We start from the raw sequence: 72,089 nt of genomic DNA, 5'->3' as shown, positions 1-72,089 counted from the left end.
CTTTATCCTCCCCACACTTGTGCCCAGATCGCTCCATATCATCTCCTGGATGTTAGATTTGCTTTTAAGGCATGGAGTGACTTAAAAAAAAAAAAATTACTCCCCAAGACACAGGATAGTACCCCAAGGCCAGGATTGAGATGAGAAGTTGTCTAAGGAATTCAGGGAAATAATTGGGCCAGACAGCATGGCAGCGTGGACAGGGCATCAAATGTTAATAAAATTAAAGTTTTGTTGAGCATTTACCAAGATTTGTTAAGTACCTACTATATAACAAATGTCAATCTGCCTTTTCTCCAGAATAGGTGACATTTAGGGAGGCTAATCGACCTTGAAAGGTCACATAGCTCCTACCTGGCTGTGCTCATCCTACCACCTCCTGAGCCCATTCTCTCCACAAGTTTGCTGCGTTGCCTCCCCAGCTAAACTAGATGTCAAAAGACTTGGGTCTAAAATATAAATGGGTGGGTGTGTTGGGGTGGGTACTTTTCACTTTCACATACTTTTTAGATTTTCTTTCATGAACATATGTTACTTCTATAATTAAAAAAACAAAAATGTATTGTCCAGGAAACAGAGAAGCCTAAGGCTATTCCTGTGAATCTATGGTTAAGTCACTCACCAACACTGACAACATGTCTTTCCCCCACTGGGCCTCTGACTTCCAGGTCACATTTACAGTTGCTGACACCTCAGATTTCTTGGGAATTTGTCTGACCAAGGAGGGGATCAGTTTCTGGAACTAAGGGTTGGAAGGCTAGACCCATGAATGCTAATGTAAAATAAGGGGGAATCAGGTCAGGGTAGCTCAGGAAGCCAAAAAGTTTCAGGTATATAGTCCAACACCTGGGGAGAGGACAGCAACCCAATGGGAAGGACGAGTTGACAATAGATCAAGCAAGACAACCCAGTCAGTGCCGGGAAAGACTCCCATCGAGTCAGCACAGAAGATGAGAGTGTGAACAGCTACACCCCTTTCATTTGGGGACCACCCCCCCCTTCCCACTGCAGGCAGACTGTCAAGGAGGCTGTCTCTCCTGGGCCTCATGTTAGAAGGACTAAGGACAGAAGAAGCAAATTCTTCCTTATCAGGACACCTCACTGTTTCTGATACCACATTCCCAGAGCTGTGCTCATTCCCATCAGTCCCAAAGAGCGCTCCTTCCACTTCTCCAGTTGTATGTAATTTAGCCAAAGTCAGTTTCTCTTGCTTGTAACCAGAGAACCCTAACAGATACAGCTCTCTCTCTTTATGCGGATAATATAACTTTGCTCTGTCCATTTTAGGTCAACAATTATTTCCTGAGTCCCACTAAATGCCAAGATCTGTGCGGAGCACTGCCACTCACACCAAGAGAGAAAATCTATAGGTGCAGAATCAGCCCTCTGGGACCCCGTGTTTAGTAACACCTGAGGATCCAGTGGGGTGGCTGACAACAGGGGGGCTGATACCTGATCCAGCCGGAGTCCCTGACAAGCTGGCCAGCTCACCACGAGATTTATCGCCACTATGGTCAGGTCCTAGCATCTAGCCTGGGCCACAGTTTATGGCCCAAACCATAGGTTTCTGGCCCCACCTCCCATCCTATACCTGACTGTGGCTCCCTCTCCCTCATGTTCTCTCCGGCTTCCAACTCATACCTGTGCTTGAGGCTGCTGCTCTCCCTGGACGGGCTTCCGACTTCTCTCTCCAACTGTGACTTGAATTTTCATTCTGCCGTTCATTCAACAAATATTAAGTTACCAACTGCCAGGCATAAAGGACCCCATTGTGAATTAGACAGACGTGGTCCCTGTCCTCATGAACATAGAAGCTCTTAGAGAAGGCTTGTGTTAAACAAGCAGTTTTTTTAAAAAGTGATGAGTGATGCAGAAGAATTAGAAGGACCAGCCGGAGCACAGGGCAAGGTCCTAAAGTCTAGAGCTTGGGAAAGGCCTCCACCAACAGAAGTGAGTTTGAACACATGATGACCTCAAAGCAGAACATTCTGGGTCCACAGGTCCTAGGAGACCCCGAGTGACTGTCGTGCACTTTGGGTTGTGTAGGCTTCTCCCACCCAGACTCAACACCGTGCCCAGGATCCCAGCAACACAGACCTGAGGGCCCTGTCCTCAGTCAGTTCACCTTGAACATGAAACAGACACATACAAGTTTGTCATCCAGGACATCAGGCCAGCTGAAGAGACGAGAGTGGCCTTGGCAGAACACAAGAAGTTTATCAAAGGTCAATAATGGCCTGCTATCCTTGGTGGCGCCTCACGGGGCACAGTGTCAGAGAAAGGTCAGCTTGGTTGTCCAAGAAGGCTTCATCCAGCACCTTACAGCTAAGAAGTGAGTGGTAAATATTTGTTGATTGTTTGATGATTGTTCCAAGGGCTGGGCCACAAAATCATACAGTGTCTTAACCGAGGCAGGCGTTACACATAGCACTGGGCCACAGAACGGGGTGGGAGGCCCGGAGCGCAGGCAGAAATGGAGGGGAAACCCTGGTGTGGGAAATCTGCTTGAACGTTCACCCGCCTCCGTTCCTTCCCCGGCCTGGTTTCTCTTATGCAGCCAATCTGCTCCTTGTTCTCTCCACCCCTCCTCCCTCGGGGCACAGCCTTTTCTCCTCTTCTGACAATGCTGACCTCCGTCCTCTTGTCTCCCCTCTCCTCTGTTCACAGCTCACTGTCCCCCTCTAGCTGTTTAATAGAAGCCCAGGAATGTGTCCAGGGCGCCTGGATGGCTCAGGCGGTTACGCATCTGGCTCAGGCGGTTACGCGTCTGACTCTTGATTTTGGCCCAGGTCATGATCTCAGGGTGGTGAGACCGAGTCCCACCGATGCTGGGCTCCATGGTGGGTGTGGAGCCTGCTTAAGATTCTTCCTCTCCCTCTCCTTCTGGCTTCCCCTCCAAAAAAAAGAAAGGAATGTCTATTCAAACCCAGCAGGGGCATCAGACGTGGGAAAGAAGGGTGGAGGATAGTGAGGAAAGGCGCTGGATGCAGATCTGTGCTCTTATCCTGACTCCATCCTCGATTTTCTGTAAGACTTTAGGTAAGCCCCTTGACCTCTCCTCTCCTACTGAAAACACAAATACAATGTTCCCTGCCCTGCCTACACTGGTGGCAGAGACAGGTTCTCATGGAGTGTAGACACTGGGACACATAAGGTGTGAGGGACTCTTCATTCAAGGAGGGCAGGACAGGGGCCAGATAATCCCCAGGAGCTGATCCCTGGAGCTAGGTCAGTCACCAGTCACAGGGCATCACCGACCGGCAATAGCCAGGCCAGAGGGAATATAAGCCACACACACACCCTGGTACCTGACCTTCATGATTCTCACTGTCCGAAGCAGATCGGCATCTTAGTCAGTCCACCCCTGGCACATAGGAAGCCAAGTCTCAGACAAGGTCCTAAATCAGCCTGGTCTGCCACACCTGCCCAGCTCAACTGCCTTTCAGAAAGAGGTGTGAGCTCAGAGGGCAGAATAAAGAGGCCTCAGATCCCCAAGGACTGAGCTCCAGAAACCGAACTCTAACTGCAGTTAGAGTGGCAGAGTGGCCTGGATTTGCAGTCAGGCCAGGCTATCTTGGGATAGAAACCACCCCCCCACCCCCGCCCGAGGGTTGGCTACACGTGCTCAGGCTCCCACACAGTCTGCAAGTAACTACCACCCAGCTGCTCTGCCCCCGGCAAGGAGGCCCAGAAAGCAGCCCAGCCGGAGCCCAGGAGGACAGTGACTCTTTACAGACTGGATGTAAAATGCAGCTCAGGCCTTGGGGCCTGGGGGAAAGTTCATTCTTCTCTCTACCCAGAGTTTTAGGGGATGGAAAAGCTTGAAATGGGGAGTTGCTTGTGTCTCATAACCAGGCCTTCTGGTGGTTAAATATTGTGATCATTATTCCTGCCTGGAATAGCCCTTTGAGAGACTGTAAGCGAGCAGCCCCCTGATTTGTTTGTTTGCTTTATATTTTTTTCTTATTCACCCCACTCCCCTTCACTCCTCTTTGCCCATTCCCTCTAGGGGCCGTCTGTTGGTTCTCTGCATTTATGGGTCTGTTTCTGCTCTTCTTTGTTTGTGTTGTCAAACCTGTTTTATTTGGCCAGTGAAGGACTGCTGCTTTCCTGTGAACTCAGTGCCCTTCGGCTTTCTCCAGGGCCGCCAGCCCACCACCTGCATAGTACGGCCCGTGCTCAGCTTCACTACCTGCCCCGGCCCCGAGGACCTGAGATTGCAACCCAGAGGCAGGCGCTGTCCGTTTGCCTCTTACCCCCCAGGCCAGCAGGAGCGATGGCGCGAGTGTGAGAAGTGAGACCCCGGTGCCCACCAGCAGGCTCAGCCGGAGCGCCTTCCCACTGTCCTGTTGTCGCCTGGGATTCCCCTGCCGGAGACTCGCCCTTGAGGGCAAATGCAGACTCCCTCAGGTAAGGAGGAGGTAGGTATATTCCTCACTAACAGCCTGGTACAAATTGATTAATCAAATATCCGAAGAGAGAAAGGAAGGAAATTGGCATCTACGAAGAGTTCACCCCATGCTAAGCACTGGATATACCATCCCAGCTGGCTTTCCCAACACCCCCGTAAGATAGAGATTATCCCCACTCTGCAGACTAGAAAATCAAAATAAATTAGCGTCCCCTGAACTGGAGAGAAAATAAAGCACAAGCTTGTTTTTAAACCCAGATCTGAATGCAAAGCTGCATTTCTTTCCTGTACCCACACCCTGAGTGCTCACTCTGTGCTGAGCAGATGACTTGACCCAGCCTCTGTCCTCACCCAGCTCCCAGGCGAGCAAAAAGGTATTTTAGCAGATGCATGCGGCGTGAACTGTTGCCCCTCTTCCCTCACCTGGAACTCAGGCAGGGATTTTTCAAAGAGTGGCAGCTACCATGGGCAGGACATGGGATGATTTTAGGTGAAATGCAACATGAACTATTGTGTTGCAATAGTTATATATTTAATATAAAAATCCAGCCAGTTCATTAAATGCATGGTTTCACAGACATTGTTTCAGATAAGACCACAATAGCTGGCTATGTGAGGGCTGAGGAAAGGCCAGGAGACTAGAGAGGAAATTGCTCTACAGAACCCAGGTGCACCCCTGTGGCCTTTCCAGGCATGAGCCCAGAGATAGAGCGTCATACTCAGTCTTCTCTGGGCACCTGCTGAAATCAAGGCCTCTTGTTCAAGTCCACCTCTGGCTCATTCCTGGCCACACCAGGTGACCCAGGCCTATTTCCCAGCCCATGTCTTAGGTCAGCTGATGTGAATCAAGGAGAGCGGCCAGGTCTCTCAGGCCCCACATCAGACACAACACAGAGGCCAAGAGGGACCGAGACGGGGCAGGAAGGACCCATTTCTACCCTGTACACTGCCCAGAAGGTGTCCACAGAGGCTCCCCACTCCTGGTTCCAGAACCCCCTCCAGAACACACACACACACACACACACACACACACTCAGCCCATCATTACCTCCTTGGTGACCCCAACACAATTAGGGCAGCATTCCAGGAATTAGAAACTCATTGGAAAGGAAAATAGCCATAAATGATTAAGAGTAATTTTCTTGATGAGAGTGCATCAGGAGGCAAAGATCATAGTTAATTAAAAGAAGAAAGTGGGGCCTTCTCTGGGCTGGGGCATCACCACCCAAATCAACTCCAGTGACCCATAAGCTGAGACTCCCAAGCCCTCTGTGGACACCTCCCTTCTGGAGTGCCACACTTCCTGAGAAATGGGCTGGGGTTAAGGAGGGGGACTAATGAGCTAGAGGACAGCCAGAGGGACAGAGAAGCAAAGAGGGATGCCCCTTACCCAGTGAACTCAGTGAGGCCACACCCTCAGAACAAGAGGAGCTGGTGTTTCTTGAGTCCTTGCCTCACAAGGCCACAGACCGACTTCTCAGCCATTACGTGGATCTCCTTACTTAACTCCCATAAGACCCTGTGGGGTAGGTTCTGGTGTTTCCATTCCCTTTTACAGACAAAGGAACCAAGGCTCAGATGGGATAAATGGTCACAGGTCCCACCAGTGAGAGAAGTTCTACGTCCTGTTGAGATTTTGGAAGCTCTAAGAAGGCCTTGCGTGAAATTGCACTATTAGGAACTCAGTTCCTTCATTTTGAGACCAAACTCATGAAAAACAGTCTCCTAAAATGCACACAGTAGGCCCATTTCCCATCCCTAAGACCTCCAGGCTGAGCACAGATGGAGTTAGGACACAAAAGCAACTGGAGCCCGTGTTACCCAGATACCACGTGACCCTAGGACTTCACGTCACCTGGGGAGGGCAGCCTGAGAGCGGGGATACCAGGGAAGTTGTGGAAGGTGAGCCAAAGACCCTGCACGCTGGATGCCAGAATGGTGGCCCCACTAATCTCCCAGGATTTGCAGGAGTCTTCCCCAACCAGGGCCAGTCATGACTTTCACTGGTCACCTGCCTCCTTGCAAGCAGACAATATGCCTTCAGTGCATAGGGAGTTGGGGTAGGGGCTGGGGTGTGTGAGTGTGTGAGCGTGTGTGTGTGTGTGTGTGTGTGTGTGTGTATTCACTGCAGCGGGTTCTGGAACCGGGAGTGGGGAGCCTCTGTGGACGCCCTCTGGGCAGTGTACAGGGTAGAAGTGGTCATTCCTGCCCCCTTTGGCCTCCTTGGCCTCTGTACCAGGAAGAGACTCCCAGAAATGTAGTTCATTAGTCATAAGCATGGCCTGTGTTCTCTCCAACTGTAAGGAAGGCGGGGACTGTGCGCTATTCATCTCTATATTCCTCATGCCGAATGGGGATGTGATTTGGGTGAAGTAGGGTGCACCCAAAGACTTGAAAACAAAGAGGAAGTTCACTCTCTGAGAGTTAAACTATGAAATTTTCTCAGAGCAAAGCAGAATCAATGCATTGTCTGTCCATTGAGAGATGGACCCTCAGTCAGCAAGACCCATCAGAAACTGATGACAAGTGCTAATAACACGTCTAAAGACAGAATGTCTCTGTCACAGGGGGTTGCTGGCTCTGAAAGCAACCAAGACAGACCACGCCCTCCTGAGCAGTGTCCAGTGGAATGGGGGCCCAGTTTCAGTTAATTAAAAGAAGAAATGCCTGACCTGAGGGGTTCTGGAGGATGTCAGGGCCACACCGGGAATGGGGGCTGCCTCAGCCAACCATCTCCCAATGCACAAGTCACTGGCATTGTTGTGTGCCCACAGCCCCTTCTGATAACCAGACCTGCCACATCACACCAGCCAGCAGAGAAGAAAGGCGCTGGCCAGGCCACACAGACCTCTGTCTGCCGGTTAGAATTCTCACTGATGTCTAATCAGTGAATGTATGATTCTACCACAGTGTCCTAGGACTCTAGGATTGGGTTAGCTTCCCTGAGTCCTGTGTGCTCAAAAGGGCTAACCACGTACCGACTTTCAGCCCAGGGAACCAGGGTTGGACTAGGGACTAGTGAATCTACCAAGGGAAGAACCACCCCTCAGTGCATGCAGTGCACTAGAAACTTCTTCCTGAAACAGAGACCTTGGCCCATCCGAGGAGGCGCTCCCCCAAGGCTCTCTGTGGCCACACCAGACCTCCAGGCATGCCAGAGCCAAGGCCAGCTCCTCTCCCGGGACCTGGCAGGGCCTCTGGAACCCTTCCATCCTTTTATTTCTCCTTCGACCTCTTCTCGGGTTATTGTTAAATTTATTTTTATCAATTGATATTTTTTTTTAATTATTATAAAAAGAATCAAAAGAACTGGTTAAAAAAAAATTCAAGCAGTTTTCTGAGGTAGAAGACAAAAAGGAGAGGTCTCCCTTCCCCAAGCCGCTCAGCCTCACCCTCCTGCAAGTCAGCTGCTGGCTCGGCCGCCCACCCTGTCCCGCGCACAGACATCAGCTTGCACACATGCCACTGAGCGCACACGGCAACCCCCTCAGCACAGGACAATGGACCCCATCGGTCCCCCACCAGAGGGGCATCTAGGGCCTTTACCTGTGTCTTTCCACCTGGAGATGGAGATAGGGCCTCCTGGCCGCTGTGTCTCCGAGGGAGGGAGCTGACTGGGGTGGCTTGATGGCTTTTTCCTAAATGTCAGTAAATCACAAATTTCTGCTGATTCACCGGGATAGATTCGGTCACCTCATGAACTCCAGTCTGAAGAAACATAGCCCCTACACAGTGTCATGCTCTTCCCATGGCAGTTGCCAAATGTAAAACCCCAGGGGGAGGCATCTGAGGAGGTGGGCATGGGGGGTGGGGGTGAGGACAGTGTTCTCTGGAGCTTTCTAGGAGCTAACTCACTGGTGGTGGGGGCTGACTTCTGGTCCCAGCCCTGTTCTGACCGTGACCTGAGTGTGACCTTGGAGGAATCACTTTCCCTCTTTTTACCTCAGTCTCCCCATCATTGCTAACAACATTGGCTGAACTCACTGGGATTAGCGCTTAACTTGTAATAGGACTTTGAGTCCTAACACTCATTCTATAAGGTAGATACTAACTATTAATTGTCCCTTTCTTCCTTATGGATTTAGAAACCAGAAGCATGGAGGGGTTGAAGAATGTCCCTACAGATCACACGAGAAGCAATGGCAGAGCCATGGTCTGAGCCTCGGCAGCCTAACGGCAGCCCCTGTGTGCCAATCCCCTGCGGTATATGCCTCAGGCTGTCCCCTCAGGAGGCCAGACTGGGGGCACTCTGTGGTCCGGTAGGAGCCTGGGGCCAACTTTTTACAAAGGACTTAGGAAATGGGGAGGAGAGAGATCCCGGAGAGCACCTGCTAGATTCCTGACCTTTAGGGAGGCCCGGGAGTAGGGGAAGAAGGCAGGGAGTCTCTTCATGCTGATTCACGGAGTGGGAGCCCCCAGAGTCATGGTCACAGGTTGGGATCCAGAGCAAAGGCCAGGCTCTTCCTTCCAATCCCAAGATGACCATGGCCTCCTCTTTCTCAAAAATTCAAAGTCCCAAATAACCAGTTCTGCCAGTCCTGCCCAGAACGCAGGGGCAGCATGATCGAGCCCCGTGCCACACTAGTGTATTGCTTGGGGGTCAGCTAAAGTCTCAGCTTCCACTTATTTTCCCTTCCCTAGGGTTCCCCTTCAGGGCGTGGGACCTACAGACCCCCACTGCCAGCGGAACATCAAAACTAGAGGTCTGCCCTGCTATCTCCCATCCTCCCAGACATGGCTAGAAAGGGAAGCCCCAAGAGACCCTGGATGCCATGGTGAGGAAGGGACAAGCCTGCAGTCTCTCTCACACCACATACTTCCTGGGCGACCCCAGGCAAGGTCCTAGCTTAGGCCTTGTGGTTTCAAAAGACAGAACCCCAAATCTAGCCAGCTCAAAGAAAAAGAGTTCTACTGCAATGAGTTTTCTTACCAGCCCTGTGCCTCAGGGACAGTTAGAAGGAAGGACTCAAACACCACAGGGTGCTGCCCCTCCTCGCCCCATCACTGCATCTGCCTTCCTGACTTCTTCCACATGGGAAGAACGGTGCTGCCCTGGTGCCAGCCATCACCAGAGGGGGACTTTCCCCCTGCCTTTGTTCCAACCTGACAAATCCCAGACAGGGGCTTTGATTGGCCAAGCTCAGGCCAGCTGCCCATTCCTGGCCCAATCAGGTCTGCCAAGGGCCACGTGACAAAGGCAGAGCCATTGGCCCCGTGTGTCCGATCATTCCCAGAGAAAGAGATTCGCTAGGGACCAGGAAGCCACTCCAGCTGGTGTCTGTTGCACCTCTCAGACAATTTCCTCACCAACGGATGAGGCTGATGTCACTGCCTAGTGGGTGGCTGTGAGTTATTGTTGAGATAGTATGTATGTAAAGTGTTTGGTGCCTGGAAGTAACTCAACAAATGTTAGCTTTATGATTGTTGCTGTTGCTGTTAATAGGATTTGTTCTGGCCTGGGGAGAACTGAGGTTCCCATTGAGAAGGTCCTGCCTGAGCCTGGTTCTCCTGAGACCACGCCCTGGTCATGACTTCCTGCACACAGCCACCCCTGAGGCAGGCAGGGAGGCCCTCCCCAGCTGCACACAACTCCCAGACCTCAGTTTCACTGTCCATCAAATAGGACAATAATCCGGACTTGCTTTCCTCTGCTACAGTTGGTGAGGAACAAGCAGGGTGACATGAGTTGAAGGGAAAATTGCGAAGTCTTATTAGCAGTTTATTATTGCTGTTATTAATTATCATCTCTAGAAAACTGCTGGGATTATGAGCCTGTGTTTTCTTCACGTTTTCTCTAATGACCATCACAATGGGGAAAGCCAAGCAGACTTAATTTGCTAATGCCAACTACTAAATTATGCAAAACTAGATCTGCTAATGAATTTTCCCCCTCTGGCTGCTGATGCTGATTAGTTTTTTTTCTGGTGCCTTGTTGGAAGGAGAAGCGGGGGAAGGAGCCCCGGTGTTCATTGTCCCTCCTCCACATCGTCAGCCATCTGCCTGCACACGCCCCTTGACAAGGGCCTCATAAGATGGGACTCCCCATCCTAAGAGGCATCAAGGGGAAATAGACGTTTTGGTGACACAAGGTAGTTTTTGTCTTTTTCAGTTTGGAGAGAACCAAATAGCTCGTCTCATCAGGAAGAAAAAGGCCACTCTGAATTAATGAAAGCCCGCAAATGACTTCTCTCTCTGCTCTATTTCTGATGACTATTTATAGATCCAAGTTCCGTCGTTGCAAATGAGGGACACTTTCCTCCTCCCCCGTGCTCCACTGCTCCTGCCCCAGCTCCTGGAGGATGACGGTCATTGGGGAAGCTTGGAGGAGGCTTTGGGTGTTAGAACTCACATGCCCACACCCTCTCATCAGCTCCCTCCTGAGGAGAGCAGCTTCCTCCCCTCCTGCCTGTGAGCTCCTCCAGAGCCGGGCTGGGTCTTCACGCCCAGGACAGGCCTCATAGCCGTATGTTTGTTGTAGTGTTTCGTGGCAAGCTAAGAAACACTTTTGCATTTCTCAGGCCAAAGAACGTAAATTACCTGAAGATCCAGGCAGCTTACTGATGAGAAGAAAGGGCTAAAGGAACTTTTCCAGCTTTGGAACAGCCTGGGGACCCAGGTGAGAGAAACTGTATTTTTAGGGCACAAATCTTCCCCAGGGTTTTTTTTAGGTCACATAGTTCAAATTCCATGGCACTCACTGTGTGACCTTGCACAAGTTTCTTAATCTCTCTGGGTTAATTTATTCTGCGAAATGCATATCACGGAGGCTTCCTATAACCCAGATGCCAGTTGAAGCCATTCTGTTCTTTGAAATTTAAATTAAGTTTGTGGGGGTCTCACAGAAATCTGCTATTTGCCCCCACAAATGACTCCTTGGGGATGGTTGCACTCAGGGCCTACTCCTGCCTCTTCTGGCATCTGAAGTTTGAGTGAGACTCTTGCCTCACTCCCCAGTCTGTTCTTTGTGTGTCTGCTGAGAGCTGACCCCAACATGCAACTCAGCCCCTCCCTAAACACTCCCACCAGACGATCTTTACTGAAGCGAAGGTAGGGGTAAGGAGGTGTACACTGTCCATCACAAATAACCGTTTATGGATTAAATGATTTTTTAAGGTATGTGTGTGTACACAGTGAAAGTATTTAGGACGGTGACCAGTACAGAGTAAGTGTGCATAAGGATGACTGATTATTACTAAGAAATCAGCTTCCTGCCATTTTGTCCCATAGTGCCCACTGCACACTATTCTTCTTTCCTCTTCTCTGCACTATCTACCCCCACCCCAAATCCTCTGCCATTTCTTATACAGAGCAATGGATGATTTCTTTGTTTCGTTGTCACCTTCCAAAACAGGATATTAACTTTCACTTCCAAGTTGTTTTATAAAAAAAACAATATTTTATTTAAAAAAACTTCTTTTATTCAACACATATTCTGTCCCTTGATTTCTTAGGGGGAAGAGAGAGAGTTACAATGACCCTGACAATAGCTCATTTTTGTACACTCTTAACAGTTTACAAAGCACTGGACCATGATCACACCTATTTTTTTCACTTGACCAGTGAAATTCAAACTGAGCTGGGCCGTCATGTGTTTCTTTGTACAGTCTAATACCCAGCTTCCGGGAGACCTCTTTTGGCCCAAGCCCTGCACTCAGACCCTCCCAGAGAACCCTTCTCTGGTCTACCTGAAATTTGTTCATCTAATTCTTCAGAAATGGTCCGAGTACCCACCCTGAAGAAAGCCCCATGCCAGACAGTTTGGTGGTGAGATGAGCTGGCAGGGTCAGCCCTGGAGAACCTCCTATTCAGTGGGAGAAAGGGGTCGCATCCGTTTGCAACACCGTAACAAGGTGGGAAGTACATCCATTATACAGATGTGGACACGGAGGCCTAAGAAAAGTTACACAGCCTCTCCAAAGTCACACAGCACCATTCTCCCATCACTTCCACCATCCTGCTTTCTTCCTTCTTTTCCCCTCCCACTTCTCCTCCCCAGGTTTCACTGCTGACCAAACCTCAATACCCTGAATGTATGAATGGAAATGATGCTAGGAGCTTCTCTTCCTAGGGGCCACTCATTCTCTTTTTCAAACAGTATTTCATCAAGAGTCTTGTGTGTCAAGCCCTGGGCTAGATACACTTAAATCACCTGCAGGTGTGCCCCTGGCCCAGCAAGGAAGTCTTCCCCCTCCCTCCTTCCTCCCTCCCTCCCTCCCTCCTTTCCTTCCTTCCTCCCTCCCTTCCTCCCACTTTCCCTCCCTCCTTCCTTTCTTCCTCCCTCCTTCACTCCCTGCCTTCCTTCCTTCCTTCCATCTTTCCTTCCCTCCTCCCTTCCTTCCTTCTTCCCCTACTTCCTTTCTCTTTCCATCTCCTTCCTTTCTTCTTCCCTCCCTTCCTTTCTCTCTCCCTCCCTTCTTCCTTTCTTCCTCCCTCAGTCTATTCCTATCTCCTTCCTTTCCTTTCTTCCTCCCTTCTTTGTTGTCTTCCTCCCTCTTTCCTCTTCCCTTTCTTGTCACATTTCCTGAGCACCCCTGGGGAGTCAGGCCTTGCACTAGGTGCTGGGGATTCTCCTCTGACCTGAGAAGGTGCCGTCCTTGCTCCTGTGGGGCTTTCAGGAAGACCTTCTATCATCAAGGAGGAGGGGATGTGCCCTTGCTTTTCCCTCCTCTTTAACATGGTTTCAGAGCAAAGAAAAAGGAAAACTGCCCAGGAAGCTCAGTCGGTTTTCTTCCCCTGGGTGGAGGAAAGTCATTTCATAAGCCAGCCCGCCCTCTGGTGGCCGGCATTGGGGACCAGCTGTGTTTATTTCTACTCAACAAAAGCTTCCTGGGAGAGGCTGAGCCCTGGAATGTGCCCTGGAGGACCCAGCCCTCATTCTCCCCCACCTCCAGGTGGAGCCCCTCCCGCAACGTCCCCTCCAAGACCATGTCCGCCCAGAACCGTCCACTCAGCCTAGTACTTCCCATCTTGTCACGATGTTGCAAATGGATGTGTCCCCTCTCTCTCACTGAACAGGAGGTTCTCCAGGGCTGAGCCTGCACCGGACACAGTGGCAGACTCTTAGGGGCTAAAGTTGGATCTCCTTCTGTGTTTCCCCCAAGGCACCTAGAAGGTGTCAACAGCTGTGTGAAATGGATAAAGAAAGTTGTGACCCAGTGGTGCCTACTGATGCCTTAATACTTCCTCACTGGTAAAATGGGAATAAAAACCACGCCTACCTTATAAGGTAGTTAACTGATGTAAAGTCCCTAGAATGAAGCCTGTCAACAAAGCCAGTGCTGGAGAAATGGTAGCTCTTAGCTTTATGGTTACTGCTGCAACACTGCCTACTGAGAGCTTACCACCCCTGACTTTTCTCCTGGAATGGTACTGCATTCCAGTTCTTTCCCACATTCGATGGCACCTGTAACAACCACAAAACATTTTGTAGATTTCCTTCACTTCCTGAGCAAGGGCGCAGGCTGGTCCCTCAAACACAGTATGATGTCACATTCCCTCAGCGAGAAACAGTCTCTTGGCCCCATTGCCCCGGGACCATGGCTGTGCATCTATGTTTCTAGCAATATTAGATCCCATTTATAATGATTTATGGTAATTAGACTGGACAAGAGTTTGATGGCTATTAGGCCTCTCTATTTGGCTGAAAAACCTTTGAAGCATGACGCCGCAGGAGACGATCAGCGCCAGCACCATTACTCAACATCCTTGTATTTGGAACCAATTTAGAGTGTCATTTCCGATATCACAGATTATCCATCTTCAGATTCCAAGTCCTTGGTATCTGTGTTCTCCTGCTCTGGTATCAGGGGGACAGAGAGAGGCAGGCAGACAGACACCAGCCCCCAGGAATTGAGTTTCCAGGGGATGCCATGGTAACCTAATGCTCTCCCCCAGCATCACGTCACCTGTGGTTTACAGCAAGATACCAGGATAAATGCAAATGACGCCTAAAGCCCTGCCTCGATGTCCCCTCTTCCTCCCTTCACTTCCAGAGTGAACAGGACAGCAGCATTGCTATTGGGCTAACACACACCAGCACCATTCCTGGCTATTTTGGGCTGGCGTTCATGCCGCACCTGAGGCTCAAGATTTGAATATCACTCCTGAGTAACACAGGCATGAAATGATAATAAATGATAATACATAACTTCTCTTGGGCTGTGTTTTTAAGCCAAAATAGCTAGAGTAAGAAGTAAAAAATTAATGAACAGGTTAGATGTTTAAATTTTCCACAATAACAAATAGAATATGTTCATCTGCATTTTTGCCACTTTCCATCTAAATGCTCTAACATAGGGGCGCCTGGGTGGCTCAGTGGGCTAAGCCTCTGCCTTCGGCTCAGGTCATGGTCTCAGGGTCCTGGGATCGAGCCCCGCATCGGGCTCTCTGCTCGGCGGGGAGCCTGCCTCCCCTGCCCCCCGCCGCCCCGCCTGCCTCTCTGCCTCCTTGTGATCTCTCTCTCTGTGTCAAATAAATAAATAAAATCTTTTTTAAAAATAAATAGGGGCGCCTGGGTGGCTCAGTTGGTTGAGCAACTGCCTTCGGCTCAGGTCATGATCCTGGAGTCCTGGGATCGAGTCCCGCATTGGACTCCCTGCTCGGCGGGGAGTCTGCTTCTCCCGCTGATCTCTCTTTCCTCTCATGCTCTCTCTCTCTCTCTCTCTCAAATAAATAAATAAAATCATTTAAAAAATAAATAAATAAGCAAACAAACAAACAAACAAACAAATAAATGCTCTAACATAGATGCGCACTCTGGCTCTTTTCAGATCACTTCAGCTGGCCCACACTAAACCCTGAGAGGTGGTTTCACGTGTGCACAGTCTTTGAAGCATGAGAAAAGTAAAAAGACTCCGCCCAGGAAGAGCAGAGGAGCAGGCAAAAATGAGGCCCCAGCCTCTTCCCAAACTCGCTCCCCACCCACAGTTGGGGGGTGGGATGCACTCCTGGGGACCTCACCACTCCCTGGATCCCCTGGGGAGACTTCTTTCCCTAGAAGGGAGAACACTGTATGCCATGTGATTTGACCTTTGTTTTAATGAGAAAGAACAATAAGGAAGCAATTACTGGGCCCGGGAGCCCAGGGCTGCCTGGGCCTGGCAGGTCCAACTCATTTATCCTCCTCTTTATTTAGAAACTCAGATTGACTTTAATGGTGAGAAATAAAGTGGCTTCCAGGAGCATCTCTTGACACAAATGGAGCCTGGGCACCCTTTCTTTAAATAGACATTGAAATATGCAAGAATACCTATGTCATCGGGACGCCCACGCACTAAGTTTTGAATACGTTAACTGCTCCTGGTAATTAGATTTGGTGAGACTCCAGCCATTGCAATGTCACCATCCGGGGAGAAAAATTCATTGTTCTAATATCCATGGGTAAACTTAGGGTTTTATTTGCACAGAGAGAACCCAGGAAACAGATACTGGAGATAAGGATGGAAAACGACTTCAGGTTTTATACTGGTGATTTTAGAACTTCCTTCTCCCCCTCAGGGAGCCCCTGGCCTGGCTTGGGGAGGGCACACGGGGGGGTCGGCAAGAGGTCAGCCTGACACTGATGTTTTTAAAGGATCTGCTCTCTGCTTCTACCATGGCTGGAACAAGAAGCCACTTACAGGAGCCTGGGGAGGGCGATGGCCCCAGCTGCCCCCTGGAGAGGTGGCACAGGAACAGGGACTGAGGGAACAGATTTTGGTATTAGTGCTCCCAGTGCTGGCCTGTGGCCTGACCTCAGCCTATGGACTACAGACACCAGGCATCTCCATAACCCCTTGCACATCCTCCCCAGGCACCTTTGTCCACGCCCAGAGCCAGCAGAGCCCCTGAGCCTAACAGCCAAAACTCCAACTGTCTGCTCAACAGCTCCATGTGAAGGAGGCAAGCTCACCACATTCAAACCATATTCAGTTGTTTCCCTGACCTGCTCTTCTTTCAGTGCTCCCTGTCTCAGTGAAGGACCCTCTGATTTCCAATGGATAAGCTGGACATCTAGAAGTCATTTCATGTCTCTTTGGACATACCCCCTCCACCTCAGCGCCCCCGGGGAGATGCATCCAGCTGGTGTCCCTCAGGACTGATCACCTCTGGTCAGTGACAATCACACTCATCTTCTAACTGCCAGGATCTACAGGAAGAAGCCAGGGAAAGCCATCTTTCCTAGGCAAGGCAGGCTGGAAGTGCCAGGAGGTTAGACCTCTCCAGAAGCAGCCTTCAAGCAATGACCACCCCCCTCCCAATCTCTCTGAGGTGTATGTTTTATATCATTTCAACAGTTTCCTGCAGGATTAAGCCCAAAGGCAGGATGGGCTTCATGAGCGTGCAACATGTATGGCTGCCTAGGGCACCGGTACTAAAAGACTCTGTGCTTGGTTGAATACTCCACTGCCATTATTTTTAAATTCTTAATAATTTATGATCAATAGGTCTTACATATTCATGTTGCGCTGGGTCCTGGAATCTTCATCTCTCTTCCCCACTTCTCCATCAGTATTCCCTGAACCCCAAGTCTTCTACTTGAACTCAAATCCTTGTATCAGAGTTTGCTTCTGGGGAAAGCCCACCCCTGAGCACCCTCATTGCCATTTCTCCTTATCTGTCTGCTGCCCTGTGTTTACCCTCACCTGGCCACAACACTCCCCATGGCATGGACCACCAGAGCGGCCTCCCAGCCATCCTCTCCATGCACACTCTGCTCCCTCTAATTCCTTCTCCACGGTAGCCAGAGAGGGGGTGGGTAGGTTGGTTGGTTGGTTGGCTGGCTGGTTTGTTGGTTGGTTGGTTTGAACATAAAGCTAGCGAATCATGTCACTTTCCTGCTTGAAACATATAAATGGCTAATTGTTGAAGCTCGGCGATGCACTAGGGGCTTCTTATTTTCTTCTGCTTCTGTGTATATATTTTTTAAAATTTCCATAATAAAAGTTAATTTTTTAATTTAAAATTAATTAAAATATAATTTTAATTAAATTAAAATTAATGTAATGTGGTACATAAACAATGAATTTTGAAACACTGGAAAAAAATAAAATTTAATAAATTTTTTTTAAAAGTTAAAAATGAAATCTCAATTGCTTCCTGCTACTTTTGTAACAGACAAAATCACTGTTACCATGAGGACCTGTGTAATCCGGTGACTCTTGTTTTCTTGTTCTGGGGATATCAGCTATTCTGGCCTTTCTTTTCCTCAGATGCACTGTTTCTTTTTGCCCCAGGGCCTTTGCACAAGCTGTGCCCTCAGCTAGGAATGGTCTTTCTTTTCATATTCCTCACTCCCCTTCAATACTTCTTTGTCTGGGGACACCTGGGTGGCTCAGTCGGTTAAGCATCTGCCTTCAGCTCAGATCTTGATCCCAGGATCTTGGGATCAAGCCCCACTGCAGGCTCCTTGCTCAGCAGGGAACATGTTTCTTCCTCTGCCCGCCACTCCCCATGCTTGTTTAACAAATAAATAAAACCTTTAAAAAAAAAAAAACAACTCGTTTGTCTGGTTATATAACCTGTTTCTCAGTTTTTCCTCATCTTTATTTTTTTTTTAAGATTTTATTTATTTATTTGAGAGAGAGAGCACAAGCAGGGGAAAACAGCAGAGGGCGAGGAAGAAGCAAGCCTCGGCTGAGCATGGGGCCCGATGCAGGACTCAATCCCAGGACCCAGGGATCATGACCTGAGCTGAAGGCAGATGCTTGACCAACTGAGCCACCCAGGCACCCCTTTCCTCATCTTTAAAACAAGAATGATAACAGTACCTACCTTACAGGGTTTCCTCATAAGATTGTTATTAGAATAAAAGTGCCTGGCACAAAGTAAACACTCAATAAATACCAGCTGTTATTAGTGTAAAAATAGTGCTGCTTCTCTAGGATTTGAATAATCCAGGAAGCCATGTTTATTCTGTGGCTCTACATACCCCTGACTTCCCTCAGTTTCTGCATGCTGAAGATGATCTTAGGCCAGCAAAGTGCTGTCCAGGGGTTGGTAGCTGGAGGCACCCACCACCCAATTATGGTGAGAAGCAAGTGAACCTTGAAAATATTGAGGACCTATAAGGATGAAGCGTGATTTTCAGATGCTTGGGGGATCCATGGCAACAGCTATCCCTCAGTGAATCAGAAGCCTCAAGGCTTATGCCTTACTTGGCTCGTTGGGCGGCCACATTTTTAAGCAGGTTCACCCTGAGCTTATCATAACACACCAGGATGTCACACACTTCCTCTTTGTGATTCAGACAGCTTCTTGACCTGCTATATTGTCATCTAATTATGCTTTAATTGAGTATCATCAAGTCCACGGACATCCCAAAGGCCATCATGTGCTGAAGTTAAGAAGGGGAGGGCAGCCCACAGTTACTGCTATGGACTAAATGTTGGTGTCCCCACAAAATTCATATGCTGAGATCCTAAGACCCAAAGTGATGGTAGTAGGAAGTGAGGTCTTTGGGAGGTGATTAGGTCATGAAGGTGGAGCCCTCATGAATGGGATTCTTGCCCTCATGAAAGAGGCTACAGAGAGCTTCCTCGCCCCTTTGGCCAATGTGAGGTTGCAGCCAGAAGACTGCCATCCATGAGCCAGGAAGAGGGCTGTCGTCAGAAACCGAATCCCTCAGGACCTTGACTTTGGACTTCCCAGCCCCTGGAACTGTGAGAAGCAAATGTTTGTTGTTTAAGTCTATGGTATTTTTGTTACAACAGCCCAAATGGACTAAGACAGTTACCAAATACCCAGTAAAGTCCAGCGTCTGTGCCAACCCTCTGAGATCTTTGGGGTCTCATTGATTTACCCCGAAGTTGTTCTCCTTAGAGGTTCTGAGGCTTTAGAAGACTCAAAATGTGCTCAAGGTCACACAAGCAAGATTCAAAATCAGATCTGCCCAGTCCTAAGCTTGAACATTTTCTCCAAGGTCCTGTGTGTCCCAAACTCAAAATTCCTGGGTTCCACCCTCCCACACTTAATTCAGTACATCAAGGGACAGGCCTAACAATTAGTATTTTAAAAGTTTCCTGGGTGACTGAAGATCAGCTAGGTTTGAGAACCATTTACAAAGAGCCATTGTATTCCCCCGAATCCAAACAAAATGGCCCCCCAAAGCCTCAGTTTGTGACCTTGGTTCAATTTCACCAATTGCTTTTAAATAAACTGAGTTAACCAGTTTATTTTAGATCATGCCTGTCTTATTTCAAATCAAGCCTTTTACCATCCCAATAGAGAAAGTCCTTTGTTTATTGACTAATCTCTTCCCAAGAGAGCATTTATTCTGTGACTACATGTACTGTAGACTCCCTACCCTGTTCCCCCTCTCATACCATAACCTCCTGGAAGCAGAAATTGAGCATCTATCATCTCATCTGCACAGAGAGACACTGGTCACATGCCCCAGCCCAGCACATGTGGCTCAAGAGGAAAAGACCGCCTTGTCCTCCTGCAGTTTTACAGCAACAATTGGGGCTCCTGGAGATTTGTAGGCTCCTTTCTGGCAGGAAGATTAGACCAAGAGCTGCATTAAAAATACAGTTCTGTGCTCTCCAAGGCATTAATAGACTGGAATCGTGTTGGCACTTTCTAGAGCAGAACCGTCCCTTCACTAAGAGCTGTGAGTCTGAACCAATTCAGGAGAGAAGTTGCTGCTTATGAAAAGGAGAGTCGCCGAGCTTATAAATGGATTTTTCATGAATTTCTTGCCCTGCTTCTGATTTCAGTACTGGAGCATGCCAGATTGTGCTTCTAACAAATGTGTTTCCCAATTCAAAACTTGGGCTTATGATAAGAACCACTTTTAATAAGTCAAGAAATCTATTTAAGCAGTGATTTATTTCATACAGGCTGTATTTATCTCTATTTGAAGAGTATATACCTCTTGTGTTCCACCAACATCCACAGAAAGCCTTTAGGAACAATAACTTAACAGCTAAAATAAATGCTTAAATCTTTTGTTAAAAATAATAATAATAATAATAATAATAATAATATAGCTGTACATAAGCATTAAAAATAGATTGCTGGCCCTCCTGATTTGTCTCTTTTCTTCAGAACTGGCCAGAAAATATATTTTTAAAAGTCCCGCAAAACCAATTTTTTTTTAGAAGATTTATTTATTTATTTGACACACAGAGATCACAAGGAGGCAGAGAGGCAAGCAGAGAGAGGGAGGGAAGCAGGCTCCCTGCTGAGCAGAGAGCCCGATGCGGGGCTCGATCCCAGGACCCTGAGACCATGACCCGAGCCGAAGGCAGAGGCTTTAACCCAGTGAGCCACCCAGGCACCCCCTGCAAAACCAATTTTTTAAATAAAAAAACTGCTGGGAAAGGCAGATAAAATGATTACAGCCATGTACATGATGCCAAAACATGTTAATGAAGAACAGAACTTACAATTAACTCTTGTCTATACCAAGTTAAGACACTTGTTGAACTGTGATTTTTTTTCTTTTTTTTAAGAGGTTTTTTGTTTTTTGTTTTTTTTTTTGTTTTGTTTTTTTTTGACAGAAAAAGCATAAGCAGAGGAAGTGGCAAGCAGAGGGAAAGAGAGAAGTAGGTTTCCTGCTCAGGTCAGTGTGGGGCTGGATCCCAGGACTGAGCCAAAGGCAGTTGCTTTACTGACTGAGCCACCCAGGTGTCCCTGAATTGTGGTTTTTCTTTTTTCTTTTTCTTTTTTTTTTAAGATTATTTATTTATTTGACAGAGAGAGAGAGACACAACGAGAGAGGGAACACAAGCAGGAAGAGTGGGAGTGGGAGAAGCAGGCTTCCCACAGAGCAGGGAGCCCGATGCGGGGCTCGATCCCAGGACCCTGGGATCATGACCTGAGCCAAAGACAGATGCTTAACGACGGAACCACCCAGGCGCCCCTGTGGTTTTTCTTAATGAACTGATTCAATTTGCCTGACTGGCATCGACTGTATGTGTATCAACTTCTATTAGTGCAACTGACTTAACGACTGCCTGTCTGGCCCCAAGTGAATAACGGGTGGAGTGTGGGAGCCTTGTTTGTCTGGAGATCCCATCATTTGGCCCCATTGTCCAAAGTCATGCCAGGTCACTGGGCCTTTTTGTTAGGGTTACTAGACAGACCCTCTATGGACATGAACCAAAGGCACATTGAGGAAGGGGCACCACCGAACCTGGGATGGGGGCAGGGAGAGAGGTTTCTCCAAGAGGGGACTCTGCAGCTATGTCTTGAAGGATGAGTAAGAAAACAAGTGGCAGATCATATTGTCTCAGGGACCAAATTAACCAGCTAATTGAGGCACCGTCACATTATATACAGCAGAGACCGTTTAGTGCTGTGTCTTCTCTCTTACAAACACCCTCTCCTCTTGAGGAAAGTGTTGCAGGCAAATATCCTCAACCTCCTGTCCTCAGTTTCTGAGACTGCCTTTGCTAACCTCATGGACGGCTCCATGTAGCGCAGGACGTGAGCAGGCAGCTCTCTGGTCAGCTCAGCTAGGTCTCTGCACCCAGTACTCATTTTCAGTTCTTTCCATCTTTCCTCCTATGTCAACCCATAACCATTTAATCCAGTGTCCTGTGCAGACATTCAGCTGTCTGCCAAGCCCTGAGGGATAGAGTGATATGGAGGATTCCTTCAGGTAATAGGGGTTTCTGTGGCCTGAATCTTTCTTTGTTTAGGCATCTAGAAAGGGGAGGCTTCTTTTGTCAGGGCTGCCCAAAGGCATTCCCCACCTTCGAGATGGCACTCTGTGTCTGGCGGGCTCTACTTTAAGAACACTCAATTTAGGGGCACTTGGGTGGCTCAGTGGGTTAAAGCCTCTGCCTTCGGCTCAGGTCATGATCCCAGGGTCCTGGGATGGAGCCCCACATCGGGCTCTCTGCTCAGCATTGAGCCTGCTTCCTCCTCTCTCTCTGCCTGCCTCTCTGCCTACTTGTGATCTCTGTCAAATAAATAAAATCTTAAAAAAAAAAAAAAGAACACTCAATTTATGAAAACTGAGCTGATAAAGCAAACACCTCAAGGGTGTGTCCCGTTTGTTCATCCTGCTCGGCATCCAGGTCCTGCTTCAATGTGAAGACTTATGTATTTGGCCAAGTCTTTATTTTTCTTCAGAGTCATTTCTCACATTTCTTAATTATCTCAAGTTCTCAGGGGCACTCATTCTTTTGATGCTGTGTCTGCTGATATTCTCCAAAGGTGTATCAATTCCCCATGTGAGCTCATCTTCTCCAGGTGTGTGTGTGTTTGTGTGTGTGCATGTGTGTGTGTAAATAGGCATATGTCCTGTGAGCTCTGACATATGAAAATGACCCCCCTCCAGAGCAGGTCTGAGTTTGCTTCTGTGAACACTAAAACATCTCAACTCTCTTTGATTAGTTTTCATGTCACTATATCACTCTGTTTTACTACAACAAACAGGAGGAGTAAAATCGGGTTGCATGTGTTGAAATTTGGGGGTTGAACTTCTCAAGTTGGTCTTTTTTCTTTTACTCAGAGACCTGACAAGATAAGCTCCAATGCCTGGGTAGGTGGGCAATGTTTTTGGTCCCCTAATCACAAGGTGCAGCCATTCCAGACCCCAGGTTCATCCAGGGATCAGGTTCAACACCCCCACCACTTATGACCGGAGGCCTTGTCTCCTTATCCCACTGTGGCCAATAAAACGTTTGGGCTGATATCCAGATCCACTGTCCCCTGGGCCATCATGGCCCTGACTTGCCTGAGCACCACTCTGATGTGAGTTTTCCTTCATTTCTGGCACTCGGGGAAATTCTTTATTTTGAGGGTGGTCTTGGATTTGAACATTAAAAAAAAAAAATTAACCTACTGTTTAAAGCAAGAGGGAGTCCCATATTCACTCATTATGTCATATTCTGAGACCCAAGTTAAAGTTAATATTTTTAAAAGTGGGTTAAATTATGACCAAGAAAATGTTTGAGTTGGCCATAAGGACCTGTGCAATTGCTATGATGAGCTTTCTAACAGGCAAAAGGAAATAGGAGATATATAAGGTTCTTATCAAAAAAATAAGGAAATGTATCAAGTATAAGAAAAACTTGCCTTTTACCTTATTAAAATTAAACCCTGATCTTCCAGTATTAGACATGGAAGGAGACTCTCCAGTGAAGCAGCACAGCCTGCTACTGTTATTTTACATATGTGTATGATGCTTACAGCTTTTACTTAAAATAAAATTACTAAATATTCACTGTAGAAAGTGTGGCAACTCAAGATAACCACAAAGAAACAAAACTCTTGGCTATTTGGCATTCAGTCAATCATAACCCTGTTTGTGGCATATCCGTGCATCTGCAGAACACTTAGGACTGAGGAACAGAATCATGACTCTTCACTGTCTCCTGAACCTCAAAAAAGGACTAAAGCTTGCTAAGGAGGCATAGCGTAGCAGACTCTGATGGCTGCTCGGCCACTTACCGTGTAGCAAGTGGCAAATTCACCACTCCGCACTTGAGTTTCTTCATCTGCAGAACTGGGATAGTAACAGTAACTACTTGAAGAGTTGTGAAGACAAAATGAGTAATAAATGTAAAGTGCCAAGCACACAGTAAGTGCAATATGAAAATTTGTTATTATCTTAGAAATCCTTTTAATGTTTTAGCCCAATTTTGGAAGATCAAAAATACATGTAAGCCTCATTTGTTAACTCTCACTTATCTAGGAGAGTTGATTAACCAGGGCACTGCCTTCCTTGACCATGTCAGATAACAGAAAATTTATTGTACTTGGTGTTGTAGAGGCATGCATTAGAAAGGACAGTTAGCGTCAATATGAACTCATGGGTAGCTTAATATACAGAGATATAATTACAGATTTGTGTACATGCCTGGGTTAGTACACATCTATAGTTTTCCTAGCTCTGCCCATTCAAAGAGCCTCAGTAGCAATGAGCACATCCTATGTTGAGATCTTGTTTTCTACACATCATTCTCCAATAAAAGAAACCAGGGCTCTTTGGAGAACTGGCTGATCCTAGGTCTGGAGCTGGGAAACTACAAGAGAAGTCTGGAACATCTTATAATATCAGAACATACTCAAAAAAATGAGAGTGAGAACTTGTCGAAGGGACACGGGCGCCAACCCAGAAGAGCTCCTAATGGCCAATGCTAGAATAATTTGAACAACAAAAAAGAATAGTATTGAATTTTAATCCAAAATATACAATAAATATATATGAATCCATAATGATACAAACAATTGAAAAAAAAAATAAGTAGAAGAGAAGAGACAAATTTTCCCTGAATTTAAGGGTGCCTGGGTGGCTCGTGGGTTAAGCCTCTGCCTTTGGCTCAGGTCATGATCTCAGGGTCCTGGGATCGAGCCCCACATCAGGCTCTCTGCTCAGCGGGGAGCCTGCTTCCCTCTCTCTCTGCCTCTCTGCCTACTTGTGATCTCTCTCTCTGTCTTGCAAAAAAAAAAAATATTTTTTTCCCTGAATTTATATTGATAACCATCACTCTTAGGAAGTGGAGGGTAACATCCACCCCACCCCCAGAATGTGCTGCATTTAGTGATTTTCTTCCAAAGAAGAGAGTATGGGGGCACAGAAGAGTTATCTTCCAGTGAAGAAAACTGACCAACCCTACCTGAGCCACGTAATTAAGTTTAACATCATCAATGATAAGTCATATTGATAGCATGTATCCTGATAGAATGTGATGAAAAGGGCACTTCACCTCTGTGATGTTCTCCCTAAAAACACATAATTCTATATTTAAGGAAAACATCAGACAAATCCAAACTAAGGGACAGTCTATAAAACACATAATCAGTAATTCTCAAAACTGTCAGTCAGGAAAAACAAGAAAGATGGAGAAACTCTCATAGACCAGAGGAGAATAAGGAAACAGAACAACTAAATGTAATCTGACATTCTAGGTGTTACTTTGGAACAGAAAGAGGACATTAAAAACAAGTGAAATCAGAATAAAATCTGGAGTTTAGTTAATAGTAATGTAACAAGTTGGTTTCTTAACCGTGACAGATGTACCAGGGCAACGTAAGATCTTAGGGGAAACTGGGGGAGGGGTTTATGGGAACTCTCGGTGCTATCTTTGCAACTTTTCTCTAAATCTAAAACTATTATAGAACAAACTGTTTCTTAACCCCGCCCTCCCTCCAAAAAAAGGTGGCCAAATAATTATTTCCTTCAGGGTCTCTGCTCAGTTAGAGATTCAGCATGGTCTGTTCCTTATTCGAGCATTTGGGTTTTTAGTAAACACTGTGGGAGGGTTGATGAGTACTGAGTGTTCCCATCACTTGCCATTTATCAGTGTCCTTCCATTTATGCCCTTTGAGCCACTTTTCAATGTGAGCACTTTTATCCAAGATTTATTAAAATAATTCATAAAATAACTTTGAAACATCTATCATGTGCTTAGGTACAAAATACCTTTTTCCTTCATAAATATATTTTATAATTGTAACAGAAAGAACTATATCATTGTTCTTAAGGGGTTTGAGGCCATATGATCCTAATATTTGTTATTCATGATCCCATTGTCTTCTAGACTTTGACACTTGATTTATTATTTAATTTGAAAAAAATAGAAAGTGGAATCCATAATCCCTCATTTATCAGTTTTTGAAGAATGACAGAAACGCAACGCAACCATAAGTTTGAAGTCTGATGGAAAGACTAATAATAAATCAATACTACATTTGCTAATTTGCCAAGATTTGGAGTGGATTTTTTTAGTTAAATGGGAATTATAAAAACAATTTTTAAATCCCATTAGTATCCTCAAATGCATTTCCTCTGTACTTTGTGGCTAGAATGCATTCAGATTTTCCAAGGGTACCTTAAGTAGCTTTTGTCATGTCCTTTTCTGAAAGATGTGCACATTTTTTCAGTGAAAATTTTCCTCTATTCTTATTCTCTGAAGAAAGGTGTCAATATTGCCACCATTTGGAAGTTTTGTTGTTTTTTTTTTTTAACATTACTTGTTTGAGAGAGAGAACACAAACAGGGAAGGGTGGGGCAGAGGGAGAAGCAGACTCCCCTCTGAGCTGAGCAGGGAGCCAAGGGGCTCACTCCCAGGACCCTGAGATCAGGACCTGAACTGAAGGCAGACACTTAACCGACTGAGCCACTTAGGTACCCTTGGAAGGAGTTTTTTTTATTTATTTTTTTTTCCAAAGATTTTATTTATTTATTTGACAGAGAGAGATCACAAGTAGACAGAGAGGCAGGCAGAGAGAGAGAGGGAAGCAGGCTCCCTGCTGAGCAGAGAGCCCGATGCGGGACTCGATCCCAGGACCCTGAGATCATGACCTCAGCCGAAGGCAGAGGCTTAACCCACTGAGCCACCCAGGCGCCCTTGGAAGGAGTTTTAATTTCCCACTCTCTTTCCTGGATTAAAAATAATTCCTCTGTTTGTATTGATTTGATATATGCTACTGAAGCTTGCTCATAGAGTCTCATGGTTTTGTTTCTTTTTTTTTTTTTAAAGATTTTATTTATTTATCTGACAGAGACATAGGGAGAGAGGGAATACAAGCAGGGGGAGTGGGAGAAGGAAAAGCAGGCTTCCCGCAGAGCAAGGAGCCAGACACGGGGCTTGATCCCAGGACACTGGGATCATGACCTGAGCCAAAGGCAGATGCCTAATGACTGAGCCACCCAGGTGCCCCTCCTGGTTTTGTTTTTATAACAAAAGGAATATAAACCAGATAGTCTAAAATAGAAGTTGCAGTCTGGTGACCCATAGGCCAAATATTTGGTACGTCCCATATAACTTAAATTTTTTTTTCACATAAAAATCTAGACTTTTGGAACGCCTGGGTGGCTCAGTTGGTTGGACGACTGCCTTCAGCTCAGGTCATGATCCCGGAGTTCCGGGATCGAGTCCCGCATCGGGCTCCCGGCTCCATGGGGAGTCTGCTTCTCCCTCTGACCTTCTCGCTCATGCTCTCTCTCACTGTCTCTCTCTCAAATAAATAAATAAAATCTTTTAAAAAAAAAATCTAGACTTTCATATTCTTCTAAAAGAGCAGTCTGGCAACATGGGACTCACATTTCCATCTGGCTACAATTATCTGGACCTGAAAAGGGGCTTCCTCATCCAGTTGACATGCAGGTCCTCCAGAATGCCACAATCCAAATGGTAAGACACTCAATTTACCCCATTCATGTATCTCTGCAGCTAATTGAATTTCCAGGTCCTGATCTAGAGTATTAATTACTCTCTTGATCTAAATGATTTTCTCTGAAGTATCATAAAAAGAAAGAGAAAATAAAATAACCATGAAGCAAAATGAACCAGCTTAAAGTCATCACTCTACACGTTTGGAATAAGTAATAAAGAAATTATTTCATTAAACCATTTCATTAAAAGTGTGCTACCTTTGGAATAATACTCTTGAAGCTACCAGCCAAAATCTGGGTCTTGGTACTCATGGCAAGAAGTAAAGCCACTTCCTAACCAGCACCCACCTTTGCAGTTGCCATGGGATGCTATGTGGTCCTAGTGACTTCAGACTACATGCTTAGACTTCCTAAATTGGAAGGGTCATTGTGACTGGATAATATCTGTTCTCAGATGGTAGAGTGGGATCAAAGGCATTGAAGGAGGAAAAGAGAAGAGTGCCTTTTCCACATCCTTTACTGCAGTGACAGCACAGTTAGAAATGTGAGACTTTGCTGCTATGAAGACAGAGCCCACCCGGGGCAGGACACTAGTACAACAGAGATGCATATTCTCATCCTGACTTCTTAGACTTACGTTGGACATTGACTTTTTTTCTTTTTCAGAGAGTGAGGGAGAGAGGGGGGTAGGAGCAGAGGGAGAAAGGTCTCAAAACCCTGAGATCATGACCTGAACCAGAATTAAGAGTAGGACACTTAACCAACCGAGCCACCCAGGCACCCCTGGATATTGACTTTTTAATATGAAATGTTTTTTTTTTTAAGATTTTATTTATTTATTTGACAGAGAGAGATCACAAGTAGACAGAGAGGCAGGCAGAGAGAGAGAGAGAGGGAAGCAGGCACCCTGCTGAGCAGAGAGCCCGATGCGGGACTCGATCCCAGGACCCTGAGATCATGACCTGAGCCGAAGGCAGCGGCTTAAATCCACTGAGCCACCCAGGTGCCCGGATATTGACTTTTTAATGTCTACGCCATGATGAACAAAACTGTACATAGTTTCACATTTTCCTGAAAGGTTAATCTATGGTAAGGCTAGACAACAACAAAAAAGGAACTGATTATTTTTGGCCTAATAGGATGTATATCTTGCTTTTTCTCTATTTATTATAATAAAATTCATTTTCTCCGAAGTATTTCTAAAATTATCTGCCATATCTTAGAGCCCTGAATCAAGATGATGTTTTATATCTCTCTGTCTAAAGTCAACAGGAGTGGGTGAAGATGTATCTGGGAAGTTGATTTGAAGGCAGGAAATCACAAAGGCCAATTGTCCAGAAAGTAAAGAGGACCAGTATGACCTGGGGAGACATAGGTGGATGCCACCCATACCCCCCCACACCACCCCAGCCCCAAATTGTTCATTTCCTGGTATCAAAGACTTGATCCAGGACACTTTCTGGGCCTGGCAGCTCAGCCTCCTGCCTGGGCCTTCTCAACTGTTCTTCTTAGAGTTTCTGTCCTCCTTTGAGTAGACAAAGAACAGATTCTACTGCCCTCTGGTTCAGGCCTACACAGTGCCCTGCCCCAGCCTTTTTAAAAGATTTCATTTATTTATTTGACAAAGAGAGAGAGAGAGAGCACAAGCAGGAGAAAGGCAGAGGGAGAAAGAGAAGCAGGCTCCCTGCGGAGCAGGGGAAGCCCAATATGGGACTCCATCCCAGGACTCCGGGATCATGACCTGAGCTGAAGGCAGTGGCTTAACCAACTGAGCCACCCAGGTGCCCAGTGCCCTGCCCCTTTTAACCCTCTGAAGTGATATAGAAAAAAGAATGCCAAACTTTATTAAGTCAAGCCCTCTGGAGAATAATGCAGACCAAGTGGAGCATTTCTTTTTTTTTTTTAAGACTTTATTTATTTTTTGACAGAAATCACAAGTAGGCAGAGAGGCAAAGAGGCAGGCAGGCAGAGAGAGAGGAGGAAGCAGGTTCCCCGCTGAGCAGAGAGCCCGATGCAGGCCTCGATCCCAGGACCCTGGGATTATGACCCGAGCCGAAGGCAGAGGCTTTAACCCACTAAGCCACGCAGGTGCCCTTTTTAAAATTTTTTTTTAAGATTTTATTTACAAGTGGAGCATTTCTAGTGGATTTTTCTTTACATGCTGTAACAGGAGGGGGCTGATGTGCTGTGGTCAGCTGGGGTCAGATGTAGGTGGAAAGGAAGGCCAGCTGGGCAGGGACAGAAACCTAAAAGCAATGCTAACAGAGCAATAACTGCAGCAAACTAATGACTTTGCTCTTCACCCCCTCCCTATCTCCATCTATCCTGGACTAAAAGACTGAGGGCTGGTAGACTGGGTGGGGCATGGAGGTAACAGAGATATAGGGAAGGTGATGAAGGTTTAGACATGAGTGGAATCTAGATAAAGGGGGCCCAATGTTGTCCAGCAGAAAGTGCAAAAAGAATCACACTAAATTCCAAGAATCTAAGAGCAGATAGGCTTGTGACCCGCTTTGTGGGAAAACTGAAGAAAGGAAATGGCCACATAGGAGTCTGATAGGATGCGGCTGTGGAGAGACAGTTACTTCTCAAACCCAGGCATACAATGGAAACAGAGGCAGAATGGCCCTGATAGTGTGGACCACACTATGCCACCAAATGACCAGGCAGATGGGGGGAAAGATGGTTCATGGACACTGGTGGGCAACACACTTCAATTCCTGGTATGACAAAAGCCCCTAAGAACCTAGACACAACCACAGGAAAGGGGGGAACTGCACATTTCCATAATGTCAGTCAAATAGGGGTCTTGGTAGAAACTGAGTTATAGCATAACACAAAAGTTTGTTTTAAGATTTATTTATTTGAGAAGAAGAGAGAGTACACAAACAGTAGGAGGGGCAGAGGGAAAGAATACACAAACAGTAGGAGGGGCAGAGGGAAAAAATCTCCAAGCAGACTCCCCATTGAGCACGAAGCCAGACCTGGGGCTTAATCTCACAACCCTGAGATCATGACCTGAGCTGAAACCAAGAGTGGGATGCTTAACTGACTGAGCCACACAGGCACCCCGAAAAAGTTATTTTTCTTGCACACCTCAGTTGTATGCCCAGTACAAAAATGTAAATAGATCTGGTTTTTGCCAAAGCCTATATGTGAAGCTGAAATCATAAAACATTCCTGGCCATACACAGCTGTGGTCAAGTTGTCTGAAATGAAAAATGCATGGTGTTGTGTTGCTTATTGAAAACGAGTGACTTATTTTATAACCTAAAATTTAAACCCTTCAATATGTGATCTTGGGGGGAGTTGGTCACTGGATTTGGAAATGTAAGAAGCAAAAGTGAAGAATGAGTAAGAATACAGAAAAAATAGAAACTGTTTCACTGAATTTTTTCTAACATGAACTTTGCTTTAGCCAAGCAAGGTAAATTAGTAAACCAATCTGTTTCTGGGTACAATTTTTATTAAAATTTGGTGAAAATGGGAAACTGCATTCTATGCCCTTATTTGTATATAAAATGGGGACATATGTGCTCATCTGTACATAGCAAATGTCTGTGATGAGCATAAGAGACGGTTATTAACAGAAATTGCCTCCTGGGTGAGAAGGCTAAGGGTCTGCAGAAAGAAAGAATTCCTTACTCATGAATGTATTACTTTAATTTTTTAAGATTATAATTATTTTATATAGAGAGAGCATGCATAAGTGGGGAGAAGGGCAGAGGGAGAGGGAGAGAGGGAATCTCAAGCAGACTCCACGCTGAACAGTCTAATGTGGGACTTGATCTCACAACCCTAAGATCGTGACCCAAGCTGAAATCAAGAGTCACATGGCCAACTGACTGGACCACCCAGGTGCCCCAAGTGTATTACTTTTCTTTTACTTATTTTTTTTTAAAGATTTTATTTATTTATTTGACAGACAGAGATCACAAGTAGGCAGAGAGGCAGGCAGAGAGAGAGGAGGAAGCAGGCTCCCTGCTGAGCAGAGAGCCTGATGTGGGGCTCAATCCCAAGACCCTAAGATCATGACCTGAGCCGAAGGCAGAGGCTTAACCCTCTGAGCCACCCAGGCGCCCCTATTACTTTACTTTTAAAAGCAATATTAGCAATTAGCCAAAACAAAAAGCCAAAGCTATTAGTAAGTCACAGCTATTTATTAGTGAATAAGTAAAGGAAGATAAAGTAAAGCAAAGCAAGGAGAGTAGGGCAGAGCAGGATACTAGAATTGGGGGCATATAGCTCCCATAGCTGTATAGTTCCTGGTCCCAGGTTCCTGGTGGTGGCTCCTGGTCTGGGATGCCAGGGGTCAAACCTTGTAAGTCCTTATAATAAAACCTTGAGAAAGCTCAAGGGGATCTTTGCCACCCAAAAAACCCTAACTGAAATCACCAATCCCTTGGGAAGAAAGGCTGATTTGAAAACAAAATATCTAAATCATGTACTTCCAGCTCATCTATTTTCCACTAACAATGGGAAAGAGTCTAACTCATGTTTTTTACCCCGTGTGTTTCACCCTTTATGGCTAGGCAACAAACTTGCCTCTTGACTGCCATATTTTGGTCATGGTTCTAACAGATGGACCGAATTCTGTATCATAGGCTAATAGGCTCTATTCTATCTTTATATCTATTAATATGATGATGTGTTTTATTTACTAATGTATTTCCATTGGAAATGGACTTTGTGATCTTGGTGATCCATTTAAACCTTTCTAAAGTTAAAAGAAAGTAGAATGTATAGGTAACTAAATGGGAATGACCTGCTGAAACAGCAAATATTTTCTTTCAGTGTGATTGTCAGAAGAGGCTGCTTTCTTGAAGAAAAAAAGAAAACAAACAAAAAACAACTAACTAATCAATCAAGGTCAGTAATACATTCCAGCATTCAGGGCCTTTGCACCTGCTGTTCCCTTTACCTTGAAGATTCTTCCATCAAACAGCAGCATGGTGAGTTCCCTCACCTTCCTTCTGGTCTCTGCTCAGTTGTCTTCTTTATAGCAAGGTCTTCCCTGGTTACCCTGTTTAAGAGAGCTTCTCCTGCTCCCAGTCCCATGCCTTCCCAGCCCTCTTTAGTCCCACTCTCTATTTTTAACCTTAGTTTTTAATTTATTTTATTTATTTATCTGTGAGAGAGAGAGCACAAGCATGGTGGAGGAGCAGAGGGAGAGGGAGAAGCAGACTCCTCACTGAACAGGGAAGGGAGCCCAATGTTCATGGGCTGGGATCATGACCTGAGCCGAAGGCAGAAGCTTAACCAGCTGAGCCACGCAGCCACCCCTTTTCCTTAGCTTTTGATACTATTAGATATTCTTTGTTTTTTGTATTTTTCCCCAGCCCCCAACTGAAATATAAGTTCTGAGAGCAAGGAATTTGCCATTTTACTCATGAAAGCACAAATTGTATCTCTAGTCTCCAGTAGTATCTAACACAGACTAAGTGCTCAACAAAAATTTGTGGAAAGACTGAATGAAATCACAATGACTGGATATTGAAAAGAGAACACACAAATGGGTTGTACAAAATTGCTAGAAAATCTCCATATATGCTCCCTGCTATGCATGAGATAAATCCTTGTGCTGTATAGATGATACAAAGGAAAATCAAGTGGCTGTACATTAGGAGATAATATGCTTGGTAGGTGTAGATTTTATCCTTATATACACCATGTCTACAGGTCTCACTGAGATGTTAATCCCCCAAGAACTCCGGTCTTAGACCAAATCTGAATCTTCTACATGTTGACTGGGGGCACATGTTTAATTTAGCCTTTTGAAATAAAGGTGGTTGGTATTCACTATAGCATGGCTGATGTTCTAAAGATTAATATAAAATTTTATATGTCTTCTCAGAGTGATCTGTTTTTTAAATACTCCACATACTTCCTGAGGTAACAAATAGTTCAAAAGATTTAGTAATATTTAGGAAGAAAAATGTCTGCTAGGCAGGGTTCAGTACTTTCCATAGGAGAATCTGAATAGTAATTGCTGGGACAGACAGTGAGGGAAAGGTTTCCATTGCCTTTCAATTATCAGCTATTGTAGGGGAGGTGGGAAATGAAAGAGATCCAGAAAAAATTAATTTTATTTTCCTTCAAAATTGTTATCTCTGATAACAGTCACCAAGTTAGATTTGACAAGTAGGTTAGAAGCCACTTCGTTTGGCTGGTTTTAAGAGTTAGGCACTAAATAAAATGAGTGGATGGAAATGGAAAATTGGGAGTTCAGGGTGAAACTAGAGAGTTTGTGATGGGAGCAACTGGAAGGATGAGGGTATTCTAGGTATAAGGGTGAAAGTGCTGAGGCAATGGGGAGGTGGAGATCTGAGTGTGTTCAGGGCCATTTTTGTGCTTTATAAACTTAGAACATGAAAGCTCTTAGTCAAGAGAAATCAAACTTATTACAAAGTAAATCCTCAAATGCACAACTTATAACTGATAGGGAACATATTAATAATAAAAGGTCAATAGGAATCTAAAGAAATTTTTATTGAATTATAACATACATAGATAAAGCACAAGAGCAGACTGAGCAGAACCCCATTCTCATTTGTAATGTGTTTATTTCTTTAATACAAAAAACTTTGTGTTGGGGGTGCCTGGGTGGGTCAGTGGTTCAGCATCTGCCTTCGGCTCAGGTCATGGTCCCGGAGTCCTGGGATTGAGCCCCATGTTCGGCTCCCCACTCAGTGGGAAGCCTGCTTCTCCCTCTCCCACTCCCCATGCTTGTGTTCCCTCTCTTGCTGTCTCTGTCAAATAAATAAAAATCTTTAAAAAAAAACCAACAACTTTGTGTTTACATTATAATCAAAAAGATTTTTTTAAGATTTTATTTATTTACTTGACAGAGAGAGATATCACAAGTAGGCGGAGAGGCAGGCAGAGAGAGAGAGAGGAGGAAGCAGGCTCCCTGCCGAGCAGAGAGCCCGATGCGAGGCTCGATCCCAGGATCCCGGGATCATGAACCAAGCCGAAGGCAGAGGCTTTAACCCACTGAGCCACCCAGGCACCCCTCAAAAAAGATTTTAAAATACTTTTATGGGGGCATGTGGGTGGCTCAATGGGTTAAACGTCCAACTCCTGGTTTCAGCTCAGGTCAAGATCTCAGGGTCGCGAGACCACTCCCCTCCTCCTCCTCTCGTGTGTGTGCTTGCACACTTTCTCTCAAAAGAAAGCAAAGCAAAATAAAACAAAACCTCTTATGGAAAAGGCTGGGGAACATAATACATTTGAAAAAATACATTCACCCTGTAAACATGTATTCAGTGTCTAGGCCAGGTGTTCTGTTAGGAAACAGAAAGACAAAAGCCACAAACTCTACTCATTACGAGCCTAAGGCTTACTGGTTAGACATTCAAGTTGCACATAATCAGTGTGGTAAATGCTAGCATGCACACACTCTAAAGCTAAGAAATTGATTGGCGCATGCATTACCTTTCTTCAGGGGGTTTTATATTTTTGCTTTATACACGGGTGAACAGTATTTTAGTGCAAACTCCATTGCCCCTGAGCTCTTTTTCAATGAGGCCTGACTTTTTTACTTCTGTCATCTCTGCTTTGTCCAATTTAAACAAGAATCTTGATAAATCAGTTAATCAGAATCCCCCATCCTCCATATCTCATCACCCTCAGTATGTCATCAGGTTCCTCATCCTCCACTATACCCCAGATGATGTCTGACCATTATGGCCTGCCTTCTGCAAGAATCCTGTTAGGTAGTTCAGTCAGAAGCTTCCCTCAGATCAGATGGGTCCTCTTAGTGATTTTCATTCTACTAATCCCAACCTGCTCCTTGGCTATAAATTCCCACTTATGCATGCTGTATTCAGAGTTGAGCCCAATCTCTCTCTCACACTATAAAATTCTATCCCAGTGGTCCCCATACCTATCACACCCGATATAGTCCCCCATCCCCACCTTGATTAAAGTCTTCCTTACCATGCTTTGACAAGTAAGAAAGATAAAGTTCTTGCTCCCATGAAACTTAGAGAAAAATGGGAAGGAAACTTTAAATTACTTTCACACTCAGAATAATGAAGGATAGTTGGAAGAAAGGCAGACAGGGACAACAGGCCCTGCCCTAAGAGGAAACCACTCTTTTTTGTTAAGATTTTATTTTTTTATTTGACAGAGAGAGAGAGAGAAAATACAAGCAAGGGAAAGGGGAGAGGGAGAAGCAGGCTTCCAGCTGAGCGGGGAGCCCAATGTGGGGCTTGACCCCAGGATGTTGGGATCATGACCTGAACCAAAGGCAGAAGCTTAAAGACTGAGCCACCCAGGCGCCCCAAAAGGAATTCATTCTTAAAAAGGAGTCCTCCACCCTTTCCCACCTGATAGGTAGATGAAAAAAACCTGAATGGATGACAGGCTCATGCAAGGCTAATCAGATTAAAAGAGACACCAACAAACCCCTAAAAACCCCTACACTCAGAAACTGGTGGCAACCCTCTCAGATTCCCTCCCTCTTCAGGAGCTTTGTACTATTGTTCAATAAACTTTGCTTTGCTGCCCACCCCACCACTCTTTGTCTTGTCTGCCTGTTCATTCTTCGAAGTGCCATGACCAAGAACCACAGGCACTAAGGGAAAAGAAATCTTTTATAAGAACACTTACTGCACAACATAAGAACCATGGTCTTTGGTCTGCACATATCTACAGATGGCATTTCCCTTATCCTTAGGCATTTCCCTTATCCTTATAGAGCATCCTGGAGCCTAACAATTATTTCTTATCTCCCATCTTCAAAGAGCAATGGAATCCTTCATATCAATGGTAAACCACATTCACTTCTCAATGTCCTTCCAATTCAGGAATCCAACTTGTGGAAAACAGGCAGTGTGGAAGTTTCATGGGTCATGATCTTTGAGAAAAGAGGTCATGCCCATTCGATAGTACCTAGCAAGAGTGAGTATTCAATAAATGTTAGTTGTTGCTACTGACGACCACATCAGCAAAAGAGAGCAGCCATAACTTGCAGGGATTCCCAGAGCAACTTTTAGGGGCGTTGTCACAGCTAACATTTAGACCTTCATTAATCCTGCTAAGAAAAGAGAAAAAAGAACTCTTAAATTTCTTGCAGGAGTTAGGTTGTGGTACTTCACTCCAGGCCACCATTTAAATGATGGCTTTCTAGATAAGGCGGGTTATTCATTCATGGCCCTTCTTAGTCTGCTAGTCCACTAAGCAGGTAAGGCAGGTAAGAAGCATTTAAATGGCTTATCTTTGGTTTGCTGAAATAACATTTCAGAATGCATTCTTCTTTCTAAGGGGACACAGTATTTTAGCATGTTTTTTTTTAGAGGAAAAGAGGACTTCCATTCCTGAGACCAAAATTCCTCTGGACTGCTGTGTATTTTGCTAGTTTGACCTGAGCTTGTTCTTTAGTAGGGAAAATCCACTAGCCAAGTCCACAGCTAAACCACAGCTCAAGTAGTCTCCATTACTTTGACCTAGAAACTGTAATTCAAAGCTAGTTTCTTTCAATTTCAAGGTATCTTTCCTGAATCATAGGAGAAAGCTAATGACTTTGAGCTCAAATGGCAAATGCTGATGCTGATGGCTTTATATAGTCCCCTGGGAACTCTTTAATTCTGCAATATTTGAAATTAATGCCTTCTGTCCTAAAGAAAATTTGAAAATTTCTTTTGATTAAAGCACTTCCTTTAAAAATTAAACTACCAAAAATAAATTCAAAACTTGATTCAGCCTTATAGAATGCCCCTGATGAATTGGATCTTATTTTCTAAAGGATGGGAAATAAAGAATAACTTCTAAGGCACTTTCATCTTTGGCACATACACATATCTTAATTACCAGATAACAAGTCAAGTATCTGTTAATAAATAATTAAATGAATCATGATACAGCCTTCACAACATATGTTCCTATAAAAAATGAGAAAAAAAATTGAATAAATCTCTATGTACTGATGTAGAAGAATTTTCAGGATTCATTAGGTGATCAAAGCCAATGTAGAGCAATGCATGTGGTATTCTACTTTTCATATTAACAAAAAGTAAAAATAGAATATAAATTTGTATTCGTTTGACTTGTATCAAGAGAAACAGGAAGGATAAGTTAAGAATTATGGGCAATGTAGGGTGAGGGAAATGGGATTGAAAGGACAGGAGTGGAACCAAGAGCTCTCTTTGTATAATTTTTATATAGTTTAGACTTTGAAATTACATAAATGTATTAATAAGAAAATTTTTAAATCTTAATTTTCTTGTTAGCAAGACATCTACATTCATGGACTTATAAGTCTAAGAAACATTCAAATAAATATATATAGATAAAACTGAGGGGCGCCTGGGTGGCTCAATGGGTTAAGCCGCTGCCTTCGGCTCAGGTCATGATCCCAGGTCCTGGGTTCGAGCCCTACATCGGGCTTTCTGCTCAGCAGGGAGCCTGCTTCCTCCTCTCTCTCTGCCTGCCTCTCTGCTTACTTGTGATTTCTCTCTGTCAAATAAATAAATAAAATCTTTAAAAAAAAAAAAAAAAAAAAACTGAAAAAATAGTTGATTCTGAAAGTCATTTAATGAAATTTTTCTATGGTAGATTAAATCAAGTTCTTTTTTCCCTTTTTCATTTAAGAAACAGGTTAATCCCTCAGATCCAGAAATAAATTTATTTATTTATTAGATCCAGAAATTTAGAAAGAAAGTATTAGGACTCTTGATCAGGCTAGAATTGGAAACTTTTAATATAATTAAAGTTCTGTAATACATCATCCTAGGGTTTATGAAGTGTATCACAGCAGATCTGAAATGGTTTCAAAGAAATATTGGCTGGTACTTTAAGTTTAAATTCCTGTGGAATAGGTCCAAAATTACCATAAAATTGAAATTCTTCCCCTGGAATTCACTGTCCATCAAAATTCCCATATGTTCATCCCCTTCTCTGAATTTACTTTTGCCTTCCTATTCAAATAAAAACCTACAGGCCACTCAAACCGTGGCTATTTCTCCTCCTTCCTCCTGTGTCTCCTTACCCCCTAGTCCCTAGACCTTGAATGCTTTCAGAGGGTAACTGCTGCAGAACTATCTCAGCTCTGACCTCTTCCCTGAGTTCCAAATAATTCAGTCTGATTCTTTAGCCTATATCTCTAGTTAAATATTAGAATTTCAAATTTAACTCTCCCAAAATAGAATACTTGATTCACATAACTACCAAATCTGCTTCTCCCTTTAATCTTTTTCATCTCTGTAAATGACTCTACCACCAGGTTAGTGTCAAGTCAAAAATCTAGAGGTTCACCTTGTCGCTTCTTTTCTTTTCAATAGCCACATCAAAACCATCAGCAAGTTTTATAGGGTCAGGATCAATAATCCATTCACTGGGGTGCCTGGGTGGCTCGGTGGGTTAAATCCTCTGCCTTCTGCTCGGGTAATGATCCCAGGGTCCTTGGATCTAGCCCCGCATTGGGCTCTCTGCTCAGCAAGGAGCCTGCTTCCCCCTCTCTCTCTGCCTGCCTCTATGCCTACTTGTGATCTCTGTCGGTCAAGTAAATAAATCTTAAAAAAAAAAAAATCCATTCATTGATAGATCCTCGCTCAAATCTGTCAAAATTTATCATCACTCCCCTGCATACTTTCAAAGTCCTTGTTCCTTTTTCACTAATGGTCTCCACTTTGCTAAATCCAATGCTGGTGTGGCTGAAAGATTGTTGGAGTCAGAGTATTAGAAGGAATGGAAAGATAGTGAATGAGATTAAGGATAGTTTGGCAATGACAAAGTTATAAAACTACGGAAATGAGTAGTTCCAAGGGAGTGGAGGACAAGATCATTGGATGTGAGTTCAATTAACTGAGAGGCCAGGGTGTTGGAAGGATTATTTGCAGGTATATTTCAAGTCAAGAATTAAGACAGTAGTGGAATTGGGAGAGAGTGAGCCAAGAGCTAAAATTTTTGAGAGATAAGGGGGAGTGACTCTAGTGGGAATAAATTGACAATGCAATATGGGGTAGTAGGGGATACGGTCTAATGACTAGATAGTGAAAGCTTTATGTTTTTAAGAATTTTAAGAATTCAGGACAGAGAAGTATTTGGAAACAGCTATGAGGATCACCCATCTTACCTCCAGGATCGATCGATCTATATCAGTATTCCTCCCCATTTTTACTATTACCATCCTACCCTACATTGTCTACGTTGTCTATCTTTCTCTCTCTCTCTCCTGGGTCCCTGCAATTAAGTTTCCTAATTGGTTTCCTTAATCCTTATTTACCAACATTTTATTTTCTGTATCTTTGATATTGTGATTTTTTACCTTGATGAAATTCACTACGAAAGAAGGTGCCTGATAAGGAAAACTGAATCCAAGATTGTGAATTCCTTGATGACTAAATCAAAATTGAATGAGCTTTCTGTATTCTACTCATTTTTTGCTTTTTTTAAATTATGATTTTTTTTTTCTGATTAAGCAATGTTGAAATCTCTTAGCACTATGTCTAGGAGAAAGATTTGGCACTTAAATGTCACTACGATTTTGGATATTTTTTCTAATCTGTATTATCAATTGTTTAATAACAATTGTTCTAATGTTTAAGGCATGGAAATTTTATTAAGCAAATTCATAACTTTGGAGTATTTTAAGAACTGTGCTCCAGAACAAAATTACATGTTCTTCATGTGTGAAACTGACAAAATAATATTCTAGAAATGTGTCCCACTGGAGCAACTAAAAGTATACACAAAAATTAGACTTATAAGGCTATTCCTAGAAACACTGTTTACACTTTTTTAAAAAAGTATAAACAAAGTGTTCAAAAACAGAATCATCTTAGACTGTTTCAAAAAATGCAGTGCCCTTGGGCAGCTGGATGGTTTAGTTGGTTAAGCTTCTGACTCTTGATTTTGGCTCAAAATTTCCCTGACTCTTGACTTGGGCTTGGGTCATGATCACAGGGTGGTGAGATCAAGCCCTGCTTTGGGCTCATGCTGGACAGACAGCCTACTTAAGATTCTCTCTCTCCCCTTACTTCTACACCCTCCACTCTCTAAAAAAAAAAAGTTCAATGCCCTGCCCTACTTCTGATCAATTCAGTACGGTCTTTTGGGAGGAGAGGCTCAGACACTGCCATTTTACAAAGCTCCTCCAGGGGTTCTAACATGCAATTATCAAGAGTGAATCAAGAGTGAAATTCAAGGTGAATTTACCCAGTTTTCTCTCTCTATACACCATCAATATGTTGAAAGGGTTCCAAATACATCTTTAGCCTGGATCACGGCCCTTTCTAACTCCATTCTTATCAACCTAACTGCTCGTTTAACACTGCTCCTTGAGTGTCTATCAAGCATCTGTAATTTAAGGTAAACTTTTCTTTTTACCACACTTCCATTCCACCCAACATTTAATTCTATCATCTCCAAGTTCAAAATATTTCCAGAATCCAACCAATACTACCCCACCTCTTCTCCCAAGTCATCTCTCAGCCTGGGTTTTACTGCAATAGCTTTTCAACACAGCTATCTGAGTGATACATTTTAAATGCAACTTAGTTTAGGTCTTTCTTCTGCTCACAATCTTTTAATGGCTCTTCATTACATAATAAAAGCCAAAGTCTTTGTAATGGACCTGATTGGGTCTCCCATAACTTCTGTGATTTCATCACCTCTCCCTCCACTGTCTGTGTAATTTGCTGTGCCCAGCCATTACTGGTCTTCCTCCTCTAATAAGCCAGGCCTGTTCTGCCTTAGCGACTTTGCAGGACCACTGCCTGGAAAGTTTTCTCAAATATTCTCCCTTCTCTTGGATTGAAATTCAAATGTCAGGATGCCTGGGTGGCTCAGTCAGTTAAGCATCTGACCGGCTCAGGACATGATCACAGGGTGCTGGGATGAGTCTCACATCGGGATCCTTGCTCAGCAGGGAGCCTGCTTCTCCCTCTCCCTCTGCCTACTACTCTCCCTCTTATACTGTCTGATAAATAAGTCTTAAAAAATTTTTTTAATAAAAAAAAAAAAGAAATTCAAATGTCATCTTATCAATTAAGTCTTCCCCAAATACCCTAAATAAAAATAGTATCTAACCTGAGGCGCCTGGGTGGCTCAGTGGGTTAGGCCTCTGCCTTCGGCTAGGGTCGTGATCTCAGGGTCCTGGGATTGAGTCCCACATCAGGTGCTCTGCTCCACGGGGGGCCTGCTTCCCCACCTTTCTCTCTCTATGCCTGCCTCTCTGCCTACTTGTGACCTGTCAAATAAATGAAATCTTAAAAAAATAGTATCTAACCCAATATTCTTTATCCCTTTTCCTTTTCTCCAGAGTATATGTTACTATCTGAAATACTATATACTTGTTTATTGTTATTATCCATCTTCCCCACTAGATATAAGTTCTGTGAGAGCAGGGATTTTATTTATGACTGTATCCCTAACCCTGAATAGTGTCTGATACATACTTGGTCTGTATGTATCAGACACTTGATGGTGAACAGTGGGGAGGAGTAGAGGGAGAAGAAGAGAGGAATCTTTTCTTTTTTTTTTTTTAAGATTTTATTTATTTCTTTGACAGAGAGAGAGATCACAAGTAGGCAGAGAGGCAGACAGAGAGAGAAGGGGAAGCACGCTCCCTGCTGAGCAGAGTCCCATTTGGGGCTCAATCCCAGAACCCTGAGATCATGACCTGAGCTGAAGGCAGAGGCTTAACCCATTGAGCCACCCAGGCGCCCCAGGAGAAAGGAATCGTTTTTTTTTTTTTTAAGATTTTATTTATTTGACAGACGGAGATCACAAGTAGGCAGAGAAGCAGGCAGAGAGAGAGGAGGAAACAGGCTCCCCGCTGAGTAGAGAGCCCCATGCGGGGCTCGATCCCAGGACCCCGGATCATGACCTGAGCCAAAGGCAGAGGCTTTAACCCACCGAGCCACCCAGGCGCCCCTGGAGAAAGGAATCTTAAGCAGGCACCACACCCAGTGTGGAGTGGGGCTTGATCTCCCAACCCTGAGATCATGACCAAAATCAAGAGTCACTTAACTGACTGAGCCACCCAGGTGCCCCTAAACATCCATTTTTAAAGATTTATTTATTTATTTATTTGACAGAGACAGAGATAACAAGTAGCAGAGAGGCAGGCAGAGAGAGAGGAGGAAACAGGCTCCCCGCCGAGCAGAGAGCCCAATGCTGGGCTCGATCCCAGGACCCTGGAATCAGGACCTGAGCTCAAAGTAGAGGCTTTAAACCACTGAGCCACCCAGGCGCCCCATAAACATCCATTTTTAATTCACAAATTGGACCTTTACAGTGTGCTAATTGACATCAAAAGGTCTGACATGACATGGTTTGATAGGTTAGCAGTGGGGCTATTCACCACATACAATTATATACACGTATATACACGTATATATATATATACACACACACATGTGTATACACCATATACAACCAGTTGCCCCATCACTGAACAATCTTGTTTAGGAAGCACAAAGAATTTAGTGATCTAAACCTCACAACTTTTTCTGCCCAGAGTAGTACCATCATCAGTCCTGTAGTCCTAACATCGTCTTGACAAGAGCCATGAGCACCTTCTTTCACATCGCCTGAAAAATATTTTAACTGGCATCACCTGCCCTATACATTCAAAACTAATTAGATAAAAGGCTGAAAGGGGCACCTGGGTGGCTCAATCAATTAAGCATCCAACTCTTGGATTCAGCTCAGGTCATGATCTCAGCGTCCTGAGATCTAGCCCTGCCACCAGCTTCCTGATCAGCACACGCTTGAAATTCTTTCCCTCTCCTCCCTTTCTGCTCCCTGCCCCGCCAAACGCCACGTGTGCATGCACACACGCATGCTCCCACCCTCCCTCTCTCTCTCTCAAATAAATAAATTTTCTTTAAAAAAAAAAGACTAAAACCAAAACTGACCTGACTGAATCATACATACAAGGGCTGTCTGTTAAGTAATGGATTGATTACATGGTTTGTATTGTGTTAGTTGTGAACAATATAAAGGGCCTTAAAGCTATTACAATTCATATACTTCCTCCCTAGTCCTTAAATACCTCCTCCCCACCTCAACCCCTCACAATTACATAAATACACCAAATTTTAAAAATTTCTAAAAAGGAACTGAACAGGGGCACCTGGGTGGCTCAGTGGGTTAAAGCCTCTGCTTCAGGTCATGATCTCAGGGTCCTGGGATAGAGCCCCACATGGGGCTCTCTGCTCAGCGGGGAGCCTGCTTCCCTTCCTCTCTCTCTGCCTGCCTCTCTGCCTACTTGTGATCTCTGTCAAATAAATAAATTAATTAATTAAAAAAAAAAGGAACTGAACAACAATATAAGCCTGGCAGAAATCTGAAATCACTCCAGCCTCAAACTTTAAATCATTTGCCCAGAGAGAACAGCCCTCAGATGACTATGACTCAGCATTTCATGGTGCCTGAGACATGAAGTGAGATAAAGGTCTTGTTCCCTTCATGGCATTAGCTAAATATGGAGCTAAAATGAAAGAGCTACCTTAAAAACACAAAGTCAGTAGCTGAAATGTTAGTGCTCACATGTGATGACAGGGAGGAGAGTATAAGCCAGTTGAAACACACAGAACTGTTCTGAAATAACTTGTTGACTTATAAAATTAGCAAATAACAATACTGATCACAATTAACACTCAGAAATGAAGTAATTATAAATAAATGAAAACAAAATTAAAATGTGAACTATGTTGCTAGTTTAGAGACAGGTAAAAAATAACTTAGAGCTAAGGAGAGAATTTACCCGGCTATTCACTAAAATATCTAAAATTGAACCAAGTGAGGACTTTTTTCCACTTGTTAAAAAAATTTAAAAAAGAAAGAAAAAGTTGAGTAAAACTGAAACAAACAGAAAAGTCCAGCTCTTTTTGACTCTTTATGAGCAGAAAGAAAGGTAAAATAAGGTAAACTACATAAAGGTTGCAATACAGTTTTCAGTTCATATTCTCATGTGAAGCAAGAACTGATGAATGAAGAAGAAAGTATGGTAACTGGCAAGCAGGGAGGTCTGGAGAGGTAAGATCATGAAAAAGGACTGAGGGGCATTCCACATAAGCAATGGAGGAAGCTGGGGAATTCCGCTCAGGAAACGCAGGTATTTAAATGAAAAACAATGAATAGACATATGGAAACAGCCTACAGGCAAATGGGCAAAAACCAATTGCTAAAATTTGGCTTTAGCTCCTGTTCCAAGTATGTTATTAACTCTTTTAATTCTCAAAACAAGCCAATGACATAAATACTATTAAACCTAACTTTACATGTGAGGAAATAGACTCCGAAAAATTAAATAACTTGCTCAAGGTCACATTGTTAATAAGTGGCAGATCCAGGGTACCAACCCACATGATCTAACTCCACCACCACTTTATACTGCTTTTTATGAATGTCTCAAAATGTGAAAAGGAAGTGAGGAAACAAATTACTGAGGCCTACTGCATTCAAAACCAGACCTTGTGGGGTACAGAAGAATGAATTTCCCTAAGTAATCTACAGCCTATTAATGGAGTTCAGACTCACACAAAAATACTGTTCAAATTTCACATCTGACACGACTAGGAAAGGCACAACAAGGGTAGTGGAAACTCATATGAGAAAAGTGGTGTTCACCAGGCTGTGGAATCAAGTAAAACTTCACTGAAAGAAGAGCATTTTGGATAGGATTTAAAGAAAAGGGAAGAGTTGGGTGGAAGGAGTACCATGTCTTCCCACCAATTACTCCCCAGAGTTTTCAGGATAAATTGCAAACTCCTTGGCAGGGTACTCAAGGCCCTCCACAACTATGGCTGGAGGAATGCCAAGGAAGAGAGATTATTCTGAGATGATTATGCTGAAGTCTTTACGACGAGTTTGCGTTCCAAAGGATAAAAACATCTTATTTTTGTGTCTCCATAAACCGTCAGGGAGTTGAAGGCCGGCACTGTGGCCTATTCTCTTGTAACCCTCCCCTCCCCTAGTCCAGGTGACTGTACATCACAGCACGTGGTGGGTGCACGGCAAACATTTTCTGAAACGAACGTAAATCGATGGGCATCAATCACCAGGTAACTGTCCAGCCAGGCTGCCTTATACCCTTTAGAGCTCTGGCGTTGGCTCATTTTAATGCTATAAAGTTAAGAGACTTAAACATGTGATCCAGAGGCAACGGGTCGGCCCTAATTTGGACCCGGATGCCACAAACCAACTGTGAAAGGTCGTTAAGGCAACTGTGAGAATCCAAACATGGACAAAGAATTAGATTACTTAATTTCATTAAATGTGGCTATGCCTTAAAAAAGTCATGTCGGGTATATACACTTATGAATAAAATGGTTTCCCTTAAAACACTGGAGACTAGGGAGTACGGGCGGGAGGAGACAAATGAAACAAAATCGGTAAAATGTAGCTAACTGTTGTACTCTGCGATGCAACATACTACTTGCTGTGATGGTTAAAAATTCCTTAATACAAAACACACACGACAGACAGAGACACAAAGACACACACACACACACACACACACTCTCTCTCAGGTGCTGTTTTTCATCTTAAACCCCGAGGGAACCAGACGCAGAGGGTCCACCTGCGGCATCTCGGATTCGGCGGACGACCTCTGCGGGGCCTCCCGCGGGGGCCCGGCCTGGTTTTCTTGCCCGCGAAGCTGACCGAGGGGGTAGCCTCTTCATCCCCCTCAGCACTCTCCATAAATGCCTTTCGCAGAGAGCTGAAATTCTTGGAAAGCGCGGGTCACAGTTCTTTCAGTTTCTACGCTGGACCCCGCCCGCGTGACCAGACCCCGACGAAAAGCCAGCCTACCGCGGAGTCCTCCACCACGACCCCCAACGGCCAGGGCCGAGGGCTTGGGGGCGGACTCCGCGCAGCGACGTCACGGCGCGCCGTGCGCCGGGTCAAAGTTCAGCCCCGCCCCTCTTTCCCTCGCCGTCTTCCTCGGCCTGCGCTGCCGCCGTCGCCGCTGTGGGCCTGGCTGCGCTCCGTCTGCTCCGTCGCCTTCTTCCCTAAGCGCTGCCGGGCCGGCCGCCATGGCAAACGTGGCCGACACCAAGCTGTACGACATCCTGGGCGTCCCTCCCGGCGCCAGCGAGAACGAGCTAAAGAAGGTAGTGGGGAGCGGGACGGCCGGGCAAGGTGTGAGGGGCGCGGGCCTGCTCGGCTGAGGCGGCCAGGCCGCGCTACGGGGCTGCCCAGGAGCCGGCGCCGGACGCTGCGGGTTCAGGCTGGGGGGCGGCAGCGGCAGCGAGACCGGCCTCGGCTGACCTTGGGCCGTCGGCCCCGCCCGCCCGCAAATGCAGCAAATAAAACCCACCCCTGCGCAAACACGACGGGAACGCTTCCTTCCTCCCTACCCCGGCAGGCGCCGGAGGCCGGGCGCTCCCGGGAGGCTGCAGCCTGCGCGGCCCTCCCCGCGCGGAGGTCATCACCCTGGAAAAACAGGTTGGACAGAGGCGCACAGCGCATCTCGGCCTCGGGGTAGAAGTTGTCTACGCCGCGGTCGTTGGCTTCGGAGCCGAGTCCGGCCTGGGTCTAGGGCCTGGCGGGCGGGTTGAGGCCGCCCCCGCCGGTGCCTCCGGGCAGTAGGGTGCCGCAGCCGCAGAAACGCCTCCCTTTCTTCCTCCTTCGCCCACCGACCGGTGCGTCTGTGTATTGTTCTGTGGGCAGGTAGCCTAGATGTCTGTACCCGCTTCAGGAGTAGCCCGTGGGTCCCAGCCAAACACCTGAGTGTACACTAAAAATAAATATAAGGTCTTACTGCGCTCTGCAGTGCTGCGAATCTTTGATCTCGAGATTTCAAAGCACTTACGGCATGTGACTGAGCACTACACAGTCTTCACCGAGCTTCAAGTATCCAGATTTGTAAGCTGAGAAAAAATGAGACTGCTCCTTAGGCCTTGGGACGGTAGAGTTGAGAGTAAAATGGACTTCCTGTTACCTTACCGGAAATGCTGGTCTGTATTATATAATTCATGTGTCTGTGAATAAAGACTTAAGTGCTGTGTATCCTAGCCACCTAAATGTATGCAACTTCACGAAAACTGAAGTCACTCCAATTAACTAATACCCTAATTAATCCTCCACATGAAAAAATAAAAGGAGCTTCTCTTGGCTGATGTTTCCCCTAGAGCGAAGGTAGGAGCCATCCTGAGCAGAGGCTCTAACCTTAGCTTAATTTTTAGTTAAAATGTTTCGCAGTTTTAACAAACTTAACGATCTTTTCTTCAGCGTTCATTGGAGTCGTCTTGGTATGGTTACTGGCCATCAGAGACATTTGACAATAATGAAAATACCGATTTCTCCGATATTTTGTCTTTGGTTAGTGAGTAAACAGTATTGAGGTGAATAAATTAGTAAACAATATTGAGATTTTCTCGGCTTATGAATCCAGATTGTCAAACAATCTCAATGAATAAAAGATGTTTTTGGAAGGTTGTGGTTTTAACCCATTGCTTCTCAGAAAAATTAATATTTAGTATTCATAAATCGTTAAATCAGATTTTGTATGTAACCTTTTTTTTAATTTTTCTTTTGTATTGAAGGCATACAGAAAGTTAGCCAAGGAATACCATCCTGATAAGAATCCAAATGCTGGTGACAAAGTAAGTTACTTGAGACTTTTCCTTAGAGGTTTAAGTTTTAAATTGCCCTGCTTGAAAAAAGGAATCTTGTAAAGAAAAGTCCCATCTGTTCCCATTAAGCCAAACTTTTACATGAAGAGTATTTTGGTTTTGTATTGGGAATGCTAACATTCCAGGCAGTCGTAGGTGGGAGATAAGACCAGAATCAAACCAAAGGTAATTTATAGCTTTTGTTAGGATAATTGGGTTCCAGGTTCCAGTAGCCTTTCCCCCACTCCTCTACTTGAAACTCTAATTGTTTTCCTTGTTGCCTTTTTTTTTTTTTATATAATAGTTCAAAGAAATCAGTTTTGCATATGAAGTACTGTCAAATCCTGAGAAGCGTGAATTATATGACAGATATGGAGAACAAGGTCTTCGGGAAGGTAGCGGTGGAGGTGGTGGCATGGATGATATTTTCTCTCACATTTTTGGTGGGGGATTGTTCGGCTTCATGGGCAATCAGAGTAGAAGTCGAAATGGCAGAAGAAGAGGAGAAGACATGATGCATCCACTTAAGTGAATATCTTTTTTTTTTCTTTTTAAAAAAATATTGAGTACTATTTTTTCAAGTAGTAATGCTTAGTAAAGCTAAAGGTATCAAAAATGTTCTGTCTTTTGTCAGAAAAAAAAATCTTCCATTTCCTTCCTGTCCTCATTGGATGACTAAATTGAATTTGATAACCTGGGTGTTTGTATTTTGCTACAGATCTTAAAGGATGGTTGATGTTTCTACTGAGGAGGCGGATGGTTTTGTTATATTGGTCTGAAGCCACTTGTTACTATATAATTTAAAATTACAATAATGAAGATTATTTTAAGTATTTAAATTTTCCAAGTTACTTTTTATTTAAAAACTTACAAAGTGAGGGACTGTGACTAGTTTGTTTACATGTTACAGTCACTCATTACTTGATCCTCAGTGTGAACTCTCCTAAATTGGTTTCCATGGAGCTTGCTGGCTTCTAGCCTGACATTAACCTGCCACCGTATGAATGGTGTCTGACCTTGGTCTTAGACTGTGAACCCATGAGCCCTCTACAGTATGAAAATAGCTATTTTACTTTGCAAAGTTTGTGAGGTCATTTATCTTTTCGTGCACCAGTAATGGTTTTACTAGCAAATACCAGAGACTTTCAAGTGTTGATTTAAAATATTTCATTATTACCTGATTTATATATTTGAGTAGATAAGAGTAAGTGTAAACTTCTACATTGTTTGAATCTCATTCTTAAATTTGTTTGTATTTTTAAAGAATTTATCCTTAGAAATAAATTATCAGTTGGATATTCTTCCAAGTACGGTGGGTTAGTTGATACAGAAGTGATTTAAGAGGTAAATAAGATCAGGAGAGTACTTGCTGTGCCTTAATAAATTCTTAATACTCACTTTAAAATTTTTTCAACGTATACAGTAGATGCTGTTTTCTTTTAACAGTATTAAAATTTACCTGTTGTTACAGGATTTCATTTTGGGTGACTTTATAATATTCCATTCTATGATTTATTTAAGCATTCACCTTTTCTAGAGGATGTTGCCAATTTTTTTCTGTAATAAATAGCTGCTTTGACTGGATTTGTATACAGCATTGTCTTTTCTTGGCGGAGATATCCAGGCAGGCTTCAGCGTTTTGAGGCTGATAACTACAACTAAATTGCCTTATAAAGGATTGTGCCAGTTTAGCGTCATTGGTGGAGAGTGCCAGCTTGGCCAGACCATTACCCACACTTTTCCTTCATAAGCCATGTTTGTTGAAGTGTCTGTATTTTTCTGGCCTCTTAGGTAGTGGTTTTGTATACTATGTGTAATTTGATATGTAAGGAGGAAAAGAGCTACCTATTTGTTTTCTGTAGATGATTTGGTTAAAGATTGTTATGGGTATAAAAGACAGATGCAGCCAATTGCTTTTGTCTGATTTGGGAAGTGTTGGTAGTGTTTTATTCTTACACTGCCTAGAACATACAAATTTTAGCTTGAGGTAATGATTTTGGGAAAGCTTGAATACCACAAAATAAATAGTATAGGTGCTTTCTTTACTGCTAAAGGAGATTTTAAAACACAATGAGAAGAGTAAAACCACATTAAAAGAATTGCTCTCAGACCCTAAAGAATAGTATTTTGAGACTTGATACACATAGATTGTTTTGAGATTAGTTTGGAAATGAACAGTCCTGTAATTTACATATGCTGTATAAAGGTGAATTGGATTTTATCAGTTTTGTATTTTTTTTTTTTTTTTAAGATTTTATTTTCTTATTTGAGAGAGAGACAATGAGAGAGAGCAGGAGAGAGGAGGTCAGGGAGAAGCAGACTCCCTATGGAGCTGGGAGCCTAATGCGGGACTCGATCTGGGTACTCCAGGATCATGATGTGAGCTGAAGGAAGCCGCCCAACCAACTGACCCACCCAGGCGCCCTCAGTTTTATATTTTTAATAGGCTTTTAAACTGTCCTTTTTTAAAAAATCATAGACCCCTTTGGAAATTTGTTAAAAGTTGTTCAAAGGTATAATTTTGGTTATAAGTCAGTGGTTCCTTGAGACCTCTTAAACTTCTAGGCTCTGTTGAAAACCTGTTCTTTTCCTCCTCTTTGTCCCACTGTTGATAAGGTCACTTTTGTTTTTTGTTTTGTTTTGTTCTTGAGACATATGCAAGCTAAGTTGCATACAACTCTTATAAGTTATAACTTTGTCACCTTTCTAAAAATTGTTCTTTGGGGTAGCAGAGCCTTTAGTAGAGCATGGACTCTGGAGCTATGCTGCCTGTGTGACCAAGTAAGGCAAGTTAACCTCTGCTCAGTTTTGTCTTGTAAAATGAGGATAATAATTGTATCTCATTCAGAGGGTTGTATTAGATGGAGGCTCCTGCCTGAGGCCAGAAGAAGGTTGTGGTGCTAGAGTTTGTTCAGTTATCAGCTCTATCAGAAAACACAGCGTAGCAAATTGTTGGCCTGATCCTATAGGTTGTGGCTTTGAGCACCGTATATACTGTCCATAATGATAAAATTCTTCTGCTAATTTGAGCCACAAAATAAAAGTTCCGTCAATTGACTTAATGTAAGATGATTTTGAATTCTTTAAAAGGTTATAGTAGAATTTGCTGCACAAGCTGTCATTTATATCTTATATTTAGAAGAATTTGGCAGAATTTGATTGGACCTAATTCTTTTCTTCCCAGAGTGTCTTTAGAAGATCTGTATAATGGCAAGACAACCAAACTACAACTTAGCAAGAATGTACTCTGTAGTGCATGCAGTGGGTAAGTGTGTGTTCAGGTTTATGAAATAAATTAATTTCTGTTCTTTCAGTGGCACATTTAGTCTATACCAGGTAAAAATTATTCATGATTTAAACTACCCAAATAGAACATTTTCTGATACATTTGAAAGTTTAAATACTAGTCATTGGAGGTTGAAGATGAAGGTGAAAAGCACATTTCCTGTTTGTCATGGCCAATGGAATGGTCTGTGGGCAAAAATCTAACTTACATCTTTCCTTCCTTTAGCCAAGGCGGAAAGTCTGGAGCTGTTCAGAAGTGTAGTGCTTGTCGGGGTCGAGGTGTACGCATCATGATCAGACAGCTGGCTCCAGGAATGGTACAACAGATGCAGTCTGTGTGTTCTGATTGTAATGGAGAAGGTATGCATGCCAATACTTCTCTGCTTTTATGTTGAAATGGATTGGAAATGCAGGAATTGGAGAGGCTTATCATTTTTCTTTTTTAACATGTGTTTGTATTCATCTTATTAAAGATAAAGAGTTCTAAAAGATAAATATGAAAGTAATTATTCTATTATGCATAGGCGGAATGAACACAACACTAAATTTGTTTAGTGAAATGTTAGTCTTCTTTAGTTTCGAAAGAATGGGCAAAGTTTTTTTGTCGCTTTATATTTTTAAAGGTTATATTTGATAAAGAGGGAGACAGCACATTGTTCAGTTACTTTGATAAGTGGAGGGTTTTACTGTACGCTTTAGCTAGCTAGCTTTTAAGCATAATGAGGATTGAAGCTCTTCTCACAGAAGTAAATACTTCAGGGTTTTTGTGTTTTTGGTTTTGTTTTTTTACTACTTCAGGTTTTGAATGGCTTTGAAATACTTGGGCTCAGAGTGATTTCTTTCTTATTTTTTTTTTTTTTTAAAGACTTTATTTGAGAGAGAGAGAGCATAAAAGGGGAGAAGGTCAGAGGGAGAAGCAGACTCCCCGCAGAGCAGGGAGCCCAATGCGGGACTTGATCCTAGGACTCTGGGATCATGACCCGAGCTGAACGCAGTGGCTGAACCAACCGAGCCACCCAGGCGCCCCCTCAGAGTGATTTCTGAAACTACTACTCATCTCTGTCCTTGTAGTGGTTTTATAGTTATAGACAATATATAACCATATGGACATGACTGACTTCCAGTTAAACATTCCTTAGAAAAACAGGTATACCCAATTTGGCCTGTGGGTTTTAGTTTGCCAGACCCTGTTCTAGAGCAGTGCCATCTAATAAATGTTTTCTACTATGATGTACAATGATATACAAAAATTCTACAAAATTTTTCTAATAAAATATTTCTACAAATTTTTCTGTGTATGCAGTGTCAAGTATGGTCACCACTAGCCACCTGAGACTGTTCAGTATGTGAAATGTAGCTTAGTGTGACTGAGCAACTGAATTTTAAATTTTAATTAAATAGCCACAGATGGCTGATGGCTACCATTGGGCAGCATAGTTCTAGAGCATTTTTTTCCAGATTGGTCGAGGAAGTGGTGAAATAATGGAGAAACTGTATATTATATTCCCCTCCTGGAACGTCTCAGTGCACTTTACCTTATTAAAAGCTCTGACAGTTCCTGCTATCAAGGAACCAAAGTTTACTGAAATCTTTACCTATGTACCATTATGAGGAACTGGCGTTTTACAGAACATAATTTTTGAGAGTCGTGTTCTAGAAATAGTCCCTGAAGTCATTAATTATACATGTTACCTAAGCATTAAAGTGTGCCAGTAATCAGCCAGTAGAAATCAATGCTATTTTTTCACAATGTACTGTGTAGAGCTTCAGTTTTACTTTATTATACCACTAATTAAATGTTTCAGAAGAATGCTTAGAAAAGAAACTGTGTTGTCCTAAACTTGGTTTGGGGATACTCAGTGTCAGCTAAAATTTAGCCATGTCTTTATTGGTTTTGGAAATATCTCAGTGATAGTGTACCTAAATAAAAGGAAAATCTGTAATAGGATGTCTGGGCAGGGGTTAGTCTAGGAAATAAATAAAATCACATACCCAGTATACAAGGTAACAATGAGCCATAAAAGATTTTTTTAAGTTTTTATTTGGGCTGTCTCTGGCAGTAGAGTTAAACTTACATGAAACTAAAGACTGAGGACAAAAAATGAAGTAGCACTTGCAGAAGCTTTAGCATCTGACTACCCATTTTGTTTCCTTGATCCTTAGGCTTTGTTTTAACTTTTAGGAAGTGTAGTCAGGAGTCAGGAAAGTATTGTTTAAGATACATTACATTTCTCGTAACATTTCTTCTTGAAATGGAACCAGGTAGCTTGGTCCTTCAGGTAACTTGTAGTAAGATGTGAGTTTCTGTTATTAAGAATGATAATTTAAACAAAACTTTTTACATAGCAGTTAAATCCAAAACATGTATTTAATTAATAAAAATATTTAAGAGTACAATGTAATACTTTTGCTGGGAGTTTCAATGTTCTCTCTTTCTAGGAGAGGTAATTAATGAAAAGGACCGCTGTAAAAAATGTGAAGGGAAGAAGGTGATTAAAGAAGTCAAGATTCTTGAAGTCCACGTAGACAAAGGCATGAAACATGGACAGAGAATTACATTCACTGGGGAAGCAGATCAGGCCCCAGGAGTGGAACCAGGAGACATTGTACTTTTGCTACAAGAGAAGGAACATGAGGTAATTTCCTTTTTGTTTGTTTGTTTAATTTTTGTTTTATTCGGAAATGGGTCTCATGTTTAAGATACAAGTTAGATGTTTTTGGGTTCTCTGGAACAACACTGAACATAGAAGTTATGTGGTTGGGCTAAGTTTATAAGAACTGACTGTTTAGTAGACCAACAAAGCAGGTGCAGTCAGAAGCACTGAAAAGGAGTCAGTTTTAGTTCCAGCTCAGCCATTGGTTAGCACTATAATCTTAAGTAATCCTGTTGTCTCTATACCCCAGTTTCCTTGTTTATGAAAATAAGGGCATTGGACCAGATGATCTAAGGCAGCTCATTTTTCATTGTGAAACTCCTTTGATGGGTGGTGGGTGGTGAGTGGTGGATAGGACTTCAGTCTTCAGTGCTGCTCTCTTGATTTGTTTTACATTCTGGGTTTACCATATGACCTTTTCTTAAAAGGTTCTGCAGTTTTAAAAAAAAATTTTATTTTGGGGGTGCCTGGGTGGTTCAGTTGGTTAAGCATCTGCCTTTGGCTCACGTCATGATCGTGGGGTCCTGGGATCAAGCCCACATTAGGCTTCCTGCTCAGATGGGAGGGAGTCTGCTTGTCCCTGTGCCCCCCCCCCCCCCCGCTCCTGCTTGTGCTCTCACATTCGTGCTCTCTCTCAAATAAATAAAATGCTAAAAAAGTAAAAATAATTATTTTGGATACATATTGTATGTTATATACAAGGCATAATTAACTGGTCCAACGATGTGATTTAGTTTTTTTTATTTTGATTATACCATTGCACTTTTTTTTTTTTTTTTTAAGATTTTATCTATTTATTTGACAGAACTTGAGAGCACAAGCAAGGGGAACAGCAAAGGGAGAGGGAGAAGCAGGTTCCCCGCCAAGCAGGGAGTCCAGTGCATGTACTGAGGGCCTTTATTCTTGAAGACGGTATTTGGAGCTATTCAGGAAACCTCTTTTTAGTAATCACCCATATTCTTTTTTTTTTTTTTTTTTATTTGACAGAGAGAGATCACAAGTAGGCAGAGAGGCAGACAGAGAGAGGGGGAAGTGACTCCCCGCTGAACAGAGAGCCCAATGTGGGGCTCGATCCCAGGACCCTGGGACCATGACCCGAGCTGAAGACAGAGGCTTTAACCCACTGAGCCACCCAGGTGCCCCATAATCACCCATATTCTTGACTATAGCAGCTTTCCACAGGGTTCTGGCATCATACTTGATCACATTGACTTGAGTTTCTCTAAAGTTTCTTATATCACAAGTCAACCACATTTTTAGTTTTTTGTTGTTGTTGTTGTTGTTTTTTAAGATTTTATTTATTTATTTTTTATTTATTTTTATTTATTTGACAAAGATCACAAGTTGGCAGAAAGGCAGGCAGAGAGCCCTATGCGGGGCTTGATCCCAGGACTCTGAGATCATGAACTGAGCTGAAGGCAGAGGCTTTAAGCCACTGAGCCACCCAGGCACCGTCCCCCCGCCTTATTTTTTTTTTTTTTTTAAGATTTTATTTATTTGACAGAGATCACAAGTAGGCAGAGAGGCAGGCAGAGAGAGGGCACCTTTTTAGTTTGTACTAAAAATTTTTCCTCATTTGATGGTGATTTCTACAAATAAAGTGAATTTTGAAAATCATTTAAAGAATTTAATAGAGAGTAAAGCTTTATTGAAATGTCGATTCAGAGAATTTGATTGGTTGGATTAATTCCCTAACTAGATTGTAGCTTGCTCTCTCCTATGTTAGCCTTTCTCAGGATAAATTTTTTACCTCAGCAAATCTATAAATTACTATATATATTTAGGCCCTTTGTGGATATTGCCAAACCTACAGATAGCAAGTGCTCCTTGCTTAGTAAAAAATAGTAATTCCTAGAATTCTGCCTTAGGATCTTACAGGTTGAAATATTTGTAACTCCTTTCCTCCCAGGGCCCCTACCCCAAGACTTACTTACTTATTTATTTGAGAAGGACAGAAAGGTGGGGGAGGAGCAGAGGGAGAGAGAGAATCTCAGGAAAACTCCATGGTCAGTGCAGAGTCCAATATGGGGCTCAATCTCACAGCCCTGAGATTAGGACCTGAGCCTAAAGAAAGCAAGAGTCTGGGGTGCCTGGGTGGCTCAGTGGATTAAAGCCTCTGCCTTTGGCTCGAGTCATGGTCCCAGGGTCCTGGGATCGGGCCTCACATCGGGCTCTCTGCTTGGCGGAGAGCCTGCTTCCTCTTCTCTCTCTGGCTGCCTCTCTGCCTATTTGTGATCTTTGTCAAATAAATAAATAAAATCTTAAAAAAAAAAAAAAAAAAAAAGCAAGAGTCTGATGCTCAACTGACTGAGCCATCTAGGTGTCCTGAAAATGTTAACCTTCTAAGAAAATTTGGCTAGTCTCAAGTAGTTAATGAAAAAGCTTATAGTTACTTTGGGGCTTTTTTTTTTTCCCACTACCAGCAGTTGTGCTAAAGGAGTTGTCAGGCCATGAGATTAGGGTGAGTGTTATAGCCAAAACATACAAATATTCCAGTCAGAAAACATTTCAGTTTTGAGACTGCTTTATATCATGTGTATTCATCTTTCAGTACAGGTGTATGTATGTTTTGGTGATAATGGCTACAGTTGTGCATTTGCACAGCAAGGAACCACAGTATCTGGTGATGTTATTCCCTTCTTTATGCTTTGTTTTCCAGAAATTATCATCACTTTAAGTCTTTTACTGTCTGGTTCTTGGTAGTTCCTCCTCATTAACCTGGTTTTTCAAAAATTCCCTGAATTCCTATTTGTTCTGTTCAGATTTTAGCATCAAATTTTCTATCCTACTCACCCCTCCACCAGAGTTCCCTGCCCACTGAAACAACCCCGATATCATCTTCAGTTGGAATCGTTTTAAGTTGAGCTCCCTTCTAAGAACATGGTGCCTCTTGTTCCCTACTTCTGATGCAGCTTTAACCGAAGGGTATTTGGTTATAGATGGTTCTTGGAACAATAATTTTTTTTTTAAGATTTTATTTATTTATTTGACCGACAGAGATCACAAGTAGGCAGAGAGGCAGACAGAGAGAGAGGGGGAAGCAGGCTCCCTGCTGAGCAGGGAGCCCAATGCAGGACTCCATCCCAGGACCCTGAGATCATGACCTGAGCCGAAGGCAGAGGCTTAACCCACTGAGCCATCTGGAACAATAATGTTACAAGATGTTCAGAAACACTAGCATTTTGCAGTTATGAAAACATTAAAACATCCTGTTTGGGTAGGTAGTTAAGCATCTGCTTTCGGCTCATCAGGGTCCTGGGATTGAGCCCCACATTGGGCTCCCTGCTCGGCAGGGAGTCTGCTTCTCCCCCTCCCTCTCCTGCTGCTTGTGTTCTCTCTCTCACTGTTCTTTCTCTGTCAAATAAATAAAATCTTTTTAAAAAATTTATTTAATTTGAATTTAGTTAGCATATACTGTATTATTAGTTTCAAGGGTAGAATTCAGTGATTCATCAGTTGCATATAACATGAAGTGCCCTCCTTAATGCCCATCACCCAATTATCTCATCTCCCCTCCAGGAATCCTCAGTTTGTTTCTGTTGCTGAGTCTCTTGTGGTTTGCCTCCCTCTCTATTTTTGTCTTATTTTTCCTTCCCTTTCCCTGTGTTCATCTGCTTTATTCTTTGGAGGAGAGACTATTTAGTATTGAAAAAAATCTAGGTGAGACCTTCCATTGCAATTTTGCTTCATCTTAAATTTCAAGAGCTAAGTACAGATAGTTGTAAATTCTAATAAGCAAAAATTATGTTAGGTATTTGTGCAATTGGATGTATTTTTGCTACACACTGAAAGCTCAGAAACATACTTGATGTTTATTAAATTATCTTTGCATTACTTAAGCCATAGGCTAATAGTGTAATTAGTCACTGTTAGCACTGCTGTTTGATTTACGTTCATCTAAGCAAATTTTTCACATTTATAGAGTTTAAATGTAAAACTTAAACATGTGTAAAACATGATATTGAGTCCATTTAGTGGCCAAGCATTACTGGTTAAGCTTTTTTTTTTTTTTTAAAGATTTTATTTATTTATTTGACAGACAGATCACAAGTAGGCAGAGAGGCAGGCAGAGAGAGAGAGGAGGAGGCAGGCTCCCTGCTGAGCAGAGAGCCCGATGTGGGGCTCGATCCCAGGACCCCGGGATCATGACCTGAGCCGAAGGCAGAGGCTTTAACCCACTGAGCCACCCAGGCGCCCCCTGGTTAAGCTTTTTATGTTGAACATAAGCTCTCCTCTTTCCCTGTTAATGATCATGTCTGGTGAATCTGTTCTACAGAATCCCCCTGGACTGTCTACACCTTTTGCTCATAGGCAGGGCCAGAAAATAAGCCAGAATTGCAGAATATCCCTGGTTGTGGTTTTTGGAGCCTCAGCTATGCTTTATCAGCCAGTTTTCCCAATTCCATTGTTTTGCTTTTCTTTCTTTCTTTTTTTTTTTTTTTTAAGATTTTTACTTATTTACTTGAGAGAGAGGGCAGGAGCCCAGTGGAGGGTGAGGGAAGGTATGGGCAGAGGAGGAGAAACGGGCTCTTCACCAAGCAGGGAGCCCAACTTGGGGTTCGATCCCAGAACCCTGGGATCAGGACTCAAGCCAAAGGCAGATGCTTAACCGACTGAGCCACCCAGGTGTCACTCCAACGTTTTCTGATTGGTGTTTCTAGTATATTACATGAGAATAGCTCGGTTTCCTTATATAAATTTATGGAATTAGGGATGATGACAGTTTGGCTTTTACAATGAATGGTAGAATGAAGGTTTTGAAATCATTTCAAGGAATACAGCACAACAGGGTATGGCTCCATAATTTTTTTTTTTTTAATGTGTTTTGTTTGCTTTATTTATAGGTGTTCCAGAGAGATGGGAATGATTTGCACATGACATATAAGATAGGACTCGTTGAAGCTCTGTGTGGATTTCAGTTCACATTTAAGCACCTTGATGGACGTCAGATTGTGGTGAAATACCCCCCTGGAAAAGTAATTGAACCAGGTAAGTCTTGATTTTTGTCTGATCCAGGATTCCATGTGGAAGGGTTTTTTTTGTTTTGTTTGTTTTGTTTTTGCAGTTAGTAAATTTTTATAGTAGGTGACTTTCAAAAAAGTACTGAGCAGCTTGCTTCTTGGTTAAAATTCTAATAGTTTTCTTTTTACTTACTCAAATAATAGGTTGTGTCCGTGTAGTTCGAGGGGAAGGAATGCCACAGTATCGTAATCCCTTTGAAAAAGGTGATCTCTACATAAAGTTTGATGTGCAGTTTCCTGAAAACAACTGGATCAACCCAGACAAGCTTTCTGTAAGTATTCTCTCTATATATAAGTGACAAATTACTTAAAAGTTTAAGAATGAGGTGGTCCTTTGTCACGTTTGATTTGTTTTTGGTGCTAAGATTAGAACATGTAATTTGTAAAACTTTGCTATTTTAACATTTTGAGTGATCGTTGGGCTGACCTGGTGATTATTAAAGGCAAGGCTTGGGGCACCTGTGTGGCTCAGTTAAGCATCCAGCTCTGTTTCAGCCCAGGTCATGATCTCTGGATTGTGAGATCAAGCCCCATGTCAGGATTCTCGCTGGATATGGAACCTGCTTAAGATTCTCTCTCTCCCTGCTCTCTCTCTCTCTCTCTCTCTCTCTCTCTCAAAAAAAAAAAAAAAAAAATTGCTGGTGTAAACGTTGATGGTGCCAAGCAGGGAATAGTAAAGAATTAAAGCAAACTGGATGTAAGTTTGTGGGAGGATTGAGACACCCCGAACACCAGATCCCTTACCTGAAGAGGCAGCCTCCCAGGTTAGCATTAGTTATTCCTTGCAGGAAAGCGTGTCTTTGGTAAAATTTTCCAGTGTTTAATTGTTGGCAACTAATTCTGGTGTTTTGTGTCTTAAGCAATATTGGGATGTACAAAAGATGTCTGCAGGTTTGACCTGTGGGTCATCAGTTAGTCATCTCTGGCTTTAAAGTACACTAGATTTATTTAACTCTCAAAGAAGCATATATTTTGGGTTGTATCCAGAGGGAAGGCCAAGAGATAGCTCACAAACTAACGTTTTTGTTTCATTTTGATTTTCGTTAAGGAACTAGAAGATCTTCTGCCGTCTAGACCAGAAGTTCCAAACATAATTGGAGACACAGAGGAGGTAGAGCTTCAAGAATTTGATAGCACTCGGGGCTCGGGAGGTGGTCAGAGGCGTGAAGCCTATAATGATAGCTCTGATGAAGAAAGCAGCAGCCATCATGGACCAGGAGTGCAATGTGCCCATCAGTAAACTCTGCAAACAAATTGCACAGGTGGATTTTCTTTCCACATTTGCCCGGTTTGCTTTCAGCGATCCAGCTGGAGGGTCTGGTCAGTCCAGATGAACTGATGGACATCTGTTGGTCTATGTGTAACTTTTAAAATTGGTATAGTATCTACAGAGTGTATAATTTAAACTAACCACAAAGCTTTACATCTTCATTTTGACTGTTCTGTAGCAGAATAAAGCACTTGAAAGGAGATAAGACTCCCTTTCACACATGGGTTATAAGTTTCAGTCCTGGTATCCGTGCTTGATTTTTATCAGTTTTGTGTAGATTTTATGTTTCATATTTTAAATCCAAATCCCACATTGTAAAGTTTGTGTACAATTTGTCCTGAAGCTTTGTGTTTGGCTGCACCTGCGTAAGCTGCTACAAATAGAATAAAGAATTTCATAGCCTGTATCTATCATTTAGATGCATGGAAAAATGGGCTTTGCACACAATGGGTTTGGAGCTGACTGGGAACAATGGAAAAAAATAACATTAGCTGTGGTTGTAAAGTCCCACCCCACTTTTTTTTTTTTTTACCATCTTGTGAAAGGTTTCTGAAACTCGATAATAAAAAGCAGTTGGTATAAATTATTCTTTGTGTCACATTTTTAGAAGGAAGAACATACTTTGAACTGTAAAATGTATCCTTAAACTGGAGAATGTATCCTTTATTCTGGTTCTTAAGCAGCCCTTAAAAACCCATTGGCCTGAAGCTTATGCCTCAGGTATGTGCCCATTTTATAGTATTAAAAGGCAAAAAGAAAGTTTGGTATGTTGGTAGAAACAGGCTTTATTGGCTTCAATTGATGCTTTGTACAGTCAAGGACATCTGAGTTATGTAACTCACAAGTTACAATCCTGAGCATCGGGGCCAGGTTAACCTAGCCTCTGTATCTCCCCACCACCACCCCTTTTAAAAATAAGGTAACAGCAAATCAATATTAGAACCATGTCTGCGTAGAACCTGTTAAAATGCTGTTTTCATTAAATGTTAAGTTAAAGATTCTCTGTCTCCATTAAGTTGAATATTTGAGATTGGGGGAAGCATTGATTACTAATGTTTTATAGAAAAGTAAGACTCTTAGGCTGGTATGAGAAAAATCAGGTAAAACTGCTATGAAGAGGATGTTGTGTTGCTCTTTCCATCTTCTATTACCTTCTTTTCATTCCCAGAGTAGATATTTTTAGAACACACTTTAATTTTAGGGAGAAGAAACATTAGTTGTACATTTTACATTTGTAAAAGAACAAAGAGGGAAAAGTGAAAACTAAAATTTAAAAATGTATTATGCCATCCCTGAGCCTCAACACAGTACTTGTAGTTTATTTCTAGGTCTACCATAACCTGAATGGGGGCGTGTGGTGGGGGTGGGAAGGGTCCTGGCATTAATCAAGGCCTGTGAGGTTTAAATTATTGCCCTATCCTCTCTACCTCCATTGTACAAAAAATATTTTACAACCAGCCTGGGCAAGATTCAACAGCATAGTAGTTTTGTATCCAAGGTTACTTCCCCACAACCACTTTAAGGGTAAGAAATGCAGTGGCAATATAAAGTTTGTAGCCTTTCCAATAAAGGTTTATAAAACATTAGAGTTGTTCAGTGTAGTCTTTTTTAATTCTTCTACCCAGGTTTTTTTGGCCATAGTGAAAACCATATGGAAGGAGAATCCAACCTTGTTAAAATCTGTTATGCACTCGGCCGTGCTCTGCTTTGTCGAGCACCTGTATACAGAATAAGCATGTATGGTATTGACATTAAAAGAGTCTTTTTAACAACTTTATTGAAATAACTCCTGTGCCATTAAATCTTTTAAAAAATGGTGTACAACTCAGTGGTTTCCAGTATATTTACAGAGTTTGCAACCATCACCACTAATTCCAGAACATTTTCATCACCCCAGAAGAAAAAACCCAAATCCATTAGCATTTACTCATTCTGTTTGTTCCCCAGCCCCTAGTACAATCACTAAGCTAGTTTCGTTTTGTATAAAATGGGCTCATAACAACATGTGGCCTTTTGTAAGCTGTTTATTTAGTAATGTTTCCAAGGTTTATCCCTGTCATAGTATGGATCAGTACTTTGTAGTAATCTGTTGTGTTGCTAGCAGTACCATGCGTTTGCTGACCCATCCATCAGTTGATGGGCATTTGGGGCTTTTTCCATTGGAATAATGCTACTATGAACATTCACGTATAAATTTTTGTGTGGACATACTTAGAATTCTTTAAGATCTGTTCCAGGTGTGGAATTGCTGGGTCACATGGTAAGTGTTTAATCTTTTGAAAAACTGCCAAAACTTTTTCAGAAAGTCTATACCATTTTACGTCCTACCAGCAATGTATGAGATTTCAATTTTTCCACTTTAACTGCCAACATTTGTTAGTATCTGTCATCCTAGTGGGTAATGAAGCAGTTTTTATTTTCATTTGCCCAATGTCTCATGATATTAGCCATCTTTTCCTGTGCTTACTGACTGTTTGTATATCTTAGGAGAAATGTATTCAAATCTTTCCCCACCCCATACTTTATTCAGATTTTCCTAGTTTTTATCTTTTTCTGTTCCAGGATATCCCATTATATTTAGTCATATCTGCAAAGGCTCTTCTGCTGTGACAGTCTCCCTTTGTTTTTGAAGACCTACATGGTTTTGAGGACTACTGGTCAGCTATTTTGCAGAAATGTCCCTTGATTATATGTGTAAAATTTCTCACAGCACTAGTTGCAGGAATGAATCGGTATCATGTTGAAAAACCTGTTTCCTCTGCTCATAACACTTCCGACACTACCTGGAGTTAGGGCAGACCCCGCAGGTTAAGAACTCAGTCCCAGGGGCGCCTGGGCGGCTCAGTGGGTTAAGCCGCTGCCTTCGGCTCAGGTCATGATCTCAGAGTCCCGGGATCGAGCCCCGCATCGGGCTCTCTGCTCAGCGGGGAGCCTGCTTCCTCCTCTCTCTCTGCCTGCCTCTGCCTGCTTGTGATCTCTCTCTGTCAAATAAATAAATAAAATCTTAAAAAAAAAAAAAAAAGAACTCAGTCCCACTAGACTGCCCGACTTAAGGTGTCCGTCACGAGTCCCAGGTTGTTGCCTACGCTTCTGACCAACTGCTCATCGGCATTACCCACAACCCCGTCTTCGGGTTGCTAGAATGGCTTATAGAACTCAGGAAAACACTACTTACGAGATTGCCAGTTTATCATAAAGGATACAACACAGGAACACCCAAAGGGAGGAGATGCCCAAGACAAGGGATGTGGAGTTGCCATGCCTCTGAGCACATCCTTCTCCCAGCACCTTGATGTGTTCGCCAGTCTGAAGCTCTCTGGCCCCTTCCTTCAAGGTTCCTGTGGAGGTTTCATTCATAGGCACAACTGATTAAATTCATTGGCCATTTATGGGGTTTTTATTTTTGTTTGTCCCATTAACCTTTTGTTTTAATGTAGGGTCTCAAAATTCACTGACAGATTTGGCCAAGTTGTTTCCATTAAAAAGTACTGATTTTAAAAAACCAATAACCTAAAACTACCACACACATAAACACACACAAAATGGTTCACAAAACATTGTCCTGGTCTTAACAATGTATCGTCATTAACCAGTCTTTTACCACTAAATGGTGTCATCAAAGCAGTGGACAAGAAGGCAGCTGGAGCTGGCAAAGTCGCCAACTGTGCCCAGAAAGCTCAGAAGGCTAAATGAATATTATCCCCACTACCCGCCGCTCCAGTCTTAACCAGTGGTGGAAGAATGGTCTTAGAACTCTTTGTGTTCTTGACCGTTTGTGATTGAACTTCACCTCAGCCTTTCTCACCTGCTGGAGGTCTGGAGGGTGAGGCTGAAAGTTCCAACCTTCTAATCACACAGTTGGTTCCTCTGGTAACCAGCTAACATCCTTCAAGACTCGTCTCATTAGCATAAAATCAGGTATGGGTGAAAAGATCTTGTTATGTATAAAAAAGACACTCTTCCCACCCCTATCAGGAAATTGAAGGGTTTTAAGAGCTCTGTGCTGGGAACCAGGAATAAAGACCAAATGTGTATTTCTTATTCTATCACAATTTCACAGTGGTCTCTCAGTGAAACACTGCAGAACATTAAAACTCTCAAGGCACGTGCATAGAACTTGTTTCTAACTGGCCGACTTGCATGAATCAGTCTGGTGTTATTTTAGTGAAACACTGAGAAAGCTTGCTCCCGCCATTTACCTACTACCATTTGTGCTTAGTTGTTGAATTCCACGATGATACGTGGTTGGTGATAGCAGAACTGTAAACCAATGCCCACCTGGGAAACAAGTGATGAACTAGTGTACACTGCTAAGAATAGTTCCTTTCAATTTTACAGATTTCATTTCCAAAGTGACTTAGGTTAGTAACCTCACCCCCTTCAGGGAGATTGTTAATATGTTGTAATATAGTTAGATTGTGTTGCATATTCTGCATTTCATCCTAGGAACCACCCCCCACCACCTCTATATGATGTTTTCAAATCTGCATACATTGAGGGTCACTGCTGTAAAGTTCACTGTGTTTCGACAGATGCATAGTGTCATGTATCTACTATTACAGTGTCATATGGAATAGTTTCACCACCCTAAAAAAGCCCTGTGCTTCACCAGTTCAACCCCCCTCACCCTTCCTGAGCCCATGGTGACCTCTTCTGTTTCTCACTCTTCCAGAATTTCATATAATTAGAGTGATATAGTTAGCATGTAGCCTTTTCAGACTGGCTTTCACTTAACAATATGCATTTAAGATTCATCTATATCTTTTTGTGGCTTGATAACTCATTTCTTGTCATTGCTGAGTAAGATTCTATTTTTTGGGTATACCACAGTTGATCTTTTTTTTTTTTTTTTTTTTTTTTAAAGATCTTATTTATTTATTTGAGAGAGAGAACAACCGGAGGGGAGTGGTAGAATGAGAGGGAGAAGGCGGCTTCCCGCTGAGCAGGGAACCTAACACGGGGCTCAATCCCAGGACCCTGAAATGACCTGAGCCAAAGGCAGGCGCTTAACCAACTGAGCCACCCAGGCACCCCTACAGTTTATCTTTTATCAAGATTTTTGATTTGCAAATTTTTTTTGCCATTTGTGGATTGTCCTCGCTTTTTTTTTTTTTTTTGAAGATTTTATTTATTTCACAGAAAGAGGTCAAAGTAGGCAGAGCAGCAGGCAGAGAGAGGGGGAAACAGGCTCCCCAATGAGCGGAGAGCCTGATGCAGGACTTGATCCTAAGACCCTGAGATCATGACCTGAGCTGAAGGCAGAGGCTTAACCCACTGAGCCACCCAGGTGCCCCTTGTCTTCACTTTCTTGATAGTATCCTTTGAAGCACAAAGATTATTAATTTTAAGTCCAATTTATCTACTTTTTTTCTTTTGTTACTTGTGCTTTTGGAATTTTAACTAAAATGTATAACACTGGGGATGGAACCTTCAGTGTTTATTTTGGTACAGTGGCTGTTTTTTTGCATACAATAATCATCTGGTTCTGAGGAGTAGGAAGGACATTGTGGATCCTACCTGGTAACTGATATTTTACTTGGGAAACCCACACGAAGTTACTGTTAACAATTGTATCAATTAGGTCTTATGTATTTTGCTGGAAGTACTAATTATACTGACTCACTTTCTTGTCTCTCCTTGCCAACCCATTTACTTAATGCCACACAGAATAAGATCCATAAACCCAGACTTCCTTTTTTGGCTTGCTACTTCGCAAGTCTTACGTTCTTTCGGTTTCAAGTAAACACGTTTTATATTAGTATCAATAGCTGGAGTTTGATTACAAAGAAATACATGTAATCTAATAATTACTCCAAAAGTCTTGTGATTAATTCATCCCCAGTTGCAAGGGATTTGATAGAACTCTGAAGCCCACATAGTCTGGTGCAGACTTCTAGAGAATGTTAGTATAATTGCCATTTGTTTTTAATTTCTGGAAGTTCAGTTAAATCTCTGGTCAAAGTGAACCAATTTCCAGTACCACTGTAAGTCAGGCTAAAGAAAAGGACCTGAAGAAGCTCTTTAACAGTGGTAAGTTGAGGACTTTCATTACTGATGTATTTTACCCATCTGTGTGTAAACAGCCAATCCCCTCTTGTGATCTACAAATTATTTTCTGTTAGGCAGCCCATGATCATTAAAAAATTAGATTTGAGGGGTACCTGGGTGGCTCAGAGGGTTAAACCTCTGCCTTCGGCTCAGGTCATGGTCTCACGGTCCTGGGCTCTCTGCTTGGCAGGGAGCCTGCTTCCCTCTCTCTCTCTGCCTGCCTCTCTATCGACTTGTGATCTCTCTCTCTGTGTCAAATAATAAAATAAAAATCTTTTAAAAAATGAGATTTGAGGGGCGCCTGGGTGGCTCAGTGGGTTAAGCCGCTGCCTTCGGCTCAGGTCATGATCTCGGGGTCCTGGGATCGAGCCCCGCATCGGGCTCTCTGCTCGGCAGGGAGCCTGCTTCCTCCTCTCTCTCTACCTGCCTCTCTGCCTGCTTGTGATCTCTCTCTGTCAAATAAATAAATAAATAAATCTTTAAAAAAAAAAAAAATGAGATTTGAAAAATGACTAATCCCCTTCTCAAATCCCATACTAATGGGACTATCCATGCAAACAGATTGGTCTTCATTCTTTAAGATTTTTTTAATGTATATAGAAGCAAACCTCCCATCTTTAGTCCTCTTTGCAGATGTACTTTTACCATTTTCTCATGACTGTGTATGTGAAAATGGGATACAATTTATTTAACAACTTTTCTTAGGTCTTTTTATTCATTTGCCATATTTGCATACTGACACAATAATCTATGTCATCTTTTCAATGACCTCACAGTCCTGATGTTTGGATGGACCATAATCTAATCTTCTATTGGTAATGTTGACCTTAAAAATCAAATAGCCAGCTACTTTACCAACCAATCAAGTTCATTTGGGAAATAGCAGAAGAATTAACAATTCGTGACATACAAACAATGGCAAACCATAGGCAAGTCTGGACAATAAAGGAGAGAAATATTACTTTATAGAGAAAAATGAAGACACTAAGAGGGGTTGCTTTCAAAGAAAGTCTATTGGAGGAAAGCAAGAGTTCAGGGTGGTGATGATTTCTCATTGGCTGAATTGTGACAGTTTCTCACTGGCTGGGGTGTTGGTGGGCAAGGAGGTAATTTTCCACCCTCTTGTTGAGGAAGTAAGGTGAACTTCTTGCTCAGGAATGTAAAGTAAACTGTAACAGAAGTTTGTGAGAGCTCCCCCTTCAAGTTTTCCCAACTCCATTCTTTTTTTTTTTTAAGTCTGTTTATCTATCTATCTATCTATTTCTTTAGTAAAGATTCTATTTATTTATTTACTTGACAGAGAGAGACACAGTGAGAGAGAGAACAGAAGCAGGGGGAGTGGGAGAAGGAGAAGCAGGCTTCCCACCGAGCAGGCAGCCCGATGTGGGGTTCGGTCCCTGGACCCTGGGTTCATGACCTGAGCTGAAGGCAGACGCTTAACAACTCAACCACCCAGGCACCCCAAGTTTATTTATTTTTAAGTAATCTCTATACCCAATACGGGGCTTGAGCTCATAACTGCGAGATCAAGAGTTGCTCACTCTCTCGACTGGGCCAGCCAGGAATCCTTCCCAGACTCCATTCTAAATGAGGTTTCCCTTCATTAATTTTCACAATAGATACTTAGGCTGCTTCCAATTATTTCTTATTACAAACAATCATACGGATAATAACTTCATAAATATGTCTTTGTGCATTTGTACACAAAGCACAGATTACAAAGTTAAGCTTCTAATGCATAAAACACTGGCACATAGTAGAACTTAAATAATTATTTATTGAATGAAAGGAGTTCCTCTTGACCTTTGAACCTAATCTAAAATCTGAAAGATATGAAATAATGACCTAAATCTGAAAAAGGACTCTAAAAAAATAGTAGATCCCTGTTAGAATTGGAGGATAGAGCCAAAATGAGTTTCTCAGCTTCTTCAGTACCAAAGATCTCATGCTGAAATATTTTCCTCACCAAATAAGTTATGATTACTTACTTTTTTACTTTATTAAGGCATAATTTTCAGTCCTGAAATCTATGATGTAGTTCCCTGTAGAACCAAAATCCATAAAACAGGGATCTATATTTAAAGTGGGGGTCTATATTTAACATATATTTAACTTTAGGAGACACAAGAGTCGGTCAGAATGCCTGGGAATGCCACTTCCTGAGACAGTATAGGTACTGTTCCAGGGAAACACCTGCCCATCAAGCCTTATGTACTAATCCTGATACCAGTGGGAATTGGGCTTCCCTCATGGACAACTGATTAAAGCTAGACTCAAGGGGCGCCTGGGTGGCTCAGTGGGTTAAGCCTCTGCCTTTGGCTCAGGTCATGATCTCAGGGCCCTGGGATGGGGCCCCGCACGGGGCTCTCTGCTTAGCAGGGAGCCTGCTTCCCCCTCTCTCTCTGCCTGCCTCTCTGCCTACTTGTGATCTCTCTCTGTCAAATAAATAAATAAAATCTTAAAAAAAAATACAGCTAGACTCAAGTCTCCAAGGTTTTGGCCTTGCTTAGGCATCTAAAAGCAGATTGAGAGCTGAGCTATTTCTTTGAAGGCATAGTTGAGACTTTGCCCAGCGCTCTCAATGAGCAAGCTCTGTCAATATGGGTCACAGTGCATGACAGATATGGTGACACTTCATCCCATTCTCTTTCTCATCACGCTGGTCCAGGGATGTCTTTCTTTTATAAGCTTTTTTTTAAAAAATCATTTATTTGAGAGAGAGCATGAGAGAACATAAGCAGGGGAACAGCAGAAGGAGAGGAAGAAACAGACTCCCTGCTGAGCAGGGTGCCTGATGCAGGGCTCGATCCCAGGACTCTGAGACTGTGAGCTGAGCTGAAGGCAGACCGTTAACTGACAGAGTCACCCAGGCATCCTGGTCCAAGGATGTCTTGTAGCTAAAGCTCTTTAAATTCTAGGTCCTCTGTGGCTTGATCCCAGAGGGTTGGTAGCTGGGTACCCAGAAAGACAGTGTTGGATCCTCCCTGAGTATCCCAACAATCTAGAGACGTCCACTATAGTGGCCTCGTTACAGGAATTTATGCTTTGGATGCTTCCTTTCTTGCTCTCAAAGAGAAGAGATTCAACCATAGGTTAGGCTCTTGTCACAGCTTATGTTTCAGACATGAGAAAGATCCAAGACTTCAAGGATGGAGAAGCAGTGCTCCACTAACCGGCTCTGACATCTCCTTTGGAAACCTTCTGACTCCTTATTATTAGAATAGCTTTGGTCCCAAAGAGTTTGTCCACCGAGTTTCCTTGTCCTTCCGCATATTTATTCACAGAGGACTAATGACTACACTTGTTCAACACAAGATTCCTTAAACTATTTAATACATTGTCCACATAAAATCCTTAGAATGCCTTTGCCAATGGTGTACCTGTTTATCTCACCAAAACATTTCAAAACATGAGTGTACAATGGCTGATTAACGTCCTACTAACACTGGTGAGTACGTACTTACATCTAAAGCATTTTGTAATCGCAATTAACAAAGACACACCAGGCATAAGAAGCAGTGAGACCCCTCTGGAAGGGGAGGAGTCCATAATAACCTATCACTGAAAGTCCAAGAGTCTTGATCCATGGACAATCATGGTTCCAGTGGTCTGCCTAAGAAATTAGAACTGGCACAAAAGAAATCAGCTTATTGGGGCGCCTGGGTAGCTCAGTGGGTTAAAGCCTCTGCCTCCCTCTCAGGTCATGATCCCAGGGTCCTGGGATCAAGCCCCGCATTGGGCTCTCTGCTCAGCATTGATCCTGCTTCCTCCTCTCTCTGCCTGCCTCTCTGCCTACTTGTGATCTCTGCCTGTCAAATAAATAAATAAAATCTTAAAAAGGAAGAAAGAAATCAGCTTATTAAGAAGTAAAACCTCAGCACATAGGCTCCCCAGCTTGCAATCTACCCTTCTTTCAGGTCCTGAGTTTGAACTCCTGATATCGTAGACTCAAGAGAGAAAGAATCTCTCTGTTCTTTCCATGTAGACTAATCCCTAGCCCAGCTAGTCAACATCGTTTTCCTGTGTTAGCTTGAAGAGGACAGAAAATGAAGCCTATGTCAGGAGCATTAAAGGCTTATAATGGGCATTTTCTATATTTTGGCTACTTTTTTTCTATCTCCTCTGGGTACTTATACTCTGGTTTTCCCCTAAAACCAGCAGTCAGCAAACTACAGCCGATGGGTCATATCTAACCTACCACCTGTTTTTGTGAATAAAGTTTTACTGGAATGTAGCCATACTCATTCTTTTACATATTTTATGTGGTGATTTTCTGCTACACTAGCAGGGTTGAGCAGTCACAACAGAGACCATATAGTCTATAAAGCCTAAAATATTTACTATGTGACCCTATGCAGGAAAAGTTAGCCTACTTCTGGTCCAATAAACAACTACCTTCCTCATTCTCAGTTCTTGTGATTAGAGCCGATTTGGGTTGGGTTTTCTGTCACTTTGCAACAGTTGAGTCCTACCTGATGTAAAGGTGGCCCAGCTCAAATCTATCTCCTGACAGGGCTTAAAACACATGACCAGAGCAGCAATGATCCTTTTGTATCGTAGATGGATGGGAACTATGCTCCTGTGGCCAGAAGCTGCCACTTGCTTTCCATCAACAGGATCAAATATTTGAAACTGGTTTCCTCTAAAATCCCAGGTGTATTGTCACCCTCTGGTGATGCCTCATCGACATATATATGTTGATATACGTATATGCGTGTGTGTGTGTATGTGTACACACAGTATAAAAGGATACACATAGACACATATGTATTTGGTGAGAGAGCAACAGTGCTGTGGAGGAACAGGTTGAACAGGATGGAAGCTTGCTGCCTCCACATCCCAGGGTGTGGATGGTGTCATAACAGCCAACCAACATCATGGAATGATTGGTACATGCCAGTGTTTTCATATGTTATGTCATACGAACCCCACACCAACCTTGGAAGGTAGAAATTATTGTTGCCCCAGTTTATAGATAAGGAAACTGAATCTCAGAGATATTAAGGAATTTCATAAAGATTACATAGCCAATAAGTGATGAAGACGGGATTCTCATTCAAGTCCAAACTCCAAGGAGGGCTTGGCCTTCAACCTGATGCTGTACAACCAAGTCAGCAACGCCATCAAAGCAGCAACTCTTTCTCCACACTGCCAGCAAAAGTCCCTTGTGGGGCACTTACTGTCCTATGTGGGTCATACGCCATCCTTGAGCCCATCTCTGGGGGCAGGGATGCTGGGCCTGGCTTCCATGCCCAACTGTGAGCCTGAGATGGGGCCATGCTCACCTAAATTACATGACCCGGACAATGCCAGTGCCAGCATTTCCATATAGAAAGGAATGGAAGGTGACAGCATTTTATTTTATGGGTTTGAGAAACATCAATTGTCCACATTTGTTGGGGGTGGGTAGGGAGTTGGTGTTGTCTCTGCTCCTGGCCTTAGTGCTTTTGTCTTTTTCCACTATCATCTTTGGCCAGATGAGATGTTGAGACGTCATCCTTAGAGCACCTTTTCTGACAGAGAACCGTGTATCCATCAGGGATGGGACTCAGGTGCTGGGCCTGAGGCACTCTGAATTAGGATCTCAACAATCTCTGAGCAAAGTCAGTTGTTAAACATCTGTTCCCTTTTTTTTTTTTTTTTTAAGATTTTATTTTTAAACAATCTCTACATCCAATGTGGGACTCAAACCCACAAGCCCAAAATCAGGAGTCACATGCTCCAGCAACTAAGCCAGCAAGGCGTCTCTCAGTTTCCTTCTGCTCAAGTCTGATTTA

At 43.2% G+C, this 72,089-nt stretch overlaps 1 protein-coding gene across 1 annotated transcript; it reads left to right on the top strand.

Moving 5' to 3' along the window:
- Nucleotides 1–46,324: 46,324 nt before the first annotated feature.
- On the top strand, nucleotides 46,325–61,847 carry LOC111157395 (DnaJ heat shock protein family (Hsp40) member A2). Its single transcript, XM_022518767.1, has 9 exons — nucleotides 46,325–46,531; nucleotides 47,966–48,025; nucleotides 48,339–48,562; nucleotides 51,219–51,299; nucleotides 51,546–51,679; nucleotides 53,759–53,955; nucleotides 58,818–58,962; nucleotides 59,139–59,266; nucleotides 60,043–61,847. Exons 1-9 carry the CDS (start codon nucleotides 46,454–46,456, stop codon nucleotides 60,232–60,234), a joined length of 1,239 nt encoding a protein of 412 aa, XP_022374475.1. The 5' UTR covers nucleotides 46,325–46,453; the 3' UTR covers nucleotides 60,235–61,847.
- The last annotated feature ends 10,242 nt before the right edge of the window (nucleotides 61,848–72,089 follow it).

The sequence above is a fragment of the Enhydra lutris genome, unplaced genomic scaffold (assembly GCF_002288905.1).
Source record: "Enhydra lutris kenyoni isolate GAN:26980312 unplaced genomic scaffold, ASM228890v2 scaffoldscaffold54, whole genome shotgun sequence".
NCBI classification, from domain to species: domain Eukaryota; kingdom Metazoa; phylum Chordata; class Mammalia; order Carnivora; family Mustelidae; genus Enhydra; species Enhydra lutris.
Note: the sequence above shows the minus strand (reverse complement) of the source record. Positions and strands in the feature narration are given on the sequence as shown.

Coding starts and splice junctions, on each gene's coding strand:
- LOC111157395 (XM_022518767.1), top strand. CDS start 46,454: ATGGCAAACGTGGCCGACACCAAGCTGTACGACATCCTGGGCGTCCCT. Junction 46,532..47,965: donor GCGAGAACGAGCTAAAGAAG/GTAGTGGGGAGC, acceptor TTTGTATTGAAG/GCATACAGAAAGTTAGCCAA. Junction 53,956..58,817: donor TACAAGAGAAGGAACATGAG/GTAATTTCCTTT, acceptor CTTTATTTATAG/GTGTTCCAGAGAGATGGGAA.